The sequence below is a fragment of the Microtus pennsylvanicus genome, chromosome 7 (genome assembly GCF_037038515.1).
Source record: "Microtus pennsylvanicus isolate mMicPen1 chromosome 7, mMicPen1.hap1, whole genome shotgun sequence".
Lineage (NCBI taxonomy): Eukaryota > Metazoa > Chordata > Mammalia > Rodentia > Cricetidae > Microtus > Microtus pennsylvanicus.
The window spans coordinates 43,918,862-43,990,950 of NC_134585.1; the positions used below are offsets into that span (position 1 = coordinate 43,918,862).

Consider the following 72,089-nt stretch of genomic DNA (forward strand, 5'->3'; position numbering starts at 1 on the left):
GGCATGTTTACTTGGGTTCTTTGAATAGTGCCTGGTCTTTAGTAACTATTTGCATACATAAAAGAGATGGATAAATAGCCGAGCCTCACGCCATTTTTTTTTAGTGCCCTAGGAGCAGAGCGGATGTAGTAGGGAGCCCATTGCAGCAGGCTCACAGGTGACAGATCATGTTAGCCAGAAAGGAAAGGTAGGTAGGATTGTTATCAGGTGTTTGCTGCTTTGTAACCTGCTTATCAAAAGCAGTGTTCGTTCTATCTTCTCATACGGTTGTAAGTTTTCTGAGTTACCATATGGTAGCTCAGCCTGCCTCCATATCCTGTAACTTTGAGTCTTCCACTGATACTGCTTACAACTCAGGGTTGAAAACAGTCATGCAGGAAGTGTGAAGCCTTGCACACGTGACCTGCACACTCTGACATGAACCTATCTGGAGGAATAAGCATGGGAGCTAGCCCCCGCTGCTGCTCTGGAATGTGAACGTCCTAAAGAAGGTCTGTCCAAGGTTGTATTAGTGTGCATGGTTAACATTTCCAGCATACAGGGCTTCCATACCCTACTCCAAACCTTAAATAAGACTGTGAGACTAAACATTGAGGAATAGATGAGAGAAATGGAGGGACCCTGATCACATCTTACAGTCTTAGCCCCCACTTATGTGCCCACCCCTTCGTCTAGTGATTTTGAACAGGTTGTATTAGAAGCAAGGATGTCTCTTCTAATGTATATGTCTAAGACACACCTGAAAGAGAATATCTAAATATTATTATTAATAACTATTGATCCAAATTGCCATAACATTTAAGGAGAAAAGATTTGCCAATCAGTTTATAAAAATGTTTTGATGGTCAGGCCTTAGTCAGCGGTGCTGTGTTTTGAGTCCTTGAGTACCAATCAGCCACAACACACCCAATAACTGAATGTTCTCTATAGGTTCTCTTCATTGATTTGCACCTGCTGGCAGCTTGTCATCAGCCACATACTTGAGGACGGGAAGCTGAACTTTGCCGAACTCCTGGATGGATGATTAAGTGGAGAAGTCAGTTCTGGATGGTTGGAGTTGACTCGGCAGCACCTCCACTCCTAGGAGTCGGACATCCCGTATTACTCTGTAAAGCATCAAGACAAGAGTAAGCCAATTGCTTACTCCAAAACCCTGGGGAAGGAAAACTGGAAGGTGAGTTCCATGACTGCTCCTGGGGAGCTGGTGCTTATGATTGAGAATTAGCACAGCACAGGAAGTGGTTATGTCTTCAGCTTCCTTGCTGTTGGAAAGAACTTGCCAGGAAATAATTCATTCTTCTTGTGACACAGTATTTCTCAATAGGGAGGAGGAGAACTCACATTTACTTTGGCCTCTGTAGTAAGATCCACCTTGCAGTCTCTCATTCTCTTTGAATTTGGTATTTTCTGATACATTGGTCTCCTTTCAAATATAAACAAACTGTAGATCCCAGTTAAATGATTTGGCCGATGTCTTAGGCCGTAAGTGAGAGCTTTTGGTTTGAAACCTCATAGCATAATGGTTAAAAAATAGAAGCAACGGTGGGGAAGAGTTTCAATCAATCCGATTTCTAAACGGTAGCACATGGCCTCCAAGACACATGCTTAAGAGAAAGAAAAGAAGGGCTCCACAGATGTAACTCTATTTTTCAGTCATTTGGGTTTAAGTTTGTGTATAACACATATAATGATGCTCGTGTGAGCATCCAGCTTATCTTAAATTCTGCACAGGGAACTGGCCGCATCAGTAGCCCCTGGAGGATGAGGTCAATGCAGCAGATACAGGATACACACCGAAGTTCAAGGTTGTAGTGTGGTTAGTGCCACTCCATGAGAGAGTCTATGCTGTGTCTGTTTGTCTGTCCTTTCTCCAGTCCCTCCCCAGCCCTCATAAGCTTTCCAAGACCAAGCCGCATGCTTGAATTACACCTCCTATTGTCATCTAAGACCTGTTTCTACTGGGAAAAATTCATTCTACTAAGTAGTCAGGAGGAATATTCATTTCAATAATGATATTTAATGAATGTTGACAGTTCAATACTTTTCCTTTCTGTCGAGACGAGGAGGAAGCTGGATTCAATCATGGATGTTCTGATCACCATTGATGCTGGCACGTGCTTTCCTTTCTTGATTGAGTCTGTTAATCTTATTGTATTTCCTTCCTCTTTTTTAAAACAGGCGGCCTCAAATGCATTAAATTAGATATATGTATAAGTAGAGGAAATTATAAAGGCAAGGTGATTTTCCTGTTTTGTTTTTCCATTTCCCCAGGTTTCGACAGCTAAGCTACAAGAACATGACATAGGATTTTTGGCTCAATCCAATTGCCATCTGGTCTCTCTCTCTCTGCCCTTAATCCTTTCCCTATTTTCTCCTGTTCCCTCCCACCAAAATGCTGTCACCAAATCCATCTTCCTTTCCCTTTGTTGGACTGCTGCTACCACCTCCAGTGCCTTAAGATGCCGCCCTGTGCCATAAGCTGTTGCTTTTCCTGTGCGCTCCTACTCCGCTGTCCCTCCCTCGTCCTGCTTACAACCATCGCATTTGCTTCATCATAATATCTCTAATGCTCCTGCAGCTCAAACGTCTACCAAAATAAAACTCATGTCCTTTGTTTACTTTTTTCCAACCCCTAAAATCGATTTACTTCTACAGCAAACCGTTTCTGCCTCTGCACTCATAGCCACCTGTCAGCAACCCGAGTTTCTGAACTCAGAGGTGGTTATAATTACATCATATTGTTTTGTTAATTGTTTTCCAGAACAGTTTAATGTCACTGCAAATAAATTCCTTCGCCCCCTTTCATCTGAACTGCAAGCATGATTAAATAGTTGTGTGCGTGTGTGTGCGCGTGCTTGTCACAAAGCCCTTTGCGGGAGATGGAATCCCATAAATTTAGCAGAAGACAATATCAGGATGGTGACAGGCCATTAGAAAACCGAAAAGAAACAGCCCCAATTCAGCAACTGATTACCTGCTTCTCTACTGAGCGTGGGATGTAAATGAGGAGCCCCAGCCTGCGTGTGCATCTTGGGCATCAAGTCCCTGCAAATGTGCGGGTAGGAGAATGTATTGCAATCGGGCTAGGGTTCCAAACTCATTACATACTACAGAGCCTAGCAGGGACTAAACTGGATTGAAGAAGGAGACGAGAGGAGATATCGTAGGAAAATAAAGTAGTCTTACTCAATTAAAGACCCTATTTTTCAAAAAAAAAAATTGTGTAGCAGAAGCTGTGTGACTGGGTGTGTGGAAGGAGCCCGGAAAGTCTCCTTGCTTTATAAATGATGCGCTTCAACTTGCCAATAAATCAGCTTGGGAACCTTTTACAGAAAGAGATGTCACTATAAATTAGCTTTTACATTTTTGTCTTAAGTAGTATCATCATAAAACATTTAATCAGGGTACTAAACCTGTCAAAGTAGGTGAGTAATTTGACTCATAGGTTTTTTTCAAGTTCTTTTCTTTCAGGTTGCCTTTTTTTTTCTTTCTCCTCATATATAAAATTTGACCTGCGAATTTACCAGATCTTGTAATACTGGCACTAAGTAGATAATCTGTTCTTAAATGATAACCTCCAAAGTCAGTAATCACGTGTAATAAAAAAATATTTTGACTGGAGACCCACATGAAAGGAGCAGCAAGAATGCCTTGTTCTAGTTTGTTCTGCCACAGGAAGGAAGTCATTCTCAGCACGCAGCTGTTTACTTGCTTGCTTTAGTTCTTGCAGGCTTTCTAGATAGTTCTCAATTCTGTGTCAAGGTTTAATAATTAAAATGATTATACGTCAGACTTCACTTGCAAGGTGAAATTTGATCTTCTTCATAAACAAGGAAAGCAAGAAACAGACAAAGAAAGTACATCCTGGGAGGGTCACCGGGTGCCACACTCTGTCCTGGCCTCTCCCACTGTAGGGTGAAGCAAGCGCTCACCTTCTTACTTGTCTTCCATCATTGCCCACCCTCTTGTCTCCTCTTGACAGCAGGCCAGTGGTTTCATTTCCGCAGACTCTTTGATCTGCAGGCTGCGTGGATGAACCCTTGCCTGCCTCCAGGTTCTCTTGCCCTAGTGATTGGTTCAGCTGGGCATCTCTGACTTTGCCCTTGAACTTAATTGTTTACTCTCTGCCTCAGTAATTACTGAGGCTGTACTCCCTGCTGCCTGCATCATTCTCCCCAGCCCATTTGAACCAGGCCAACTCTATCTAGCCTCCCACCAGGACCTTGGGATCACCCACACAGCAAGGAGCAATGAAACCCAGCTTAATGTCAAGTGAAAACACTATAGCAGATGTCCTTTAGGTTCCAGAAAATGGCAAAGATCGCAAAATGGTGACTCATCTCAGTTATTCCAGACAAGGCTAAATTGGTTAAAAAGAAGGAGGAAGAAGTAGAAGATGAAAATAATTATCATGATGGCAGATCCATAGATGCCACTTCCTTTTAAAACCTGAAGTAATAAATTCCTCACTATCGACTTCAACTAACATCTGTTGGCTTGCTTAGAGAGGAAAGGCTTCAAGGATGAATTCCTTCTCTAAAGTCCATTGTCTGTTTTAACAGATGACACAGCCCAGACACTAGGTGGGGAGCAGGTGTGCGAAGCTCTGAGCGTTGACTTGCTTTTGGCGAAACTCTGGACTGTAGAGTGAAGCCATTGGAGACGCTGTCAGTGAGATTGATGATGCTACGCATTTGGAAACTGTCCTTGACAAATTTTATAAAATGTGCGATTCTTCTCCAAAGACACACCATGAGCCTGGAACATAATGCAGCACACAGAATGCCCTTTTGCAGAGACAATGATTCGATTAGCTCAAGGAGGCACATCTGGACTGAATGAAGACAGGTCTGGAATAATTCTACTGAAACGTGTCACTGCAAACAGTGTACAGCCAAGTGGAAAAGAGAAGCATAAAATGAGTTGAAAAGAGAAAGGAGGGTTTCTTTAAATAACATCGTGCTGAGCAGTGGTGGCACATGCCTTTAATCCCAGCACTTGGGTGACAGAGGCAGGTGGATCTCTGTGAGTTCGAGGCCAGCTTAGGATATAAGAGCTAGTGCCAAGATAGGCTTCAAAGCTTACTCAGAGAAACCTTGTCTCAAATAAACAAAACAAAACAAAACAAAAAATAACATTGTAAATGTGTTGGACTTCCCTTTCTATTGGTTGGGAACCTGGCATATTGGAGGAGGTGAGCCTCAGAGATGGGAATTTAGTCCCAGGGCTGGAAAAGCACAGGCAATAGACTTGAATACAGTGTGCTGTTCAAAGCACGGACGTTGGTGTCTTGATCTGGGCCACATTTACCATGTGCTTAGAAAGAAAACAAAGAAATGCCTGCCTAGATTGGGCAAGTCCTTCATTTCTTGATAACTGATGACGTCAAATATGATTTTAAGTTTAAACATACATATAATGAAGTACAATTGTAATCTCACTGAGATGTTTATGGTGCAGGAAAAAAAAACTGAGTTTTGCAACAACCAGGTTGTCCCCTTGCAGAGCCCTATTGGTACGAATCACCTGCATACAGTTCTAACATGACCAGAACTATCTGAAAGGGCACCAGTCCGGATAGGAGAAGCTCAGATTTAGGAAGCTTGGTGCAATTTACAGAGCCTGGGACTGAAAACCGTGTAAGGTTGGATAAATATTTTAGGCCTCTTCCTCTTTCACTCCTTGTTTTCCTTTTTTTCAGACAAACAAACAAAACAAAACAGAGAGTTATTTGAGTTTCAGGTTTTGGACATTTTAAGAGTCACGCAGCCCATCATATGAAGATTCCACAGGAGTCTTAAGTGGTTTTCAGGTGTCCAGTAGAATGCCTTCAATGACAAGAGATGCTCTTTCCGTCCTGTAGGAATACCTGTTCTTTAGGAAATGGGAGCTTGGCTTCTGAAGTAATAAAGAAAGTTGGCCATCAAAATGTAATTATCATCAAAATTTAATATCTTAAATATCTCACTCAGTGCTCCGTTTTGGGAGCTTTAGTAAGTATTCTTGATTTTAAAGTGGTCTGAAAGGGACGGACTTAGCTTAGCTCTACAGGGCACGTCCAAATTCCAGTCAAGATTAAAAAGCCAATGAGGTCTCCTGAGTTTGTGACACCTGATTCAGCTGAGAAGCAAGCAGAACTTTTGAGCCCTCCTAAACCTGGACAGAAAATTCTTACTCGCTTTTAGGCTAGAAGCATTTTTGGTTTGAGAACATCTCTTCTTTCCTTCCTCATTTTCCCCTTTCCGGTTTCTGAGTCAGAAGGTGACTTAAATATAGGCGGTTATCTCGGTGAGAAACAATTAAAAAACTATTGTCCTTTTCAACAAAATCGAAGGATTCTATAAGAAATATTACAAGTGTTGATGGAAAAATAAAACAAAACAAACACATACACACAGACAACCCCCAACTCTCATCCTCAAGAAACTGCGACAATTTATTCTGGGACCAAATTAGAGTGACCATGGCCTGGAAACACCAAATTCCATGTTCAATATGGAAATAACTTCATGAAGTTGTATCATTTTGCAGAACAAAGCAAGTCAAATCAAGGTGAGTTTACAATACAGAAGTGTGTACATACAGAAGGCGGCCACAGCAAGTGGAGGTAGCTTGGCGGTAGCCTCAGATACTCTCAGATGACATTTGACATTCTTAGCTTTGGGTGCTCGGAAGCCAGTGAACTGTTAATTAATAGATTCCAAAAGTTGGGGTCTTGCTAGTTTGTTTGTTTGTGTTTTTAATCTATTAGTCACAGAATGGTAATCCCAAAATAGTAACATTCCAATTTGAGTTTCTTCTTCTTCTTCTTCTTCTTCTTCTTCTTCTTCTTCTTCTTCTTCTTCTTCTTCTTCTTCTTCTTCTTCTTCTTCTTCTTCTCTCTGTGTGTGTGTTTGCTTTTGGTTTCTTGAGGCAGGGTTTCTCTTTGCTCACAAAAACCTGAAGGTCACAGTAACTGCAGTTCTAGAGGATCCAAACCCTCTTCTGGGCTTCCTGTACACCTGCATATAATGCATGCAGCCACACACCCATGCACAGATAGTCTAGCTGACAAATAAATGCTTAAAAGAAGAAAAAGGAAGGAAACCCAACCGAAACAAAAAGGAACTTTCAAGTTAAGTGAAAGATATGGACTGTGTCTATGTTCCTTTGTACAGACAAGAACAAGACCAAAAGTAGACTGAAATATAGTTCAGTGATAGAACACAAGCTTACCATGCAAGGCACTTTTGAGTTCCATTTCCAACATCACACACACACACACACACACACACACACACACACAACAAAAACATCAAAACAAAAACTGTAAAAGCTATAACCAAAGTGGGTAGGAGGGGGCTCAGTCATTAAAGGCTGTGCTGCTACGTAAGCAGGAGGACCTGAATTTGATCCCCAGAATCCACACAAAAAGTCAGGCTTAGTGGCGTGCCTCTGTAATCCCCGAGCTGAGGGGACAGAGATAAGTACCGTTTGCTGGGCAGCAGCCTCGCTGGACTGATGAGCTTCATGTTCAGTGAGAGACCTGTTTCAAAATGTAAAGGTGAAGAGCAACTCAGGAAAGACATTTGACATTGATTTGACCTCTGGCCTCCTCATACCTGTGTACACATGTGCATACATGGGGCGGGGGGGGGGAGAGAGAGAAAGAGAGAGAGAGAGAGAGAGAGAGAGAGAGAGAGAGAGAGAGAGAGAGAGAGAGAGAGTAATCAAAACCCAAAGGGTACAGAAAAAAATGTAAGTGGCAATGAGGCCTTATGACCCACTTCAAAGGATAGGGCAAGATGGTTCTAGAAATGCTCAACCGCTTCTGCCTTTTTCTATATCTACATGACAAAATGTAGTAGTTCAGGTACACTGTCTTGAATCCATCCCAGGTGGTTTTCCTGTGGTAGCAACGTCATAGCAATGCTTATTCTCAAACAGTAGCTCTGGGTTCCATCCTCTTAGCCAGCATGCAGAGTACCATCTAATAGAAGAAAAATTCAAAAGGAAAACTAATAATCTTCTATTAATCATGATGTCAAGAGCAAAGCCAATAGACAGTGTGTGTTTCTGTGTGTGTATAGCTTCATATAAAACTCTATATATAGTTATATTATAGTGTATATATAGAGTTATGGTTATAGTCATAGCTATAAGCAGTGGTTTATGAGATTGGCTAACATGGCAAAGGTTACACAGCTCCACGGTATGTGTTTGCAGGTTGGAGAGCTAGGGAAACCTGTTGTTCATCCAAGAAGCTGCCGGTCTCAGAGCAAGAGGGACAAGTGATGCTGCCCCGTTTGAAGCGAGAGGTCTGAATGCTCCTTGGAGAGTCGCTTCTATGAGCTCACGTGCAAAGGCTGAAGGATCTGGAGTCTGACGTCTACAGGTAAAGGCATAAGCAAACAAACAAAAATCCAAAAAAGCAAGCAAACAGCACCGCAGAGTAATGAAGCAGACAGGATGTGTGGCAGTTTTCGTCTGTGACAGTCCTTCCCCCTGGATCCAAGCCTATTGGTCAGTGTCTCCCACAGGTGTTCTATGCTCAGTTTATTGACCCACATGTTTACTGTCTCCAAGACACACCTAGAGGCACACCTCACCAGCAAATATGCAGAGCATGCCTTAGCAGTTCTCTGGATCTCTCCTAACCCAGACAGACTGACAACCAAAATTAAGTCTCATGGGTGTTTGAGAATGAACCATGGCTTTAAATCAAGAGCAGGACACTCAAGAAAGGAATAAGCACAAATGGAGAAGAGTGCTCTTAGAGGTCAAACTCTGAGTCCTCAGAATAAAATCATATGGCTGAGTGTTGCTATGGAGGTGCGCATCTATGATCCCAGCGCTTGGGAAGCCCATGCAAGAGGATTGCCGAATACCAGGCAAGCTGGGAATACAGAACAAGACTCCGCCTAGCTCCACACCCTATTCCTAAAAAGAGAAGATAGAGAAAAGAAGGAAGCAAGGGAGGGAAGAAAGGGGGAGAGGAGAGAGAAAGACAATATAAAAACCAGAAGACAGTTCCCAGAGGCTGCCCAGACAGTTGTTGTGCAGACTTTAGCTCCCACCACAGATGGTGACCTGTCATCAATGAGCACTGTTTCTGTGACTTAATGAATGTCTCCTGGCTTCTTCTGCTGCTACCTGGTGGCCTGAGGTGGCAATAGTCTTTGGTCCCTCATGTCACCTGAGAACAGAAGCTGGCAGCCTCTGTCCTCTTTTCCCCGAAGCATCTACCTCTTGCCCTGGGGACTCTGCTGCTGCCAAGGATCCACTGTGACATCTATGTGTTTGCAGCCTGCAAGTGTGGCGGAGTTAAACTGTGGAGTGATCTATGAGTAACAGCATCCCCAAAAGAAGATACCACTGGGAGATGGTCCCCCTTTTTTCCTTCAAATGGACTGTGGAAAAAAACAACTTTCCACTTCGTTCTTCAGTCTGGCTGCAGAATTTGAAGCTGTGACCTTCTCAGGAATCCCCTTCATCTGTTTTTGCTTCTTTCCCCTTCTTGCAGACTCCTCCTACTCCACTCTTAAGCAGTAAGATAGATGTCGTCTTTGAAATATAGTCTAGGAGAGCCATCTTCAGATTGGAAAGGCTCAACATGTCTCCAGAAACTGACTGGGAAAAAAAAACTGAGTCGTGTGATATTAGAATATAAGAAAAATAAAATAGAGTAATAGTAGATCACTTACAAAGGAAAAAAATTACAAACTGGCATCAGCATCCCAGAGGCTTGATGGTAAGAGCACAGCCAGCATCAGCAACCCAGAGGCTTGATGGTAAGGGCACAGACAGCATCTCCAAGGCTGATAAGCAGCCAAACTACTCCCTTTCAATAAAAGATACCTGAGAGTTTACTCCAACAAAGCAGGCATTCAGTCAGTCGAGGAAAAGACAGTCAGGAACCCACAGTGTCAACCTGGAAGAACAAGGAAGGGAAATTGTAAGATAAAGGTATGCAGAGACTAGATACAGAGCCAGACAGGAGGTGAGCAGACTAAAGGGCAGCTGTGAACAGGATGAACTGAACTCTGCAAGATTGTCTTTGTTGCCAAATAATAAAGAACTAAAGGTAAGGGAAACTCTAAGATAGTTCTAGAAACCATGGACGAAACATACACCAAAAAGCCATTTAAAGAGTATGAGATTACAATATTGGGTGATTTTAAATGTTTTGTAAAATAAAAGGACAACAAATGATAATGCAACCCCAGGACTTGGGCGGTAGAGGCAGGAGATGGCCACTTGAAAGCCAGCCAGGAGTGATTTAAGGTCAGCTGGGACAACACAGAGAAATCTCGTCTGAAAACACAAAAACAAAAAAACAACAGCAACAACAAAAAAATACCCTAAAGGAAACAAAACCAAGACGAAAGAAAACAAGAGAGGTCCACTTGACTTTGATGTTGGTAAATGGTCAGTGGTACCACAGAGCTCATGGATTTGGAGGAGGAAGAGATAGTTTTGTTCAGTAGTTAGCCTAATAATAAAATACTGTTGATATTTAACAATAATAATAACAATAATAAATACCATTTGCTGCTTTCCTTTAGCATGAATCTCTCTATACATTCTGGAACGATGGTAACGATATTGACAATGTCTAAGTTAGCCGGGAGAAAGTAGGAGGTGGGAAAGGATGGCAGAGTGCTCCCAGCCTCAGCCTAAGAAGTGGACAGTAGAGACAGCAAGTTTAAATTTGATAAAAAAAAAAGAATTAGAGATTTACTATTTGTTACTTAAGTTCCATGGGAATAGTACCAATGGTAAACACTGTAAATGCGGAGGGGGAGGGCGTGGGACTGAGAAGGCAGCAGGCATCATCTGTAGCATGAAGCCCACGGAGACAGGAGTAGAAGTGCGTTCCCGATGATCTCAGCGCCTCACAGCACGGACTGCGGTGGTCAAAACGACGCCTCGGAAGTCTGGCTAGGGAAGAGCTAGGCAAGGGAACACAGAGGCTTTTTATAAGTTTCAAGACTCTTGATTTGTTCACTGTGCATGTCTCACATTGACAAGCCTAAATATGAAGTTATTTTTAAAAGCTGCCAGCCTCTATAAGGCCAATTAAGCCACAGGAACTGAGAATGCCTTTGGCCTAGAGCCCAGTGCAAATTTAACAGGAGGTACCTGGGGCAGAATCGCAAGGGGCTTTACGAGAACAGTGGGGCAGAAGGCACGCTAGGAAGGCACAGGAAGATAAAGCAAAGTAGGGAGGTCGACTTAGCAAATGGCAGGGAGGGGATGTGTTCAACTGCACCAAGCCTGGGAATCACTGATGAGTTGGGTCAGTGGTTCTCAACCTGTGAGTCAAGACTCTTTGGGGGTCAAATGGCACCTTCACAGTGATTCCCAAAGACCATCATGAAATGCAAATATTTACATTATTATTCATAACAGTAATAAAAGTAGTTATAAAGTAGCAACACAAATAATTTTATGGTTGGGGGTCGCCACAACATGAGGAACTGTATGAAAAGATCACAGCATTAGGAAGGTTGAGATCCGCTGGCTAAATGACTGGTCTGGACTTGGAACCATTTGTGTCTCAAAGATAATTCCTCTGCGAAAGAAGCAGCTTCTGCTGAGACAGAACAAAGAAGCAGACTAGAGGTGGGTTCATTGGCTTAACTTCCCCCACCCCTGCCGCACCCCCCTGAGTACTAAGCAGTGCTCTGGCAAGAGAGGGAGAAAGCAATATTCATTCAAAATTGGAGTCTGGCCAGGTAGGCAAGAAAGGTGAGGTACAGGCATATTCTAGAAACCCAAGAGAAAATGTGAAATAGCAGGCCAATTAGCAAAAGGTGTATTAATCAAAAGCCAATTTTGCAAATGGTAAAAAGCATTTCAATTATGTAATGAGCAATTCTTTTAAATGCAAAGCAACATGTAAAAGGGGTGTTGCGTGGTGCAATTCAAATAACTAGCTGAACATAAAATATGCTTACACTAAGTGATTCATTAACTTGGACTGAAGGTGAATGCCACAGGATGCCTGCTGAGGCTGAGGCTCAGACTTCAACAATTCCTATCCAAACTCACTGAAGAACAAAGACTAAACAGAGGAGCCTGGCTGGGGCAGAAACCTCTTGGTTAGCTTCCAGCTAGATCCGGAAACATTTTATAAGTGCTATGGGATAACTCCATAGCGTTAGAAAAAGAGTCATTAGAACATGGAATGTTCTGGAAAAGGCTTGATACTCTTGGAAGCAACTTACTGGGAACTGCAGGAACTAGATTCTGCTTTACTCAGATTTTTTTTTTTTGACTGGCATTTGACAATTCTGGTCCCTTTCCCAGTTTTTGGCGAGTCTTGAATGAAGGCCTAGGCTTAGAAGGAATCTTGCCATGTGATGCTGAACTTGGTTCAAACTTCTCCTTCTGTCTTGAGTCCTGCTTCCAACCAAGGTCTTAAAACCTGACAGTCTTGAACTTGTGACAAGAAACTATCCATATGGGGTGTGTAGGGGGCTACAGGGCATTCCCGAAGGAGGTTGGCGTCTTCTACCTTGCATGTGAAGGCTGAATAAAAGTCTGTCTGGTACCGGAGACTAATTCTGGCCTTGTACTATGGTTCTTTAGAGAGACAGAACTTATAGAATGTATATATAAAAGGGGATTTATAAGAATGACTTGCAGACTATGGTTCACCTAATCCAACAAAGGCTGTCTATAAATGGAACGTCCAAGAATCCAGTTGTTGGTTTACGAGGCTGAATGTCTCACCTGGTCTTCAGGGTACACTCCAATCCAGGAGAAGGGGGGAACTTATTAGAGAATAAGCAGGCAAAGAGAGCCAGCTTCCTTCTTCTGTGTCCTTTATGGAGGCTGCCAGCAGAAGGTTAAAGGGGGATCGTCACACATCAAAAGATCCTGATTAAAAGTTGATCTTCCCATTTCAAATGATTTAATTGAGAAAATAAATCCCTTGCTGGTGAACCCAGCCACTTGGGCTTTAATTAGTCCTAGATATAGTCAAGTTGACTACGCAGGCCTCTGTTTCCAGCGGCTGTTGGGAGCAAGTGCCAAAACACTACTTACCAAAGCATTTACACAAGTATTTTGTGGTGAAGGAGGAGCTGACAGGGAAGAAGATTTTGCCTGTATGACTCTGGCTGACAAAGGCTTCGGAGGTCTGTGTGGCGGCTTCCACATTGGGCTTAGTGACTCCTGGGACAATTGCCCAGTTATTGACCGTATTTGCTCCCTTGCATTGTGAACTCTGTACAGTGAGAGACACACACACCTTTGTTTGCTGCTTTATGCACTGGAGTATTTGCTTAGGACTGTTTTGTGCTCTGAACTTTGCTATAGACATGAGAGGTAGAAAACCTAACACAGACAAGGCTAATTCCTTTTCCTCTAAACCGCAATGTACTTTAACTGCATCTCCTTTGAGATTTTTTTTTTTATTGTTGCTGTTTTTCACTTTGAACCATAGTTATTTATTTGAATGTCATCTCTTATCTTGGGCTTTTGGCTAGACCTTTAAAAAATGGCTGTGGTGAGTATATTTGATATGAAAATGTGTTTTTCATAGTTCCTCAGAGAGAACCTCTTTAAAAACCAGAGTTGGTTACATCATAAATTTTGAAGTTGTCCCTATGCAGGCATGGGAGACTTCCTTCTTTTATAATATTAGAACATCTGCAACATTGTGAGTCCAATTAGAGGTTGTCCCTTTTATCCCAGGCATGGCCTTTTTAGTGTATCTGGGTTAGATTTCCACTCCCACCATAAGTGTGTGAGACAGCCTGACTCATATAGAAGAAAGGTCATCTTCGCTTGCGGTTTGGGAAGTTTTAGTCTGTGGTTAGATGGCCCCATTGCTTTTGGCCTTTGTCCAGGCAGTCACATCCTAAAGCAAACTGCTTATTTTATTAATGTAAGGAACCAAAGAGAGAGAGAGGAAAGATAGGTTCCTGCTATCCTCTTTAAGGGCTATGCTCAGTATCCAGACAACTTTCCGCTAACACCTCCCACTTAATGGCTTCATCGTTTTCCATCGGTACCACTGTAGGTGTTTGTTTATTTTTTACTTTTTGTTCTTTGGGGGCCTACCACCCAGATCCCAAATAAATACATGGCGACTTAATCTTATGGATGTATGAATGTCTGGCCTTAGCTTGACTTGTCTCTAGCCAGTTTTTCTTAAATTATCCTTCTATCTTTTGCCTCTTGACTTTTACCTTTCTGTATTCTATATACCTCTCTTCCCTTCTTGCTTCATGGCTCACTGTTTGGCTGGGTGGCTGGCTTCTGGAGTCCTTTTCTCCTTATCCATTTCTCCTTTTCCACCTCTTTCTCTCTCATATTTATTCTCTCTGCCTGCAATTCCCACCTATCTCTCTCCCCTGCCTAGCTATTGGCCATTCAGCTCTTTGTTAGACCAACCAGGTGTTCTAGGCAGGCAAAGTAACACAGCTTTACATTGTTAAACAAATACAACATAAAAGAATGCAGCACATCTTTGCATCATTAACCAAATGTTCCACAGCATAAACGGATGAAACACATCTTAAATTAATATTTTACAACACTCACTAATTGGGCACCACGTACTACATTGTTCTTTGGAGAACACATCAAAACAAAAGCAACATAACAGATACCACCAATGACCACTAGGAGGTACTAGTTATTGCGTATGGAAGTTCTGAAGCTAGTTAGGAGAATGTGATCTTGGGTTAAAAGTCAATCAGTTCTAGTAACGCTTAGACTACTCTAAGTGGCAATTAGGATTAAAGGAGAAGCAAAAACTCTTGAAAAAAATATGAAGATGTGTAGTGAAGTAGGGTGGGCATGGTGACGCATGCCTGTATTCTCAGCATTCAGCAAGCAGAGACAGAAGGGTTGAGTGTTCAAGGCTGTTCTGGGAGAAATAGAATCGCTCCTGGCCAGCCTTGGCTACACAATGAGTTCCTATATTAAAAACAAGCAAACAAGGGTTAGTGAAAAATAAGGCATGGCTTAACATCTAGTAATTCTGACCCTCAAAGTAGTGATGGTGTTTTACTGGGCTTGTTTGGTGGTCAACCAGATGTCTTTATCAGCTGGTGTGCGGTTTCTCTAGCTGTCTTGTAGGAGGGGCCATTGTGGTCCTCTTTCAACCTGTGGAAGCTCAGGGGAACAGAAATATTGGGAATTTACAATACCACCCTCCAGGGATATGGTCATCCGTGCTGCATGGTTAGTTGACCATCATGTACAGAAAGTACCCTGCCAGTATCCAACTGGGATCAACTCAAGGGAATCGATTATTCTACAGAGCTACCCACAAGACCACACTGCAGGTAGGGTCCAAGGACAAAGGCCTTAGCTTCATTCTCTGCCCTGCTGACCTTGGTCCTTTCACTCTGAGAGCAGCGGCATCTCCATAAACCACGCTGCTGAAACCCCAGCCTTACATACATAATTCTGTTATGACAGAATTAGGTAGTTCAAAAGTTGAGGAAAGACTAGCATGGTAGGGAGACAGGGTCTGGGAGCTGTTCCCTGCGGCATTCCCGTCCAGACTATGATTTCATCTCTAGCTCCTCACCATAGGGCCTGGCATTCACAAAGTGTGCAGCCAATTTTATTTTCTCTGTCAAATGAATTCGACTTGGAGTTCATCGAGTTTGAAAAAACATCAAAGCATCCACCTGAGACACAGAATGAAGACCCAAGAAGGCCGCTCTGGCTAGAAATTCAGAGCTTTTTACAGGCAGGGAAGCGATTCAAGAAAGGGGCAGTAATTAGTGTCAAGTGCAAATGAAATCTGACTCTTTTCAGTGTAAAGCAGCCACCATTTGTCTTTATCTCAATTAGGTACCTAATTCTCATCACTCTTAATCGATGAGCTACGATTTTCTAGTAATGTCTGGGCACAATTCCAATTAGTGAGTTTTGTTCACTGCTAGTAAGTAGGGTGGGTAGAGAAGAAGATCGATGATAGGTTAGAGAAGTATTCGTAGACTTTGTTTGTCTTCTTGTGACAAATAATAGAACAAGCCACCACTGAGAGTCTTAGAATAAGAAAGTCACCTTATACTGAAGAGGAATTCAATACTCATTTTTCATCATTAAAATATTGTATTTTCTAAAATTATAAATAAGGAAAAGATACATAGCACTGAGGTGCTCCAAAGGTGACCTTTTTCATCTTTAAAAAAAATCTTTCTTTTATATTTTGAGATTATAATGCAACTATATCATTTCCTCCCTCTAAGCCCTTCCATATGCCTCTCACTGCTCTTTCAAATTCACGGACTCTTTTTTTCATTACCTGTTGTTGTTGTGTTTGGTGTGTGTGTGTGTACTTATATATCCTTTAATACAGAAGTACAACCTTCCCAGTTTGTTTAATGTTAGTTTTATGTGTGTTTCAGGGTTGACCATTTGCTAGTGTGTATAAATATAGGTTTCCACTATCTAAAGGAAGATGATTTGAGGTGCTCTCAACTCTAGTTGTCCAGTTGCATCCCATAAACCCTAGTTATAGTTCTTTATAACACCCCAACAACCTCCACATTAGATGTTTACACTTTCCAAATATTTATAAACTGGCATCATTCCTTCCTCATCCTTTCACAAATATGAACATATTTTATGCCTATAATACTTACTAGTCAATTTCCTTAATATTAAGCTACTTTTTTTAGTTCATCTAATTTGTGTCCATATTTTGATATAGAGCTAATGAAAGAAAATGAGCTACCTCAGGCACAACTTATCCAAAGATTTTTTTTGAAAGTGCATAAACTTTTATCATCTAATAAAAGTGACTTACATCTGCTGAATTTATTAATATTCTTTGAAAACTCATGAAAAATTCTACATATGATATTCAAAAAACTCTATGCTATTCCTTCTTTATCAGTAATCAAGAAACAAATAGGAATTAGATGAATTTAGAAAATATTTCTGGGTTTTATTTCTAATTATGCAATATTGGACCACATGTCATCTTATTTATATCCATAAGCTGTCATTATTTCTCATTATTCTTCCAAATGGGGACTATCTGGAAACGGAAAAGGTACTGTGCTCAGTCCAGATTGTTCAAATGAGAGCAAGTTCCTCAAGCTTCACTTTCCGTCTTTCTGCAGGTTGTCTTCTTTTCCATGGCACTTTAGTTGAGCACACAAGGTCATTATTTTGACAGCTTAATGATCTGATCCCTTTTGCTTATGACTTGAGACTTGAGAATCTTAGAGCCATCTTCATTTTTTAACTTTTATTTATCTTATTTATTTGTGTGGGTGCAAGTGTGTGGGCATGCGTGTGAAGGTCAGGGGACAGCTTGGCAGAGGCGATTCTCTTTCTCCACCATGTGTCTCAGGGATCAAATTCAGATTGTCAGACTTAGTAACAAGGCTTTTTCCCACTGAGATCTCCCTCCAACTCTGATATCGTGTGTGTGTGTGTTGTGTGTGTGTGTGTGTTGTAGTGTGGTATTTTATAGCCATAATATGAAATGTCCAATGTTTTCCTCCTCAAATAGGTTTCTTCAGTGTATACCGTGTATTTATATGTTGTGCATTTTGAAATAAATTTATGTCCCTTCTTCATATAAGACATCTACTCACTTGTCTCACTGTTACCATCAAGGGCACACTAACGCTGGACTGACACCTGAAGGTCCCTTTCTGTGAGTTCCATGTTTCCCTGTGTACCTTTCTTGTCTATGAAGTCTTTTGAGGGGTCCCCAGAGAATTAATTGTCCCCTTATTGCTTTAATGTATACTTTCATGATAATACCTGTTTTATTCAATGATCTGTTCTTGTTTACATACCAGTGTCTCCCCACACATCGTTATGTGAGCTTGTTTTACCCCTGCTTAGAGACCAACAAGAGTGATCATATTAGCCAGGCAGTGATGGTGCACGCCTTTTATCCCAGCACTCAGGAGGCAGAGGCAGGTGAATCTCTGTGATTTTGAGCCCAGCCTGGTCTACAGAGCTAGTTCCAGGACAGCCAGGGCTACACAAAGGAGCCCTGTTTGGAAAAAAATAATCATAATAAAGAAATAAAGGAGTGATCTTAATGACTAAATGTAGAGTAGCACTGAAGGAGGTTTTATACAGACAGCATCCATTAGCAAGTAGGAGATGCATCTCCTGAAAGTACATTTCAGAGCAAACACGGGCCTTTAATCAGATGGTTCCTTTGAGGTGGCTTTGGGTAAATTGAGAAGGACCATAAAGGACTTTGTCCTATGGTTCATACAGGGTCCCGTGTTCCTTTAGAACTGGAAGCAATCAAGGGAGGAAGTGAAATGGTTAGATTTAGAATGATGTGACAAGAGTCATATCAGAGGTGACAGAAAACAGACTCCTGGCTTCATGGTATCATTCATTCAACGAGTCAGTTATTCCACTAGAGTCAGAGTTTTCCTCTTAATATTTACATAAGATAAGCAAGGTGGTATTTCTTTACTTGCACAAAATACCCTTTTCTATATTGACTCCACATGAATCAGAAAATAGAAATCACCTCAGAAACCTCACATAGAGGGACTTGCATACATAAGACTGATTTTTTAAAAAGTATTGTGGGGTCAGGCGGTGGTGGCACACACCTTTAATCCCAGCCCTCGAGAGGCAGACAGGTGGATTTGTGTGAGTTAGAGACCAGCCTGGTCTACAGAACAAGCTCCAGGACAGACAGGGCTGTTACACAGGGAAACCGTGTCTTGAAAACCCCCAAAATAAAAGGTGTTATGGGATCAGCAAGATGAATCAGTGGGCAAAGGTGTTTGTCACCAAGCCTGATGACCTGAGTCCCATCCTTGGAAACTATATGGTGGAAAAAGGGAATTGTCTCTGGCCCTTGTGCCTCCGATCTTCACAAGCATGCCCTGGTAAATGTGCCCACACAGTCAGTCCATCAATAAATGTGAATGTTGGAAAGCCTGATGGAGTACAAGCTTTGGAAAAAGGAGCCCGTGACTGCAGGAAGTCCCTGCGAGCTCCTCACTGGATGCACACAGTGGAGACCTAGAATGTCACTCACTCAGGGACACTGCTGGAGGCAGAAACCACACCACTGCCAATTTTGCTGGCAGAGTTGCCGCGACACTGAAGGCCTGGGCTGGAAGTGTAGCTGGGTGACTGAACACTAGCCTAGCAGGAACAAAGTTCTGAGTTTAGGCTCCAGCATTGCAAACCATTGGCGACCCAAGGAGGGCCTTGAAAGCCTGGGAGCATGCAGCTGGTTGAGATAGGATTGCTTTTCTGCCAGGACCCTCAACTGTGTCACAGCCATAGGCAGTCACTTAAGCCTCAGGCCACCTACTGCTTTCAAACACAGTCATAGTTTTAAAGGGGAGGGGGAAGGTCTCTTTATTTCTCTCTTTCCAATATCCTGTGGCTGCCTCTTTGTGAAAGACTCCTTACTCAGAAGTCATTAGGCTAGGAAATTTGGGGAATTCAGTTTTCTATGTTTCAGTCCCAGAGCATGAAAGAACAGAAAGAAAATCAAGACGGGGGCGGGGGGGGGGGGTGCGGGACCAGTGAATGTCACGCATGCGTAGTCAGCCAAATCTTTCCTGTCTGCCCTGGAAATGACTGCAGCATGTTGAAGTCAGGCATCAATGGTTCCTTATCATGTGTAACCTGGCAAACTAGTTTTTCCTTCTTAAACTTTCTGGATACTTCTTTAGATCAGTATTTCCCAGTCTATATTTTGTAACACACATCTGAAAAACCAGCTTCAAGGACAAATGAGTTTTGAAATCTTCACTTTATACATCCCACTTGGAATTTCACACTTTAGGTTAGCGTGTAAAGACTAGAAAACCATCCGTTCCAAAGTGTGTTTGACTCTTCTTGGCTTTGCAGATGTGTGCCAGAGTGAACACAGTAGTCATGGTATCTGATACCTGGAGTTTAGGATGGCGAGACAGAGAATAAAGTGTGTGTGTGTGTGTGTGTGTGTGTGTGTGTGTGTGTGCGTGTGTGTGTGTGTCTGGGCATGTGTGTGTGTTCATGCACACTCACCGTTGCACGTGTGTTTTCAATTAAAGGGGGTGAAGTGACAGAAAGTTCAAAGGAGCAGTCTGAAGTGAAGACATGGTCAGGACATACCTTTTGTGGAAGACCGGGACCTAAACAAGCAGATGGAATCACCGATGCTCAGAGTCCTCAGCAGTCCATGCATCAGGCACGGTTAGCAAGCTGTTCCTGGATCCTGATTAGTTCCAGTGAGAGTATACATTTATAACTTATGAAGCAATTTGATAAGACCACATTTATGTCTGTTAAATCTGAAACTAAAAGTCTGTAATCTTTTTCTAATAGTTTTTTTTTTTTTTTTGCTGTCTTTTACAAAGGTATAATTACATGGCAGATTCACAAGGAAAAAAATCCTTCCCCACTCATAGTCTGAAAGGCTCTTTGTAAGCCAAGTCAGTCACAGCTGCAAAAGCCCCCAAGAAAGAGGCTGTTGAGTTGGAGGAGCTGACAGGAAGCTCGTGAGTGGGAGTGGAGCTCTGTGTTATGTGCGGAGCTCTGAGGATGAGAGCGTGGGTCACAGTCCAGGCAGCGGAGTCCACTGAAGAATCATAAACGACTCAAACTGACAGAGCACGGATTTTTTTAAAACAACCATTGAGTGCTTTCTGGGTAGTGAGAGGAAAAGCATGACACAGGTTGACCAGGTCAGAGCCTTTCACACGTTTGTTACAGAGAGGAGGGGGCTGGATTGCGGTAGCGACGGGCAGGCGTAAATTACCTGGGAGAACTAAATGAGCTGGCCCATGTATTGGGGACAAATCAGAAGAAATGGGACACAGTTGAGGGAGCAGTATCCACCCAGGACACCTCAAGACCAAGTTCTCTGCGCAAAGAAGACTTATTTGCCCCAGAGGGACAAAGGTCAGGAAAGAAAAGATAAAGATAGGAGTTAAAGGGCAAGGGAGAAGGGGAAGGGAATGAGTGTGGGGGAGGGATATTTGTCCCAGAGGAACTAAGTAAGTACTGCCTCTGGTTAGAGAGGAGACAGTCATGACACATAGGAAAATGGCAGTTTACAAAGGGAAAACCCAGTGATAGAATGAGGTGTTTAATTTTAAATGGGTATGTTAACTAGGGCAGTCACAGGGGGCTTTTGATTGCTGGACTTCAATACTTTGACAGCTAGACCTTGGTAGTCAGCCTCAGGAGGAGGAAGTGGCCAAATAAGGAAATAGACCTTGGTGGCTAGCTTTAGGAATATAATCTAATGGTTTTTAGCAAGGCAGAGGGACTGGGGGAAAGGGCAAGGCCTGCCGGAGACATGTTTGCCCTGCTTGGGCTGGCTAGAGCCCCTTCAATACTTTTAAGAATCTTCTATCTAGAACAGTCTCTAAAACTATGTGCAAAAGTCCACGACGGTTGTGATAATGCTATGGAAGAATTATAAATCGAAAGAGGATCTGTAGAAGGCAGTGTGTGAGGCATTGAGCTGGGCTTGGGGTGCAAAAATTAAAAAAAAAATCCTATCTATAAGCACTGTGCATATTAGCCCCATACACATACATATCACTTTTGTATCTATATTAGTCTCTCTATATTATTCTCTGAGTTCATAGTTCTGATCTAATTCCAGGTCAACACAGACTGATCTGTTCTTTGACAACTAGAAACCCGGTCCCAATGGTTTACAATGTATTTCCTTACTTGTATAATTCTATGGTACCCAAGACATCTCAGAACTGCTAATTCATGTTCCTGTTGGAAACATTATTTAGAATGTATCTGAACATTTTTATCTTTAGTTTGTAATAGCATCCTACCAAAATACTGATTTCTGAGATTCCTTAGTTAATTCTGTCCTCTATCTGTTTCGCTGTGGTAATTATTCAGAGGTAAGGTTGCTAACGTTTGTTTGACTTTGTATTCTATGCTGCAGTGCCTCGCCTTGCCTGACAAAGAGTGAAATGTACTCCCGATCGTGGTTTCTTCCTCAGGCTTTGACAAATGCTTAGAGTTGTCTACCTACTGTCAGTCACGGCACAGAGTGGCCCTGTCACCTCAGTATCCTTTGTGTTTGTCCCTCTGCAGAGAGCCACTCCCCCTACCTCTAAACAGTTACCTGTTTTGTTTTAACTTTGTATAAATGAAGCAAAACAATGGCCTTTCAAATCTGGCTGCTTGCACTTGGCAAAGTATATTTGGGATTCACCAGTGTGGTTACAAGTAGCAATCGCTCATTCTTTTTTAATGGTAACTAGTATTTGACTGATTGGCTACGCCGTGTTTTATCTGCTCATAGGCTGAAAGACATCTGAGCTGTATTATGAATAGAGATACGATAGACACTCAGGTATAGGATTTTTCTCTCTAAATTCTTTTGGGTAAAGACACCTAGGAGGGGTGGAATCTTTTCTCCCTGTTTTTCAGTCTGGTTAATTACCATGGGCAGGGGTCCGAGTTAATTGGTGCTTTAACAGGGCTCAGGATACACAAAGGTTCTGGCTCTTCCTGCAGCTCCCTGCCTGTGGCTCTCACTCCTTGCATGTCAATTTGACTGACTCATAGTTTGTTTCTGTCTGTTTTCACCCACTCCTACCAGTGTTTACCCATTTCTGAGTTCCTTTCCGTTCCATGTCACAGTTCCTACATCTGTGGACTGCCTGAGATTTTTCTGTTTGGTGACTTGTGACTTGTTTTATGACCTGTGATCTGCCATTTAAAGCCAAACACCTGGTTTAGGATATAGAGACAAGGAATCTGAGTGTCTGCTGGAAACGGGTACAGGTGTCCTGCTGCTGGAATTCTAGAGCAAGTTTGATTAAGAGTTGATGGAGGTGGGTCTTGTATTTTATCTGTTGCTTTCATTGGTTAACTAATAAAGGAAACTGCTTGGCCTGATAGGGCAGAATTTAGGTAGACGGAGTAGACAGAACAGAATGCTGGGAGAAAGAAGCCAAGTCAGGAGTCACCATGATTCTCCCACTCCAGACAGACGCAGGTTAAGATCTTCCCTGGTAAGCCACCTTGTGGGCTACACAGATTATTAGAAATGGGTTAGATCAATATGTAAGAGCTAGCCAATAAGAGGCTGGAACTAATGGGCCAGGCAGTGTTCAAAAGAATACAGTTTCTGTGTAATTATTTCGGGTATAAAGCTAGCCATGCGGGCGGCCGGGTGCCAGGAACGTAGCCCCACCGCTCCAATCACAACAGAGTTGGCTCTCCTTGATTCCCCCTTGGTGCTGCACTGGGATCAGATTCCTTTGCAGAGTGGTGTGGAGTGGGGTGAGGTAGGGTATGCATGTGACCCCAGCCTGGGAAAGATGACCAGTTAGAGGCTAGCTTGAACTAATAATAGCAAGATCCTGTCTCAAATAATCAAAACAGCTCCCCTCCCCCATAAAACACAGACACGCTCACGCGAATACACATACACACACACACGCACACGCACATGAACACACACATCTTTGTCCCATGTAGCAGCACTATTTTCCAGCTGGATGCTCTTTGCCTGGAGTTCCTTCTCAACATTTACTGTGATCTTGGTCTTCTAGCAATACCCCACTGTTACCTGTGACTTACTTACAGGGCTGGCGACAGGGAGGGTGGCTCTCCGTGGCAAACATTCCTCTTGGATGGGCACTACATCTAGAGTTGTGGCCCTCTTCATCCTTCTACTTATCATGCAGATAGAGTAGTAGGCAGAGCTCAACAAGGGCTAGGGTGTCTAGACTTTCTCATTCGGTCAGGGATTGCATCATTTTTTAGCACTGAATATTCTAGAAACAGAATGAATATTTTCTGTTTCTCCATTTCTGTGAGTTTCCAAGCATCTTAAGCATTTCTGTGTTTTTTACTACTGTACCCCACATAGTCGAAGGCTTTTGTTCCAGAGGATAGATGTAGGAGGAAGGTCCTGCCTGGTTGAGAATTTTCCTTAGACAGAGGTGGCAACCATGCTCTCCCTGTGCACGTGACCAGGAACACACATAAATGGTGGGGTTGGTGGACTTCACTCCGCAGGAAAGTGCACCCTCCCTTTTACCCAAAGTCCACAAGGGCTGAGCACTTGTCACTCCGCCCACATTCAAGCTCTACTTATCCCACTGAGAAGCTAAGTGTTCTTTATCAGGGTTGTGCTTGGCTAGTCTCATTTCTTTCCCTGAATATGCTTCTCCTGCCTTAGATGGTAGATTTGTCAATTGTTAATATGCTTTCAAGATCTTCTTTGAATTTTGTTGTTTTGTACTAATAAAAGTAATTTCAATTACACATTACACACACATTCAGCTCATTCCTGCCATATGATGGCATCCTCCTCACTGGCCTACAATAATTGGCTGTCCAAATCAGACATCACAAGCAGAGCTGGTTGTAGTTTTAAGGGACAAGCCTGAAGAAACAGGTTTCTTTTTCATGCAGCACAGGACTGTGCTGTGCACATTGGCCACCATACTGGCAATACTTTCCTAATGATGTTATAGGTACTTGACAAAGATTAATCTATTGATTAGGTTGGAGACCTTAGGATCCAATCCCTTCTCAACGTTATTCAGCTGGCCACAAAGCCTTTATTGTGTAAGCCTACAAGATAAATTTCAGATCTAAACTATTGTATGTAAATTTTGCTTTGTTGTAGTTAATTCAACAAATGAAGAGAGAGCAGAGCAATTTGGACATAGAAATATAAAGGATACATTGAGTGTCTGGTAAGTTAATTCCCGAGTATTTTCAATGCACAAGTGTCAGTCATGCTAACAGATCCACAAAAATTCTCTGCTGGTCTTTCTCCACCATGGTATGTCCTCAGATATCATTAGTATAACATTTTAGACAAACTAATGTGATGAGCATTATAATGTTCATTTAATTTATAGCTGTTATACCACCACCGTGGTAAAGAGTGTCTGTCACATTACCTAATAGTAAATGAAGACTTTCTTTGACTCATAAGTATTATAAATACGATTTGCTGTTTTTGTGGCACTCAGAAATATTTATCTAACTATACTGATCTTTGCATACCTTACCAAATATCCAGGCATATGATATGATTGCAAAAAAAAACCCTCTCTTTAAAATGTAGACACTATCACCTTTAACTTGTGTAATTTTTTATTAAATAATGTTCACACATACTAATTTCATGATTGCTTTGGATACCAAACCATTACAAGCAATTGAAGTAACTATAAAAATGCTTCTGGAAGAATTCTGTGTAACGACTTAATTTAGATTTCTATTGTTTTAATCCCTAATAGAATTTTGTTCAGCTAGGCATGGTAGCTATCAATATCAATATCAAATCTATGGACATCAAGGCAGGATAGTTATAAGTTTAGGGACAGCCTAAACTACATAGGAAGACCCTGTCTCAACAAATAAATAAAAAAAAACCACCATGTTTGTCTTGCACATAATATAAAATAACTTTTTGGTATGAATTCTATAAGATGCAATACATGTGAAGATTCATGGAAGCACCAATACATCAGCATACATGAGCTCTGTTCCCACCAGTACTGCCTTAGGAATCTTTCCTAGCTCCACCCCAACCCCCTTTCCTAAGCTCACGAAGTCGATTCTCTTCTTCCTTGCTCTCATTTCCCGTTTCTCGAAGAGGATGTTAGTGGAGTCCTGGAGGCTGAGACCGTCTAAGACTGACTTCCGCCATTCAGGATGCTGCTTTTGAGTCCTTATCCTTGTTATCATGGTGTCAACAGTTCGTTCTAGAATCCCCGAGGAGTGTTGTTTGGGTGGGTGTGTTCACCAGTGGCTTCTTCCGGTGGATACTGAGAGATGATGAAGCCAGTGAAGCCGCTGGGATCATCTGCTGATAGCCATTATGTTTTTATTTCTCTAGGTTTGCGGTTGTCAGTTTTCACCACTGTTATTAAGTGCTTGAGAGGAACACCTTTAAAGGAGGACAGGTTTGGGGGGCTCTATTAATGCAGTTAGCATCCTCATGATCCATTTGCCCCTCAAGAGAGACACCAGCTGAGAACCAAGCATTTAATATATAAACTTTTTGAGGGGACAATTCTTACCTCCCATATAAAGAGGTTAAATAGAACTGCTGAGACATTGAGGAAGTACACGCCTTACCTTCTGACAAACTAATCACCTGCTCCAGACTGTATTAACTATTTTAGATCTTTCCCTAGCAATGCAATCACTTGGCATCCCCAGGTGTTGATAGGTCAGTGCAGGTGATAAAGACACACTGGCAAAGTTAAGCTCCCACCTTAAAATGAAAACATTGTAAGGGTTCGGTAGGGAATAAGAAGATATTTTACACTGACATTCATCAATAAATGATCTGGTGATGTTATCTGGCACAGATCAGAAGAAAGTGAGTGGGCAGAGCCACACCCATGTGGGATAGCTGAGAGACTATGGAAATACAACTATAAAAGACTAGGAACTGGGTCACTGAATATCATATGTCAAAGATATAAATTAGCATGTGACATTTCACAGTGGACCATATAAAGGACATATGACCTTAAATGAAACCCCAAAACTGAAGGTTTTTCTATATAAGGCACAAATAAGAAGCATTTATTCAGGGTAATTCCAAGGTTTCAAAGGAAATGACTAAGTGAATGACAAACAAGTTGAGAAAGTTGCTGGTTCCAGAAAGGAGAAAGATCAAGGGGTTAGTTTAGGATAGCTTGCTTGACCAAAGTTGAGGTCCAGCTATCTTTGTATCAGAGCTCCTTGTCTTCTACCCAATAGCCAACATATGATTTTTAAATAAGAAATACTAAAAGTCCAAGATGACGGGGATGTTTAAGAGGAATTGTGTAGAGAGTAAAGGTGGTCTTAAAGTTAGAAGATGTGAACAAAAGTACTTAATGTGTGACCTATGGATGTCATATATTTCATGACATTGTATGCTGTTTTCCGTGTGGCTGTCCTGACTGGCAATGTGTATCAATGGCAGAGGTGTATTGAAGCTTGTGCAGGTGCAGCATCATCATCAATGCCTACACACACAGAACACAAACACATCAGAACACCAAAAAAGGGTGCAGTTTATTTTCTCAGAAGAGTTACAGTCCCAATTTTCACTTTAAAAATTTGTGTTTGATTTGCTAGAGAGAGTCGTCAATACAGTTCAACCTCTGAAATATGAGAAGAATATAATCTGTTTCCAGATGTTCTGGTCAATGGTAGAAGCTCCTTGGAGGATGAAGATTCAGGTACCAAATGGTGTCCATCGTGGAAGAGGTTTAATATATTAAATATAATATAGCGATGCTTGATGGACCCCTTAAGGGTGTCGGTGAAGGGAGAGGAGCGGGTGGATTGGGGATGTGGGGAGGTGACAGTGTGGGTTCCTGAAAGCGGTGGGCATTGAGTGCAAAGGCACATCCAGTCACCGAAGTGGTAAATTTAGAAGGAAGACTGACATGTCAGAGAAACTCCGAAGCGTAGCATTCAATGACTTGTAGCAGTTTCAGAAGAAGGCAGAGCAGTGGAGCTCAGACAGCACGGAAGAAGATGCATAATGAGGTGGAAGCACTCTGAATGCCTGTCATTTGTAAGTCGGTTTTGAGCAGAAGATAAAAATAGCGCCGTGGCTATAGGCGCCTCTGGCCAAGTGGATCGCTTTTTAGATTAAGGCTGATGGTCACACTCTCTCCCTGTCTCTGTCTCATCCAAAGGTAGGATCACTCATAAAGGAGAAGTTGACAGTGTAAAAGGACGGTAGGTGCTGAGGCAAGGACGTGTTAGAGTTCCCTGGAAAGGACAGAAACCTGGATGCCAGGAGCTCTGGTTCAACCTGTGTCCTGAAGACAACTCAGAATAACTATCAAAACATGGATCTCTTTCTAAAGCTGGCTAAAGCACTCTGGGATGCGTGTGCTTCCACAGGTGTTCTTGGTATGTTTGGATCGACTTTTTCTACTGAATTTATTTAGTTTTGTTTCTTCCCTGAGAACATCTCATGCTACAATCTCATGTCAGTCATTATGAATAAGTATATTCCTTGTGAAACTTGCCACTGTGCTTTGTATTATACGCATGGTACACCGATTGGCCTCTGCTCTAAATAACTAGAAATGACATTTTAATGATTAAAATAGAACCTTCAAAGTACTTCATTGGGAATTATTTCATTTAGATTGCTACAACTCTTAGGTGCAAGTCCATAAATCTATTATACTCTTCATACTTTTCTTTTTATAAAAATACAAAAAAAATAGAGAAAAGTTTATTCTCAAATGGGCTACTCAGTGAATTGAAAGGGTGACCATAACTTGGAATTCATGCTGTTGTTTTGGGGTGGGGGCAGAAAATAACAGGGTGACCTAATATTTATTCTCAAATAAAAACAATACATTGGTTTTATTTGGCAGGTGCGGTTGGCATACAGATGATCAGACTGTGTTATGTGTGTTATGTCGCGTATTTCCTAATGATTGTACCAACTCCAGTGAAGAGAAGAAGCAATCCGGGGTGGGGGTGGGGGATGAAACCAAGCTCTTGGATTCTCTCTCTCTCCTCCCTCCAAATAAGATTCCCCACTAAGGAAAAATGGGGTGTGTATTACACCAGCAGTCTCGACTACCTCCTTCTATTCCAATTTGTCATTTATTTTTCACCATTGTACAGAAAACAGTACAATTCAAAGCTTGCACCATTGTCCCTTAAGGAAGTATTAAATTTCGTTGCACTTTCAAAATACAAAACAAAACCACCCCTTTCATGCTTTAAAGTTACAAAGAAAGCTAAAGACGCACATCCATAGAATCGGTAATTGTGCTGCTATCGAGGTCCGTAAACCACGATTTTATAAGATATAAAAGAAAAAGGAAGAGAAGTTTTCTCACAAATAGATTACTCAATGAATTGAAAAGCGGCGATAAGCAATTAGTGAGCTGCCTTTGTATCTCTACTGTTTACCAGTGGAGTTGGTGGAAGCAACAGACAGCCTTATGAGCCTATACCTATATGTAAGAATGTGTTAACCATTTTAGATTTCCCTGGCAACGCAGCCACTTTGCTGTTTTCTGTCCCCAGTTGCTCAGGTATGTACTGCTATCTCACATGTGTATTTTTTTTCTGGTGAAGTCTCTATTAAAATCTTTTTAAATCTTTTCAAATGTTCTTTCTTTGCTGTTGATTTTAGAAATTTTTCATATATTCCAGATATGAGCCTTTTTGTGTATAATATGATTTTCTAGTATCCTTCATTTTCTCAGACGTGTTCTTTGTAGAGCAAAAGTTTGAAGTTTTAATTAAAAATTATGACCTTCTCAGAAACTCTATGGAATGTGCTTCTGGTTTCACATTTAAAGGTCTGTGCCTAACGCACAATATCCTTCAGAGGACAAGTGTACTCAGCAGGCATTGATGGGTTAGATCAGAGGTTCTCAGCCCGCGGGTCACGACCACTTTGAGGGTCACATATCCTGCACATCAGATATTTACATTATGTTTTATAACAGTAGCAAAATTACACTTACGAAGTTGCAGCAAAATAGTTTTATGGTTGAAGGGGTCACCAGAACATGAGGATTAAAGCGCCTCAATGTTAGGAAAGCTGAGGACCACTGAGTTAGAGTGTTGGGTAAAAATACACCGGCAAAGCTGCGCTCCAAAATAGAAATATGGCAAGTCTTGGGCAGGGAATTTGAAGATATTTGGTGGAAGGAGTTATGAGTTTGTTGATATGATAAGCTACGTTGTTTCCTCACACTTATACTAAGCCTTGAAAACATGACTGTAATACGTCACCTATTATAAGTAGTTCTGGGGAGGAAAAGACAAATTCCATTGTAATTTGTTAATTACAGCCGTGGCTTACAGCCTGTTGTAGATTTGGATGTTCCTGCCTGGGTGGTCCACTCAAGCAATCGGTTCCTTGATGGCAGAAAAGCTAGAGTCTGAAGTATGTTGTATGTGTGGTATGTTGAATGCAGAAGAATGTGTCCCAGGGGTCAGAAAGCACACTGCTTTTCTCCTCAGACTGTATGAAAGGATGTTGTAGGTTTCAGGAGCTCAAGATTTTGAAGATGTAGATCCCATAATGTCCCCTGCTCTGATTCCATGCGCCACAAGCTTAGTGGGGCAGACATTGGAGGGCCGCAGGTCTGATTGCATTAGGAATTAAGAAGTGGGATGTGGTTTCCTGCCTTCTCCCTTGAGAGTTTCCCAAAGGACTGGTAATCTAGATGAACAGGATAGGCAAACTCCACACACTGGCCCTTAAAGGTTCTGAGACTGTTCAGATGACCTCAGTGAGCTTGTCCTAGAGAGTACCACTCAGTGAAAAGTAGAAGAAGCCAGCTGGGCTCTCGAAGAGTCGCTGATGCCTGAAAACCATCCTAGTTACTGATCATAGGTTTCTACATTCGTGTATTATATCACTGTTGATAGGCAGCTATGACACTTGAGACAGCCATTCCTTTATTTTGTAAAACTCATTTTAATGTCAAAAAGCAATCCCTACTTGCAAGCTGTGACTAGGTTTCTAGAGCGGTGTTTTTGTTTTGTTTTGTTTTGTTTTTTTTAAAGGAAATGTCCACTCTTAGGGGTTTACTGGTGCCCTGAGCCTGCACCAAGGCAGCTTGGCTGTGCTGGATGTGGGCCAGCAGGGATAGGCAGCACGCTGCTGGCGATGGAACCAGCTGAAGGAAGTGAGAGGCAACAAGCTCTTGACCTTTCTCTTCTCTTCCAACCACCAGCATTCCTGAAAATATGCGTGTGGTTTACACCAGCAGTTTCCCTGTCCTTTTCTATTCCAGTTTAGTATCCATTTTTATCATTTTACAGAAATTGGTCTAAGGTCACAGTATGCCAGTTCTGATGACCTCATTTTAACTTTCCTCCAATCTCTTATCTCCTTAACTTTCCACAGTCCTCTTGCAGGCAAATCTATCTTGTTCGGTGTGGTTTCCTTCCTTCCTTCCTTTAGTTCTTTTTTTTTTTTCTAGTTAGCATTTGTAACAGATCACAATGACTGCTTCCTAGAAAATACAAAATACATTTTTATTGCAAGAATGAATAACCTTTTCCCATTAACAGAGAAAAATCATCTCCTTGTTTTTGTGCTTCAACATTATTTTTCCAAAGAATCATATGTTTTTCGTTTGTATTTCCTCACGGACATTCCCCGGAAGTGGAGGACATGGCTCATATCGCAGGTGATCAGTAGGAACGTGAGGAATGATTGACATTGGTGACTGGCATTGACTTTATGATGTGCCCGTTACTCTAGCGACTTTGTAACAAATCACTCCCCAAACATGGAAGCTCCAAACAATGATTACTGATTTTCTTTCCCACTTTCTGCTGGTCAGGAATGAGGAAGGGCCATACTGGTTGCTTTTCTCTTGAAGTATCTGAGGGACTTACATGAGGATAAAGGAAGTGAGGTGTCAGCTGGAGTGGTAGGAATCTGAAGGTTTGCTTTTGGATTAGAGGATCCACTTCCAAGGTGGCTCGGTCCCTACGGTGGGGGGTTACTGTCCCTCTCCACAGGATTGCCTAGTCAGTCCTCACAGTTTGACAGCTAGTTTTCCTTAGAGCTAGCACTTCAGGACACCAGGGTGTAATCCACAGTGTCTTTAGACACTCTCATATGTCATATGTCAGGGCACATACTTTATCAGTCATACAGGACTCTCGGGTAATGTGACAAGTGATTGAGTGTCAAGAACGGAGGCAACTAGAGCTTGAACACGGGTCACGTGCCTGGAGGGAAACAGTTTGGAACTGAGACAAAACTACAAGGATATCATCCTAGGAAGGCAAATATTCAGTACAAAGCCTGAAAAGCAAAACAAGCAAACAACAAACAAAAACCCATTGTTATTGTAGAGTGAGTTGCATGTCTGGTGTGCGTCCCGTTCTCACATCTCAGTTCTGCCCTGATGCAGCGGTTGGCTGCCTATGATGAGTTACCCTCTGGGTCCCCAAACAGCACACCCTTATCAAAGAAGGTCAGGCAAGAGTTTGGGTCAGTTTAATCTTAAACTGTCTGGACTGTCCCTTAGGCAGAGTGTGAGTGTTCAGAAGCTGTCAGCAAGTCCCAGATGCAGTCACAAGCTTGTCCTCTGACTGCATATCCCTGGATTGGGTCTCCGGGCTCTAAGACAGCGGAGCCACTGCTTCTGATATGTTCTCATAGCTGCACCTGCGCGAGCTGCCTGGAGAAAACCCATTGCTTGAGGATTATTTCAAAAGACAAGGAGAAGAACGGGAACTCCCGGAAGCCTGGCGCACACCCACACAAACCACGTGTTCCTTGGTTGTTAATTTTGTAGCCAATGCTTTTCAGATCTGGGAGAAAGTCCAGCAGGGGTTTACATATGATTTTTCTCTTTCTTTTTTTTTCTTTCTTTCTTTCTTTTTTCTTTCTTTAATTATTTTTTGGTTCAGTTACTGAAATGCTTTTAAGTGATTAGAAAAATTTAAAGGACCAAGAATAAGAATTATGTAAGAAAAATAATGGAATAATTATTGAAAAGATTATATGATACAAATCCTTTAAATTCATGAGATCAAATATTCTTGTTTCATAAGGTTTATAGTATTTTTTCAAAATAACAATATGCAGCTGAATTATCCAGATGAGAACTGTTAACTATAGTTTTGAACAAGTGCTATTTTTAAGTCTGAAGACTAGTCTACTCTTAGTTCACAGATTGACTTCCTTGGTTTAGTTCAAATGATGATCTCTTACCTAGTTCTTATCATGTTAGTTTCAGTGTAATTTCACTATCAGTATGTCTAGTAACACCTTACTATGTCCTAATGAAAAATACACATGATAAGACCTTTAACCTTGGTCTTAGTAGGAACTTTGGTGTGACTGGGCTTTGTGCTGTGAAAATACTCAAGGGGTGGGGAGAACTTGAGGGAATAGGATAGTCAAGATGGAGGAAGGACAGAGATGAGAGCAAGGAAAAAGATATCTTGATTGAGGGAGCCATTATATAGGGTTAGCAAAAACCTGGCTATAGAGAAATTCCCCGGAATCCCCAAGGATGACCCCACCTAAGACCCTAAGCAATATAGGATAGGGGGCCCGATCTTGGCTTGCCCTGTAGTCAGACTGATGATTATCTTAAATATCACCATAGAACCTTCGTCCAACAACAGATGGTAAGAGAGGCAGAGACCCACATCGGAGCACTGGACTGAGCTTCCAAAGTCCAGTTGAAGAGTGTAAGGAATTTGAGTATGAACAAAAAGGTCAAGACCATGAAGGGCTCATCCACTGAAACAGTTTACCTGAGCTAATGGGAGCTCACCAATTCCAGGTGGACTGGGAAGGAACAAGCATAGGACCAAACTAGTCCCTCTGAATGTGGTTGTCAGTTGCATGGCTGGGGCAGACTGAGGGACCACTGGCAGTGGCACCAGGTTTTATCCCTACTGCATGTACTGGCTTTTGAGGATCCTATTCTCTTTGGATGTATACCTTGCTCAACCTAGACGTAGCAAGGAGGGCCTTGTACCTTCCACAAAGCAATGTGCCTTACCCTCCCTTAGGATTAGATGGGGGTAGGGTGGGAAAGTGTGTGGAGGGAATGGGAGGAGGGGAGGAAGTGGGAATTTGGATTGTTTTTTTTTTTAATCTAATAAAAAAAAAGAAAATACTCAATGGTCTTGCTAGGTTTTTTTCTTTTGTTTTTGTTTGTTTGTTTGTTTTTGTTTTTTAAAGAAATAAACCAGTAGCTTACTGGTTTTCCCTCTTAGCTAGCCCACGGTGGAGACTTTCAAATATATAGGTTTTCACATTTAAGTGAGACAAGATGCATAGGATCAGTGTTTCTTGGATTCCCCCAACCGTAGGATGTTATGTCCTTGCATCAGCTAGTGCTGCTGGGTCCCCTCCTCCCACCAGCACTTCATGACAAAGTGACAAACACCAGAAGCCTTACAGGAGTACAAAAACTGGTTTTCTTGATGAAACTGACTAGCCAGTGGTCTTGGAAGGAAGGAAAACGAGCTGCATTACCCTGATTACTCTGAATCCACTGCTCTGGCCAGCATTCTCCCTGCCACACAGCTGAGGGCTAGTCTTGATTTTGCTTGCTGCTGTTTTCCACACCCTGTCAGAGCCGGAAACACTTCTCACTGCTCCTTGTTCTGTTTCTTCTCCTTCAGTCCCTCTCTTCCTCACTTGTATGTCACCTCCCTCAGAGAAACCCCCTAAAGCCACGCCACGGCCGCTGCATCTTGCTTCTGTTGTACTTCCCATTTCTATGATTATTATTGTTTGTTGAATTGCTGTCTTCCCCAATGCACTCTCAGACTCTGAGTCTGTGACCCTGACTTGCGCAAGGGCCATCCCTAGTGAATGCTGGTGAAACAAATTAAGTGTTGGGAAACCAATCAAACAAAATGGAATCACATACTCATTATATTTTGTCATTTTGATAGATTAGAAGTGGTAATATTTAAAGTACCCCAGGCATGCCTCAGAATCTTGGCAGCAGTTTGACTGCCAATGAGAGGATTTAATTCAGTTGTTACCAAAACATTGATAGCATGATATTTGGAATTTTCTATTAATTATTAAAAATACATAAATCTCTTTGTTACATAAAATTTGATGTCGTTAAAGCAAGGTATATGTTCTTTTATGTCTGTATCTCATTTACAACAACTTTGAGTGCTCTCATTCTGACCTAGAAAAATGGCTAAAATTGCTAATGAGAGAATTTTAGGAAAGAGTTAATGGGTAGAAAATACACCAGCCATGAAAGCCTATGAAGATAAGAAATAACAGGCAGGATAAAAATAGCCTTCCCAAGTGCGGTATCCAGCGAGGGAGCAGATTTTGTGGGCGGCTCCGTGGTGGTGATGGTGATACAGCACATGAAGGAGAGACAGAACTGGGGGGTGGTAGCTAATGTAAAAGCATGCCTTAATTTGTCCTTATAAACGAAAACATTCACAAATTCCTTCTTTGAAAAGAGGAGATGATTTCGGGAAATTTCTAGCAAGCACTGGTCTAGTCAAAGACGCCAGAAGTGGTTGTGTAGGTCCTAGCCCTGGTGAAGGTGTCTCCTGGGTCTTTGGGCAAGGCCTCCAATCCAGTGGGATAAAGAGCATCTCATTCTCAGGGGCACAGTGGCCCTGCAAGGGTTAGCAGAGATGTTTACTGTGGTGAGTTAAAGGATTAGCATAGCACACAGCTGTTTCTTTGAGATGCCTTTTTCTTCGCCCCCCTCTAGGATTTTTCTGGGAGCTGTTGAAGGGTTAACTCCTGAGGTTAGGCAACGTGGGCCTTCATCTGACCTCGGTGCTTATTTGGAAGATTCTCCAAGGACATAGGCACCAACAAGACCTCTTTTATCGATATTCTTAAAACACAGCTCACTGTAAAATCAAATGCGAGTTAGGCCAGCTGCACTTGGGAATCTATCCAAGGGCTTCGTTTCTGGCGTGTCCATTCCTCTTGAAGACGCTTCGATGCTTCCCAGACAAAAGCAGAAATTACACTAGAGAATGGCACCAGGGCATGGGTGACTCCAGCGAGAATCTAGATACAGGGAGGCAGAAGTCATGCCTCATTGCTGTTCATTCCGACAGTCCTTTCTCCCCATTCAACATACAATTTACATGAGAGCTAAATCTGCTATTCTTCAAGGATGTGTTCGATGAATAATGACTAGAAGTAGCATCCGCTAATGAATTAAAATGATTTCTGGTACAGGGTTAAGTGCTGAAATTTGTTTTGTTTTGAGACAATTTCTCCCTATGTTGCTTGGGTTGGTTTTGAACTCCAGGCCTAAATTAAGGCCCCCACCTAAGTCTTCCAAGTCACTGTAGGGCGTGTGCTGGCTAGTTTTATGTCAACTAGACACAAGGCAAGGTTATCTGAGAAGAAGGAGTCTAATTCAGAAAATGCCTACCTAAGCTAGGGCTGCAGGCAAGACTAGAACAGTTTCTTAATTAGCGATTGATGGGTGAGGGCCCAAGACCATTCTGGGTGGTGCCATCCCTGGGCTGGTGGTCCTGGGTTCTATGAGCTACCAGGCTGAGCACGCCATAGGAAACAAGTCAGTAAGCAGCTCTTCTCCATGCATCTTAGCTGTTGCCACCGGGTTCCTGCCCTGTGGGAGTTCCTGTCCTGACTTCTTTGATGATGAACTGTGATAAGATGCAGAAATATAAACCAAATAAACCCTTCCTCCCCAGGTTGCTTTCGGTCATTGTGTTTCATCACAGCCATAGTAACTGTGCCTAAGACGGGGCTAGACTACCATATCCAGCAAAATGACGAAGTTTTGAAAATATGCTTAACTGTTAACTCAAAAATGTCATATACTCTCAGAGGTAGGAAAAAATTTTTAATTAGTTATTCATCAAGTTATTCCTTTTTCTACAGGACCTAAGAGACATTCAGAATTAACTATTAAGAACATATTTTGGATACAATGTAGGCAAATTATTGCTTTAAACTTACTTGAAGTGTTTTACTTACTTTACGTTTACATTGTGTTTTTATGATATTTCGTATAAAACAACATTCATTAATAAACACATTTCACAACTTGGCAAGTGATATATAACCTATAAAGCTGATAAAAATGCCAAAAAGTATAGGAAAATATAAGAACTTAACTGGAGCAGTTACTTGTGTTTATGTATGTAAATATATATAGGCTTGTATACATACTTCCCACTGTATAACAGAGCATTTCTAGAATTTAGTGACCTAAAAACAATAGTCATTTTATTAAATTTCATGACTCAGAAATTCGATCAGCGCTCTATTGTGTGCTTATTTTGCTCCGAGTAGGATCAATGAATCTTCCTGAATGAGGTCTGTCTAGTGAATGGATTCAGCATGAAGCAATTCACATTTAACAAGAGATACTGAGAGGCAGGGATTAGCTGGCAGCCCTAGCCAGAGTCCTGTTCCAGTGGCCTTTCCAGCAAGGCAGTATCAAGGGAATTGAGTTTACATGTTAGCCCCAAGCTGTCAGAGGAATACCCCAAAATAATATGCTGGGAATGCAAACTTCCTTGTGGCTCAACTTTGAAAATCTGAGAATATCTCTTATTTCAGGTTCTATTTTTCAAGGTTACAAGCAATTCAAGAGTGAGGGTTGAAACAGTCCTTTTCTTTTTTAAAAAAAAAAAACAAACTTGAAATTAAAATATGATCCCATCATTTTTGCCCTTCCCTTTCCTCCCTCCAGCCCTTCCCACATGCCCCCACCTCCTTGTTCTTTCTCAAACTGAAAACTACTTTGTGTGTGTGTGTGTGTGTGTGTGTGTGTGTGTGTTTTAATTGTTGGTACATATAGTGGAAGAGGAAGGGGAACGTTTGTAAGAGCCAGAGGAATAGGAATGTGCTGTGAGAGTCCCTTTTCAGAAATGTCAGGGAGGCTACAACCATGAAGTCTCATGAACATGACTGCCTAAATAAAACCTGAACATGGATGATACCAACAGACCTGTGAGCACACAAGGGGGAGATTCCCATGGGGCCTTAACCCTAGAAAAAAACCTTCATGCAACCAAGGCATCTGGGAGGAAGGGAAACGATCTCAGCTGCAGAAAAGCAAAGACAATGCACCTGACTTGATTCTGCCCACAACTAGGCCAACTGGTGGAGCACCTGGGTACGTTATCCCTAGACTTCCAGCATCATCCACTCTGGACCAGCTAAATGTTCACTTTTGCAGTATGTTCTTGTCTGGTACCAACGGAAGACGAATGGAATCCCTGGATTTTAACAGTGTTGGATTGATTTGTTTTGCAGCTACCCCATAATTTTTTTTCGCCAAGTCATTGTCATCATAAAGGACAATTAGTGTTTTTCCACGATGATGTTTATTTGGGAAGAGCAGAGCACTGAGGAGAGGGTAGACACCTCAGAGTAAACTGTGGATAAATCCAAGACGGATTGAGGCAAGGGTATGATTCTAAACTCAAAACGAGATGAATTTACATAAGCTTCTTGGATTTCAAGATTTTAGGTTTGGGAGGTGGGAGGAAGGAGTTGAGATGAGTTCAGTTGTGTAGTAGGTAGGATTGCTAAGAAAATGTTCTGAAGAAGCGTTTGTGTGGTCTGCAACAATCTCAATGCTAAGGATAATTTTTTTTTCTCCAGTGGGAGAGGAGTGCAAACTCTGATGATCTTTTAGAACAAACAAATCTTATGAGCCAAGAAACTACTTACCTCAGACAGGCATGAACACCACGTCCCCGAATGATACTGTCTGGGACTAACTTTGTCTGGGTCTGACAAGAAGGATTTCATCTTAATATCATCAGTTTTTATGATATCCTGACCAGAAAGCTCTTTTTGAGTGTATCATGGATCCATTATTAGTTTTAGAGCCTCTGCTAGTCATGAAGTCATTAAAGGTCAAACCAGATGCCACTCAAGAGAGAAAAACCTGGCGTCATTTCAAAGATGAGGGAGCTGGAGACTCTAGAAGCTATGTGATCTATCCAAAGTCAGAAACTAGTGACAGACACCCACCCCACTGCAATGTTTGAAAAGAAGATTTATCTGTCGGGAGGGCACCCTGTTTGCCTGAGTAGTCCCCTAAGCAATACCCACCTACCTTCAATTGCACTTTTTTAATTACTAGTTTTGAGTACAATTGACTCGTTTAATAAACAAACAAAACTAACCCTTTTTTTGTGCCTATTCAATAATGTTTTCTGAGCACCAAGCTTCCTGCATGAGCCCAGGCAATGCTCCCCAACAGACGTCCCATCCAGACTAGGAGGGAAGAGGGCCCCAGCTTCGTGAGATTTGTTTCACACTCTTTGGTTGTCCCCTTAGAACTATGAGTCTGAACTCCACTTAGAACCAGGCCCTCTGCAGTACAGATTCTGAGAGTCTGAGATTTTTCTGCAGAGAGCTCACATGTGGAGTGGGTACTGTTAAAACTACTCAGAGATGAACCATGCAGCTCGAGTTCTTACTGCTCCTTTGTTTCAAGAGAAGTTTGCTCTTTGGCTGGGGTGACAGATAGCTCTGACTTTTATTCAGACCGCAGGGACTCTCGGTGGCCCTAAGTACTGCTCCTGAAGCTCGGATTTCCTGTTTAGAGGGTGCACTGTCACCATTAGCTTTTGTCTTTTGCTGCGGCTAATTTGTCTTCCTCTTGGACCAGCCCGTGGGGGCGGGGGTGTGGGCAGGACGCGACTGCTGATGGAGACACCTCCTTCCACTCTCTGACCTGGGCGGGATCAGTCTTCCAGCTTAGCTGGGAGGAGCCCCAAGGGGGCGGCACCCGGGCCAGACAGGGCGGGGCAGCTGACCCCTGTCGACTCCAGGGGACCGGGAAGGGGTGGGGGCGCGTCCCGGAGGAGCTGGTGGACCGCGCTCGGGAGTGGGTCGGTTCCTCGGGGGCGGAGCGGCGTCGGGATGGGCGGGCAGGGACGCGTGCGGCGGCGGCCCCGGGGCTCCCGGCTCCTCCCCGCATGTGCACTGGAGCGCCCGCGGCCGCGCTGAACTGTGCACCGCGGGCCGTGCGAGCTGCCGCCTGCACCCCGAGAGGAACGCGGCCATGCCCGGGCCCTAGCGCGCTGCCGCAGCCTCTTCAATGGGCAACCTGCTCGGCGGGGTCAGCTTCCGCGAGCCCACCACCGTGGAGGACTGCGACTCCACCTGGCAGACCGATTCGGAGCCCGAACCCGAGCCCGAGCAGCCGGGGCCGGCAGGCGGTGGCGAAGGCCAGGAGCACGGCGAACCGGAGCAGCCCGAGCAGCCTCCCGAGAGAGCCGGAGGGCGGCCCCGCGACAGCCCCGTGCCCGAGGACAACGCCGAGGCGGGGGGCGCCGAGCAGGTACGCGACCCCCGGACACGGACCCGGGGTGGTCCCGGCAGGGCTGAGCGCCCGGGCACCGGGGAGGGGGACAGCGAGCGGCCCCATGGGGGTGCAGGGAGAGATGCTAGGCGTGCATGGCCCGGGCATGCGACCTGGGGGAGCCTGCGGTGGCCAGGATTGCCTGGGTGACTCGCTGCTGACCTGGGGCCTTGCTGTGATTACCATGGGGAAGTCCCCCAAGGCAAACCCCGACTCCTCTAGGTGTTATCTTTGCCTCTGCAGCGCGGCTGGGTGATGCGAAGGTGGGGTGGGAGGAACCAGCCTAAAAATAGAGGATTGTGAGGACCCGACCGGTGCGTGTTACTGTTTTTTTTTTTTAAATATTCAGAACAAGAAGGAACTGCAATTGCCCAGCGACCCGCAGGCTCCCCCTCAGCGGGGGTCCACGGCCATTAAAAGTATTGCAGAAAGGTTCCCGTGCAAACTTAATATGCCTGGGTTCGTTTCCCCAAGAGATACCTTTCAACGCTTCAAGACATTCCTTAAACATTTTTGTTTCACGCAGAAGACTTGTTGATCCAACCAAGCTTAAATCACTTGACCAATACTGTTATGGAGGTTGGTGGGGGAGGGGGAAAAGGGGAGAGAGTCCCTTTACCTATCCGGGCCTCAGAAACTTTTAAGTGGAGGGACTGTATTTTTTTTTTTTATAAAGAAGTCTGCAGTGTGTTGAAGGTTAACGTCCCCCTATTATCACTTACCCCAAGTCCAAAGTGACTTTAGGGGAAGTCTCGTCTTTTTGGGAGGACGGCAGAGCCTTCCTATAGGAGCTAGTTGAGCGTGTTATTGAAATGGAATGCAGTTTTGGGTGTGTGCATGCCATTTCAATTATCATTTTAGAGAATTGTGAGCCTTCTAAGGAGAATCCTGCATAAAGCATAAAGGGAAAGAAAGATGCAGACCTAAGTATGTTTGTCACCAAAATGAGCGCTTTGGCCCTAATGGATGGGATGGGGCCATTCTTCCCTCTTGCTCTGGTTTGCATCTAGCGTTGTGTGCTGAACCCTGAAACAGTATTACTTGTCATATTCCAGTGTTTTATCTTTCCATTTGTCTCCCCAAGTAAGTAGCTATTGACAGATGTTTGGAATAAAAAAGGGTAATAATCTAATTAATGAGGTCAGTCTGTGTTAAAATAGCAGGATAACATTTCAGCCAATGCCCCCCCCCCCCAACCTGAGTGACTAAGTAGACCACCCATTAATGGCAACTTTTTCCTCTGTAAGTATCACCCGGCTTCTTAAATAATCTCCTGGTTTCTGTTTGGCCCTTCACCCTGTTTGTTCCTTGCTTGGAATAGCCAGCTCCCCCTTTAAAGTAGGTTGCAGACTGGTTTCTCATCACCATCTTTGCTGATGTCCACCTCTCTGTAAACAAGAGACAAAGCATGGTACCAGTAACTGAGAAGACAAAGCCTGGGGCGGAAGATGCTTTAGAGGTTAAGTCGAGTCTTAAGTTTGCCGTCCTATTAAGCATCTGAGAGGGACTGAAGAGTAGTTAATGCTCTCTATAAATAGTTGGTCTAGTGTTGGAGCTATAGGCAGGCATTTAGGAGTAAATTAAAAATCGGTGCAAGATAAGAGGTCACCAAGGAGCCATGAGGGATGAGGACAAACCTTCTCACTCTAGACCAGTGGTTCCCAACCTCCCTAATGCTGTGACCGTTTAATACAGTTCCTCCTGTTGTGGTGACCCCCAACCATAAAATTATTTCATTGCTACTTCTTAGCTATATTTTTTCTGCTGTTTGGAATGGTAATGTAAATATCTGATATGCAGGATATATGATCTGTAACCCCTATGAAAGGGTCGTGACCTACAGGTTGAGGCCCACTGCTCTAGACAGAGGATGTGATTAAGAGGAGGAGCCAAAAACGAGGGGACAGTTACCCAGGAAACAAGACAGGAGGAGAGTGTGGTATTCTGACAGCCAATGCTAACATTGCTTCAGAGTGGAGGGCCTTAAGGGGTTCAGTATAGCTGGGAAGTCACCTGGGATAGCCATTGAGATGTGATTTTTACCAGACAGAGATTTATTTGGAAAGTTCCTAAATGTCCCATTTTTAATGCCATGCTGTGGGCAGAGCCTTATTTAGGTTACGGGATGAGCTCTAGAATATGATTCTAGATAGAGAATATGCCCAATTCTTGGGTAATGATTTACATCACAAGGGAGCGGAGGCATGATCTGTATTTGAGGCAGACTTGGGTCAAGCGAGAGATTATGCCTAAGTTTGGAGAGACTGAAGCATGCTTGCTGGATTCGGGGAATGGCTTGGAAGAGGGAAATTTTGATGGCCCAGGGGGAAGGGAGTGGTATGTTAAGGTGCAGAATCCTTTCTGAGGAAGTGAAAGAGGCCAGAGATAAACAGGGCAGATGCTGGCAGGGTGAAGGATGCAGGCGTTGGCACTTGGCAGTCTGTCTTGGGGAACCAGGCAGGCCATGAGCCATAATATTCATTTCACAGATGATAAAACTAAGATTCAGCTAAGTGATTTTCTTAAATGCCTCACAGATATAAAGTAGCAGAACCAAGACTTACCTAGTCTCTTGGCTCCAGATCTTGGGTCGTTGATCTTTGTAACAGGATTCTCAAATATTCATCACTTCTGTCAGTTTTAGCAGGGAGGACACTGGCTCAGACCTAATTAGACAGGCGTGGAAGCAGCTAGTTCTTGCACTGTTGCCGGGATCCGAGCCTTGTTTAGTTCCTCTAAGCTTAGAAACAAGGTACAAGCAGTAATGAAGGTCAGTGAGCTATGTTGTAAGACCCAAGTGAAGTAATAAGGGACACGGAAGTGTTCTGGAAATGGAAAAGTGCTCTTGGCCAATGCAGGTGATGATTCATGTGGTTGTAGCTCAGGCTAAATAGATTCTGAAACTTGCTAGGCGGAGCTATTTTGAAAAGTGTGGCAAGAACCAGAATGGAAGCCTTTCCTTGCTTATGTAACATGACAGTGTAGCTGCCGTTAGACGTCGGAGGATTCGGTGCTAAAGTAGCTCTGCGCTTGTAGTAAGAGTGAGAATCACACCACCTCGGAAACGTGTGAAGATTGCTTAGAAGGATGCCAGTCTGTCTGCACTGAGAGAGGGCGGGAGATGATGAGAGAGAAGGGACTGGGGGCAGCTTTCTTAATGAATATTCATATTCTAGCACTGCAGACTTCCCCATGTTCCATCTTATTGTCCCGCGTGTCACCGGGCAAAAGCATTTTGTCCTACATGATATGGTCTCTATAGCTAAAGGATGCCAGAACCCGCGTCTTACCCATCAACAGTGACCTCACAGGGGTGGCCCTCTGTTTAGCAGTGTGAGTGAATTGCCACACAGAAAGTACCTCAGTCAACGTTCATCCCTCCCGAGAATGAGCTCCATCTTGCTTTGTGCATTTATCTCCAATTTGCTGATTTAGGTCCCATTGATCATTGAATGGGCAGATGATTATTCATGCCTTGTGTTTGTTATGGTGCTTTGAAGGAGTTTAGAAAGCTAATTCAGTTTAAAACCCCCTTCCCGTTCATAAATATTCCTTGACTTTCAAGTGCAGCTCCGAGATGCAGATTTAATGAGAATCTTCTGTGTAGACTTGAGTTGCCAACTTAACCCTTTCCTAGTGGTGTATGAAGTAAGTTTGGTCATCGGCTCCTGAAACATGTTTGCAATTCATTCTGAATGCAGTTCCGGATCGATACTGATTCTTAGCATTTATTCCCCAAAGGCGTTGAAGAGTTTGCTATTTACTGAATTGAAAGTTTTTTATTTAGTGATAGAGCTCAGGACAGGAATTTGTGACGCAAACAAGGAGGTCATGCCAGCCAGCACTGCTTATGGGCATCAATATAGAGACATAATCGTTTCCTTCATCTGGACGGGTTGTCAGTGTTCAGGGCTCTTTACAGATGTTGAGTATTTTGGAGTTTGGTCTGGAGCTTTCTCAGTCCCTCTGTCCGTGTCAGTGAGGGTCTCAAGTATCATGCTCTGTGTAAGTGTGTGACGGAGTTTCACTCTGTGTCTTAGGGTGGTGATCCCACGGAAGCAGCTGCTAAACCAAAGAGGAGCTTCTATGCTGCGAGGGATTTGTACAAATACCGACATCAGTACCCAGTAAGACAACAGAATGCTTTTCCCCCTTAAATGTAAATGCTTGTCTTTCCGTTTTTCTGTTTTTACTCTGCTGGTAAAAAAACATAATGGAACGGTCCTTGTGCCTTTTTGTGTGTTCCCATATACTGGAGATTAATTTATCTTTTCCTTTAGCAGAACTTCAAAGATATTCGGTATCAAAATGACTTGAGCAACCTTCGCTTTTATAAGAATAAAATTCCATTTAAGCCAGATGGTAAGTAAGCCATGTTGGTAAAAAAAGCAAATTTTAAATCCTAACAGATATTTGGGTGTTCTTTCCTTATCTCGACTTTGTGTATGTCTGATGCATGTGTTAGCTGGTTAGCTTTGTTTCGCCTTGTTATCTATGCAGGCTGATGTGTCCCTAGAGCCCAGGTTTTAGAGTTTTGGTCATCCATTTAGTGAACTGTCGAGTAAAAGATACTGGTTAACTGTATCTTCTTGTTATCTGTGTGTCATGGCTGTTGCTGAAAAGGTAATAGGGGCAGTTGTTTTGTTTGTTTGGTTTAGTTTAATTTTTTTGGGGGGGGAGTAGACTGTGGAAGGAGACTGCTCTTTCATTTCCCAGCCACCCAGACCCGAATAATCACACAGAAACTATATTAATTATAACACTGTTTGGCCTATTAGCTCAGGCTTCTTATTTACCCACTCTTACATATTAAATAAACCCAATTCTATTAATCTGTATATCGCTACGTGGCTGTGGCTTACCAGGTAAGGTTCTGTTCTGGCGTCTTTCTTCTTTGGCAGCTATATGGCGTCTTCTTGACTCTGCTTACTCTCTCTATATATCTCTGTTCAGATTTCCTGCCAGGCTTTACTCTGCTAATCCATTGGCCAAAACAGCTTTATTCATTACAAATAAAAGCATCACATACAAAAGGACATCCCACATCAGTAGGCTCATGTGTGTGTGTGTGTGTGTGTGTGTGTGTGTGTGTGTGTGTGTGTGTGAGAGAGAGAGAGAGAGAGAGAGAGAGAGAGAGAGAACAGAAAAGAGGAGAGAGTTGAGGATCCATAGACTTTCAAATGATTAGATTTTGAAGGGGGTTGAATTCAGCTTTTCATCTCGAATATGCAGTAACTGGGACGTGAAGCCTAAATGACTGACTTCCTGGGTCGCTGAATTTATCTTAGGGAGGGACTAAGTTCCACTGTTCTTTCTGCTATGCCATACCTAAAAATTATTTAGAATATTGTTTGTGTCTAGAATTACCTTTGCCATTTTTCAGAATCAAGGGCTGGGTCACTACAGCAACCCCTGTTTGAACCCTGCCAAATAAACGTGCCCCCCTCACACCCGTGAAACCCGTGAAAAGCATAGGAGCTTTTCCAAACCCAAAGCGAAAATTCACAGTTGCTATGGTAATTTGATTACAAACTTGAAAGCAAAAAAAAAAAAAAAAAAACCTGAGGCAGCACACTCAATGAGTGTCTGAATTGTGTATAGGCAAAGTAGGAGCCAGAGTCTCCTTGGAGGATCAGTGTGAGGTGACCAGATTGCCCTGATTCCTGTCATTTGCTCTCAGTAAGAGTGACATTCACAACAGTATGAGTCAGCTAGTGGGGGGTCCTAGATCAGCGGTTCTCAACCTGTACATCATGACCGCTTTGGTGGTCGAACGGCCCTTTCACAGGGCTTTCCTGAGACCATCGGGAAACACAGGTATTTACCTTATGATTCATAGCAGTAGCAACATTACAGTTATGAAGTAGTAATGAAAATATTTTTATGCTTGGTCGGGGGGGTGTCACTACAACATGAGGAACTGTATTAAAGAGTTGCAGAATGAGGAAGGTTGAGAACCACTGCCCTAGTCTGTAAACTGGGCTGGCTAGTTTTATGTTAACTAATACAGGCTGGAGTCATTTACAAAGAGGGAACCTTGAGTGAGAAAATACCCACATCGTATTGCTCTGTGGGAAAGCCTAGGGCATTTTCTGCATTGATGTCTACGATGGGAGGGCCTACCACATGAGCAGCTGTGTCATCCCTGGTCTGGTGGTCCTGGATGGTATGAGGTAGCAGGCATGCGAGCCATGGGAAACCAACCAGGAAACAGCATTCCTCCATGGCCTCTGCTTCAGTTACTGCCTCGAGTTCCTAGCCGAGCTTCCCTTCAGTTCCAGGCTATGATGTCGAAGTGGGAGGGAAAAAGCCCTTCCCTCCCTACGTCATTTCTGGCCATAGGAACCCTAAGACATGAACCTTTCAGAGTCTTGGGATATCTGATGATTAAGCCGGAAAGGGAGCTCAAAGACTGGGTGTGGTGTTTGGGAGAGAGAGTACTGATCTGATGCCCTGAGGCTTGTTGCCAAAATGGCCAATCCAATTAACTTAAACATTTTGGTGTCCCAGAAGTCTGGAGGCAAACCTGTGGACATAGATGCAGTTTTATTTACTACTGATTAAGGGAAAAAAACGCAGGAGAAAAATGACTCCAATGTGTTAAACCTACAGGATGAACCTGTGAACCTACAGTTAAACCTACAGTGTGGTGTGATTCAGTACAACTTTTCCCATTTCTGGGAGGGGCCTTGGCAACAAGCTGCTGATCTTTGAGGAAACAAGAATGAGATGAGCTGTGGGTTTGCCTGTTGTTTGTTTCTGTAAGATTAGCTAACTGGCCAGTGTTAAGGACCTTGACAGACCTGAGGATAAAAAGGCTTTTATTAAGTTCTTATAGGAGAACATGGGGCCATAATAAAAGGACTTACTTTATACAGGCACAAAGACCAGTGTTTTCTCCTAGGCTACTTTGTTCCTAGTGTATGACTGAAGAGATTGTTATCATCATTAATAACAACAATAATAATAATTTGTTAGTATGTGACTTTGAACAGATATATCATTTACAGCATTGTTTTCATTAGTAATTTTTTGTTATTATTAATCATATGGAGATGATAATGCTGTTTGTAATAGTTTTTCTGCACAGAGGCAGATAGCAAATGTGTTAGACTTTGATAGTCCATCGTAACACTCAGGTCTGTGTTGTAGTAAAAAGCACCTGTGGACAGTATATAAATGGTGTGCTTGGCTATGTTCCAATAAAACTTTACTAACAAGATGGTCATTAGACCATCATTTGCCATCCTCTGCTCGAGAGTGCATTGCCTACTACAGAGTTTTGTAATTCAAATTACTGCTATGTGTTTTTAAATTAGGCTTATTGTATTACCGAGTATTTGTTCCTCTTTCAGGAGTGGTCTTGTATGTTGCTGGTTCTAAACTAATGGTTTATCATAAAACTCGGGTGACTTGTATGTTAAAATGCCATCACCGTGTTTTCAGTGAGTGGTTCATTTTCTAAAAATTTGCTGTTTAGGGGTTTACATCGAAGAGGTCCTGAGTAAATGGAAGGGAGACTATGAGAAGCTGGAGCACAACCACACCTACATTCAATGGTCAGTTAAATGCTCTCACCTTGAACTGGGCCCTTGGTAACTGTGTGTTCTCAAGACAGTGTACATTGAAAATTTTTATTTTATTTTTAACCAACTAGGCTTTTTCCCCTGAGAGAACAAGGCTTGAACTTTTATGCTAAAGAATTAACTACATATGAAATTGAGGTAAGGCGAACTCAATTCATCTTGCATGAGGTAGCCAATTAATATCCTTTCTTTGTTGTCCTGATAGCTACTGAGTCATTTCGAGTGACTTTTTTTTATTTCTTCTTATAATAGGAATTCAAAAAAACAAAGGAAGCAATCAGAAGATTCTTTTTGGCTTATAAAATGATGCTAGAATTTTTTGGGATAAAGCTGATTGATAAAACTGGAAATGTTGCTCGGGCTGCAAATTGGCAAGAAAGATTTCAGCATCTGAATGAGTAAGTGAAGCCCCAATGGTAAGCCAGTGGCCTTCTCCCGTGGCCCCATTATCTGGAAAGCAGGACGAGCTAGCCATTGGGCAAAGAACTGGCTAGACACTGGGCATAGGAACAGCTAGCCACTGGGCATAGGACTGGCTAGCTGATGGGCATAGAACTTGCTAGACACTGGGCACAGGAACAGCTAGCTGTTGGGCATAGTGATAGCTAGACATTGGATATAAGACTCCTAGATATTGGGCATAGGACTAGCTAGCTGATGGGCATAGGACTAGCTAGACACTGAATATAGGAGCAGCTAGCTGTTGGGCATAGTGATAGCTAGACATTGGATATAAGACCCCTAGATACTGGGCATAGGACTAGCTAGCTGATTGGCATAGGACTAGCTAGACACTGAATATAGGAACAGCTAGCTGTTGGGCATAGTGATAGCTAGACATTGGATATAAGACTCCTAGATATTGGGCATAGGACTAGCTAGCTGATGGGCATAGGACTAGCTAGACACTGAATATAGGAACAGCTAGCTGTTGGGCATAGTGATAGCTAGACATTGGATATAAGACTCCTAGATATTGGGCATAGGACTAGCTAGCTGATGGGCATAGGACTAGCTAGACACTGGGTGTAGGAACACTATTAGGCATAGGGATAGCTAGACATTGGGCATAGGACTGACTGGCTAGCTGATGGGCATAGAAATAGGAATCAAAATCTAGTCAGATATGCATTTATTTCTTCTTGTACATTCTGATGCAAAGCACAGAAACTCCAAAGGACAAAATCTGCATAGCACGTTGGCTGTTCTGCTCAAGAGCCGTTTCTTCCTGAATCCTCTGCCTGCAGCCAGACGTGGCTTTTCTCCCTCTCTATGCCACGTTTCATGGAGTTTATAGTTATTGTTTGCTTGCAGTTTTTCATATCTTCTCTCCTAGGCCATAGGCTGCTTTCGGTACAAACAGTTTCTAATATCTTCATGCATGCAAATACCTTATATTAAATTTGTGACTGAGGTCTATGATGTATAAATAAAAATGGTTTCATTCAATGTGCCCTACTTCCTACTAGAGGAATAGAGGAAAAGTTATTTGCATGAGTTAGGTAAAAGACAAGTACCTATTTGTGGTTAATTCCAAAATCTACAAAGGAAAATTGAATAGCTTTCTTGGATGGGTTTAGCTGTACTCTTTTGCTTGAATATGTATAATGGTAATTAATACTTATAACCAAAGTTTAGTTTTAAAAATATTTTCTTCATATGCACACTGGTTTTCTTCCCATTTTTAATTATAGCGTGACTTAGGAGTACTGGACTCTAAACCGACAATTTTAAGAAACTTTTTTTAGCACCTTGTAATTAGCTGAACTGGGCAAGTATTAAGGAAAAAAACTAACGTAAGTGATTTCTCTTTGGCAAAAACAATCAGAGTTTTGGCATCGGCTCTTTAAAATGTTTGCATCTTCCTAGAACTTTCTTGCTTTGGTAGAGGGGTGGAAATACTAAGGTTGGGTGTCTTTTTCCTATGTCTTAAGTAACACTATTCAAATCGGCTCTGCTCAAGCCTTGAAAACGTGGGCATAAAGCTTTACGCTCCTCACTGGAGACCCGCTAACTTAGAACTCGGGATAAGTTTGCTGCATAAGCTATTTAAAGACAAACACGTCTGCATCTGCCTGTGTCCCACAGACAGTCAGGTCTGGATGGTTTCTAAGCAACTTTGTCATGCTGTTGAAGAAGGCTGTGTGTAAGGCAGCCTGTGGCAGAGAGTGAGCACACCGCACTTCTGTGTGCCAACCACTATCACTTTGTCGCTTCTTGGGATGACAGTCGTGTTTGGCACATCGTGGCTGAAGTTGTAAATCCTGGACAGAATGTGATCAAAGGCTTGAGTCCTCCCCAGGGTATCATTGTCAGGTCTTTTCATTTATAGCCAAAACCAGAGCCTTTTCTGAAGGCTTTACTTAATTAGGTTGTCTCTTAGCCCTGGCTGGAAGAACCGCCTGAATTTACAGCCCTTCTGCACTGCCCCACCTCGCTCCCTCTCCTCCTGTCATCCAGTGTCTGTCTGTTTCCCCAGCTCTAGATGAACTCATGAGGAAAACATTTATTTTTAATTTGAAAAAAATATTTTACATGTATATGTGTGTGCCTGCTTGTCTCTGTGTGTGCCACATATATGCAGATGCATGCAGAAGTCAGAAGATCCGGTCCAGTAGAACTGGTATTCCCAGGCAGTGAACTGCCTACGGCAGGTGCTGGGAACCAAATATGAATTCTCTGCAGGACTGTCTTTGAGACAAGGTCTCTGAGTCCAGGCTGACTGCAGATCTGCCATCTTCCCAGCACTGCCTTCCAAATCCCGGCATTATAGACGCATGCCACTACAGTTTCCTAATTGCCGGAAATTTTTATTTGTTATAATTGGGCAAATGATGTGGAATGATATAAGTGTATCTCCTCTGTCTTCATTTTCATTTGGATTCTTCTGTGATTTATTCTTAAATGTCATTGCTTCTATGTGACTGAAGCCGCGCGGCGTCTTGAACGCTTTAAAGAATAGGCCGGGACTCGGCTATATTTATAGCTCAGTGGAGGAAAACTGTTTAATAAGAGCAACATGAAGTAGTGTTGAGCGAACAAGTGGCCAACCGTAGTAAAATATGCTGGTGAAATATGTCCAGGCACGAGGGCACAGCTGTGCAGATCAACCTCAAGAAGCTGTTCAGGTCCTGTTTGCAGCGAGCCGTACTGACTCTCAGCTCAGGTTTCATTTCCCGCCTGTGTTCCCCCTTTTCCTATGTAGGCTTTTGGCAAAATCAGCCCTGCCCTTTTGTCTCTCGAGCGGCCCATTCTCAGTTCCCTGGTGTGCAGGGACTGAACTTCTCTTTCCACCACTTTGCCTTTCCTTGTGACATTTATATCAAATCATACTGAAGCACCTGATTATAGAGAATTTCATTCTAGAATCCTGACCTTTGTTTTTTACTTTCTTTTTCCCTTTCTGTTACATAAATACTTAGCTTGCGAATGTCTAGATGCAGATGAATGTGCATGCAAACACTAAGTTTCCTGTTTGTCATAGAGTGGTTGGGTTGCAAACCCGGTATCTGCTTCATCACGTTTCGAGGTTTGTCAATAAGTTCTTTCAACTCAAGAGCTCTACATTAATGTGACCGCTAAATCAATCCTGTGGTTAGTGGTAATGGTTTCTTAATACTACCCCAGTCACATTGTCTCAAAACACAATTTAAATTGTAGATTTGAGGCTGGAGACATGGCTCAGCAGTTAAAAGTTGTTACTGCTCTCGCAGAGGACCAGGGTGTGGGTCCCAGCACCCACGTGGCACCTCGCTGCCTCTAACTCCGGTTCCTGTGAAGCTGGCACCCTCTTCTCACCTTCCTTGGTTCCTGCACACACACAATGCATATAGACTTAAATAGGCACACACAGGCACATAAAGAAGCTTTAAGAAAATCCTGATGTTACAGATCCATAATACTAAGACATATGTCTAAGTGTCACCTTTCAGACGAAAAGAAAATTAAAAAGTAAAATAATACTTTGAGGATAAACATCCAAGAGGATGGAGATAATAAAATTTGTGTGGGCTTATCTATCCCAGTCATTGGTTAGCTCAAATAATTAAGATTTCCGTTTTATCTGTATTCTCTTATTGAAATATAAGACCATGGAGCTACTACACTTCCATATCTCAAATAATTTGACATCTTTCTCCAACATTTCCAGATGATTTGGCAATTACTTCTAATTTAATAACTCAAACACTTTTGGAAGCTAGGGCAGATACATGTAGCAAGGGTTTTGTGCACGTCTTTTCGCACTTTCATCTTTTTCTGTACCATCCCTTCTTCTTATGACAATATCAGCTAACTTGATGCTTGGCGGTTTGTCGCAAGCTGCTCTCATAGATCCCTCGTCCCCATATATGTTAATAAACAAGGTAACACCAGCGAGGATGCATTCAATCCCAGTAATTCTTTACATAGAGAGTCTTTTCAAGAGGAGAGTTGGCTTGTACATTTGAGTTTCACATAGGTTGCCTTGAGCCGAGACCTCAGAGTCAAATACATGCTATTCTCTCTTATGTTCTGTAATTCTCTCTTTCAGGTCTCAGCACAACTATTTAAGAATTACACGGATTCTGAAAAGCCTTGGTGAGCTTGGGTACGAGAGTTTTAAATCTCCTCTCGTAAAATTCATTCTCCACGAGGCTCTGGTGGAGAATACTCTTCCCAACATCAGGCAGAGTGCTCTGGAGTATTTCGTGTATACCATTAGAGACAGAAGAGAGAGGAGGAAGCTCCTGCGCTTTGCCCAGAAACATTACAGGCCGTCGGAGAATTTCATCTGGGGCCCGCCTAAGAAAGAACAGCCGGAGCAAGGCAAAGCCCAGAAGATACCTGCTCTGCCCACTTCAGGTTCGAGTAGTCAAACATCTATGCACAAGAAATCCAAGGACTCCAAAAATTCCTCAGTAGCTGTTCAACTAAATAGCAAAACTGTGGAAGAGAAAAAGGGGGCCCCTAGAGAGACTGTGGAGGAGACAGAGAAGCCGAGCCCAGAGCCCTGCAGTGAAGATAGCAAACCGCAAGACACAGAGCCAGACAGTGCTGCTGAAGAATCAAATCCTCCACCCGAGGAAACAGTTACTGAGACCGCAGGGAAAGGGCAATGTCCAACTTCTTCTGAAAATGTCGAAGAGGGGGAAAACCAGAGCAAAGACTCGGAAAATCCTGAAAACACCAGTTGCCACGATGAGGTAGTGTCACAGTGAATGTCACAAACTCACAAACCAGTTCCGGTTAAGAGTGTAAAATACTCCTGTCTAATTTACCCCGAGGAACAGAGATGAGGTCACGTTTAAAATGTTAGCCATCTGTGAATTTTGTTGTAAACCGTTTGTTCTTTTTTTATTTTGGATCACAATGAAATTGGATATTTAATAAGTTTTTAAGACCAGATCCAATAAAAGAATATATTTAGGATGTGTTTTTCCAAATTCTGTATATAACAGTTACTTTAAAAATATTATCAAGTCATCTAGAACTAATAGAGTAGCATTTTGTATTCTGCCTGTTCTCTTGAGAGATTCATGTAGAAATCAGGACCCTCTCCAGATGTGGTCTTACTGGACTTTTAAATTCATTTTGAAACTGGAAGGATGAGTAGGTTTTCTCGAATGTATCCAGAAAGTCATCTGGATTCTTTGTTGCAGCTCCTTGGTGTTCTTAGCTTTGGGTTCTGCAGTGGCAGTCGGTCCCACTTGTCTGCAAGCCTGCCTCTGCTCGGTCTTCGTCAGCCTCCACACGAGCTTTCCAGCACACGTTAGGACCCGTGTCCAGCTGGGGAGAGGGAAATTTTTAATAGTCTGATTTCAAGATTTTTTTAATGTTTAGAATAATAAGAATATTTTCAGTATTAAGTGTTTAGAAAGGACGTGTGTCTGTGTGTGTGTGTGTGTATAAATACAAAACAAAAATAGACTGTTTTTTGTGGCTATTATATATAAAACTGGTGGTTGATTAGGACTACACTCACTGAGGAGTGTTTTAAAAAAATCACAAATGTTTTCTAAAGATGTGTCCTCACACTGTCGACGAGCAATTTTGCCCTTTGAGCCATTCATGCATCAATGCCATGAGCACTGTGGGATTGCCAGTGTGACTAGTCTACAGCATCTGTATGTGTGTGTGTAGCATTGTGGGATTGCCTGTGTGACTCGTCCACAGTGTCTGCGTGTGTGTGTAGCATTGTGGGATTGCCTGTGTGACTCGTCCACAGTGTCTGTGTGTGTCTGTAGCATTGTGGGATTGCCAATGTCACTCGTCCACAGTGTCTGTGTGTGTCTGTAGCATTGTGGGATTGCCAATGTCACTCGTCCACAGTGTCTGTGTGTGTCTGTAGCATTGTGCTGTTGCTGATGTCACTCGTCCACAGTGTCTGTGTGTGTGTGTAGCATTGTGGGATTGCCTGTGTCACTCGTCCACAGTGTTTGTGTGTGTGTGTGTGTTCATCTGTAGTTTGTCCTTTTGGATCTGAGAACAGTTTGCAGTTCCATACACTCACTCACTTATAGTAAGAACTAGTATATAACAACTCATTGGCTAACAGTGTTGTTTTGTACAGTTGTTGCTAATTACTGCAGATCCGAAGACAATCGGAAACACTGTGATGGGAACTCCAAAACAATCATACAAACACAAACAAAGCAATGAACAGAGAATATTTTTACTGTTTTTTATTTAGCAAGGAATTGACTTTATAAAATCTCTCTTCGGCTTTCAAGAAAAGTCCTATAGGCTTTCCCCGCCTCTCTCCTACCCCAAGGAATTTTTACTATTTCCTCTTTCATACCACATCACATAATCATCTTGTTGGTTTTTTCCACCCACAGTTTTAGTGGTGATTCCTGCAAAATACTCCCACCAATCTTGTGCTTTTAGAAATAAGATTTTATCATTTTTAAGTTTACACAACACAGTTCAGTTGCTTATCCCGGATTTTGTGTGTGTGTGTGTGTGTGTGTGTGTGTAGAGAGAGAAAGAGAGTATGCTGCGTATGTGTGTGTGCATATGCGCACACGTGCATGCATGCGTCATGGTGGCACCGGTGTTGTGTATCCATCCCAGTGAGTAAGATATGAAACACTTCAGCATTTAGTTACTGCAATTCTACAGCTTTAGTTTGTTGAGTTTACACAGGATTCAGGAAGGAAAGAGGACTACTAAATTAGGACAAATTGTAGAGCTATGATTGGTTTAATTCAAAATATCTTAATTTTGAACACATAATGAAGCATTCAGACCACTTTAAGTGTATTTAGTATAAAAACCATGGGATCAGGGGGACTAGAGAGATGGCTCTTCCAAGGTTCCGCTCTCAACACCTATAGTAGGTGGTTGGTTCACAACTACCTCTAGTACTGAGGGATCTGAGTCCTTGTTCTGGCTTCCAGGGGAACTCCGTACATGCCGTGCCCATACATACCTATACACATACACATAAATGAGGTGTTTTTTTTTTTAAAAAATAAACATGGGCCAGATACTAAAAATATTTTTTAAATACAAGATACCAGGAACTAAAATTAATACAATCTGAATCACATAGAAACTATGGTATACCAGAACCCTTAGAAATGAAAACGTTTAACAATTTCGAGTTTAGACTATTATTTCTTATTAATGATTATGTTAGCTTGCGCTATTTAATTTGAGAACATTGAGTCTCAAGAGGAGAACTCCCTGGCTTCCATCTAAAATAGTGGCCTTTTCTCAACAATGGTTATTTAAACTGCATATTCATAAAGTGGCAATGTTTCCTACATTTAATCTGTAAATAACGAAGGAAATAACTCAGTGAAGAACAAGTTAAGGGAAGTCATTCCTTTTGCTGATAAAAATTGAACGTCTCAAATTTTTCTATTAAAAGCACTTTGTACATTTAATAGTTTTTTAACATAAGATCTATAGGTGATGTATTTCTCTGTGTGTTAGATATCAAACAGCCCTCTGAATTTGACTTCTATGTTTTGTGTTTTTCAAACTACCATATGCTTACAGAAATTCACTAAAAAGCTGTTCCAGAAAATGCTATGTAGCATGGCCAAGTAGCTAGATGCATTGCTGAGCTTCCACAGGTGTTCTCATACGGGCTTTGTTGTATCCTGGGCTGTAAGGACTCTAAGTGTGGCTACTGATAAAATTACATAGACGTCGTATTGCTTGATTAGCCTTATGCATTTCTGATATTTTTTGCTCTCATATTTCAGAGGAGAAAATATATGTGAAGATATTTTGAGATACTGTAAAGAGACAAATAGTTATATATTTCTGTATGGTGGAGATGTTTCTGACATTAAAGGTTATTGTATCGTTCTGCATTTTTGAGCTTATTCTCACAGGAAATTCTAAATAATTATGGTAGACCTAAAACAAATCTATGTGCTTCCTCTAAATGAAGTCTAGTTGTTGACTTCTAAAATTACAGTGTATAGTTTTATTTTGTTTTAGGTTTTGAGACTATATTTTTTTCAGTTTTAAAGAAGAGAAGGTGTATAACTCCAGAGTTACTAAGAAAGTTCTCAGGGTTTTTCTTTTCTTTCTTTCTCTCTTTCTCTCTCTCTCTCTCTGTCTCTCTGTCTCTCTGTCTCTCTCTCTCGGCGTTACATATATAAGTACATGAAGATGTAATAAAAACTGTCATGCTTTATACCATGCCCTTCTCATTTGCACAGTTTACTGGAAATGAAGGTAGGATGGGGTAAGAAGAAACCATTTTGGTAAATAAACCTACATGCTAAATGGTTCAAAAACAAAACAAAATAAAGAATATTTGGTGGTTAATTGTTTTAAAATCAAAGTTTCCCATTTATGATAATGTGATGGAGTTGAGCAAATTTAAAACTATTCTCTAGCTGCCTCTAAAATCTGTGTTACATAACACAAGAAGAGCATTTAAAAAAAATCTAGCTTATAATTGCATCCCTAGTCCTTTAAGTGCTATTTAGAATAAGATCCCTTGTTGCAGGAATGTTGGTGAATAGTTGTTCTTCTGTTTTTGTGTGTGTGTGTGTGTTTGAGGATGAGCTGAAATTTGACATGCTAGAATCATTCGAAGCAGGGGTAGTTTTAGAGGAAGATGGCTGGAGTGAGTGTTGGACCTAGAAACCTAGGTGAGTTTGTAGTATTTGTTGCAGATTGGTGTGGGAAATCTCTAGGGTGACAGCGAGTAGAATCCTGCCTCCCCCATGTCCCCCATGTTCTAGTGCGCCAACCCACCCAGCAGATTGTGTTTCAGGAACAGGCTGCTTTGAGAAAGTTAATAATATAGCTCTCATATGAATGCCTAGAGGTTTCAGATGTGCCTTAATGAACGTAAATTGTTCTCTTTCAGAAGTTTGCGTTACTATGCCATTGTAAACTCTTGTCTTGGGGAACATCCCAAACCATGAGTATAAGTCGTGTTAATAAAACTGAAGTTGGTGCTTTATCATTTTGGAGAAATTGCCATTGAAGGACAAGAGCACCAATTCTTAAAGTATATTCACTGCAGTATTCAACAATATGTCATCTTTGCCCAAAGGGTTCAGAGGGGCAAAGATTCGCCTATTGTTGTGTTAGCTTTAATGTTTCTCAGTTCCTTGACATGCTGGCTCATTGAAACAGTCTTTGGTTACTGCAAACCATGGTGATCTGTTTTACTTTCTGTTCTTGCATTCAGATGGCTACATCAAATGGAATGTTATTAGAGAAATTATTCAAGTCTCTGTTCTAGCAGTTGTTTTGAGGAATCTGAAATTCGTTTGAAAAACCTTCATGTTACTTTCTTAGTAGACACTTTTTATTTTTTATTTATTTATTTATTTATTTTATTTTTCGAGACAGGGTTTCTCCGTAGCTTTTGGTTCCTGTCCTGGAACTAGCTCTTGTAGACCAGGCTGGCCTTGAACTCACAGAGATCCGCCTGCCTCTGCCTCCCGAGTGCTGGGATAAAAGGCGTGCGTCACCACCTCCCGGCTAGTAGACACATTTTAAAGGCTTGTTCCTGCTTCCTTTCCTATAGATTAGAGAAAGTATTCGGTGTCATCTGCCAATTCTTTTGTGAATTTTTTCTTTTTTTTTTCCCTTGAATTAAAGTTTTCATGTGGAAAATCTTGTGATGGACTTGTGTGGCGACCCTAACCCTGGCTGACTGAGAATGGGGTTCAGAGGAGAGCTGGTTAAGGATGTGAGCATCTTGGAAGGCATAGCAAACCCCTTTCTGTGTGCACTGGGGGGATCTTCACAGGTGTATGTGACTCATGAATCTGTTGGACCTGTGCCCTCTGCTGCCCAGCCATGAGAGGCCTGCTTGGGCCTCGTGCCCAATTGCAACGGATGTTGTTTTTCACAGAATATTTGATGTAATTTATTTGCTCCCATTTTATAGCAGTTTAGAAATTTATGTGCAAATGGGCATCTGCTCTGTAAGTTAGTTCTGTCGTTACATCTATCCTGGGAGACACTAAAATATCACCTTTCACCTTGGTTCTTCAATCACTTACTGTATTAGCCAGGATTCTCTAGAGGCACAGAGCTTATAGAATGCATACATACAGACACATGCATACTTATATATTCTTTTTGTTTTGTTTTTCGAGTCAGGGATTTTCTGTAGCTTTGGAGCCTGTTCTGGACCAGGCTGGTCTTGAACTCACAGAGATCCTCCTTTCTCTGCCTCCTACGTGCTGGGATTAAAGGCATGTGTTACCACTGCCCGGCTGTATACTCTTAGAACTTTTAGAATACATATATTCTGTTGGTAGACAATGTTTGCCCAGGAACAGAAAGTCCAAGAATCCTGCAGTCCGGTCCATGAGGCTAGATTTCTCAAATGGTCTTCAGATTCTACACTAGATTCTGGAAGAACAGTGAAGGAATGGACTTGCAGGCAAGCCAAGAGCAAGCTTCCTCCTTCCATATTCTTCACTGGCTGCCAGCAGGAGGGGTGGCCCAGGTTAAAGGTGACTCTTCCCACCTCAAAAGATCGGGATTAAAGGTGTATCTTCCCACCTCACAGTGTTGTTGTTGTTGTTGCTTTATTTTTTTTAAGAAAACACAAAATCCCTTACAGGTGTGATTGAAGCTTGAAGTCTGCTACTTGTTTTTCTAAAATATGCTTTAAATCATAGCATCTTAATGATACATTTTAAATGACCATGATTAACTATTTTTAATGAAGAAAGCTGTGAACTACAAGCAACTAACAAATGCCGTGAGAGAAATAGTCTTCCCCAGAGAAGAGCATGGTTATTGATAATCCAGTACAGTCAGCACTGAGAACATTTGCATGTAGATCGCATATGGACAAGAAGATTGTATTTATAGTGTGTGTGTGTGTGTGTGTGTGTATACACATATGTGTATGTAACAGCAGGAAAAGAGGCCATGAATTTGAAGGAGGACGAGCAAGAGGGTGGGCACATAGAAGGGTTTGGAGGAAGGAAAGAAAAGGTAGAAATGGGCACATGGAAGGGTTTGGAGTGAAGGAAGGAAAAGAAAGGTAGAAATGGTGTAATTATTTACTTAAATGAAAAATTTTAAAACATTTTAAGGAGGTTATATTAGCTAGAGAAATCAGTTATAGAAGACAATTTTAAGCCCAAGGAATGCTCAACTCCTGGGCTCACTGGCCAAAGGAGCATATTTTTAATGCTAACTGACATAGTTTTATGTGAAGAAAAGCAAAGCAAATGAAAACGAATATTAGAAGCTTCAAGAACATCCCCGAATTGAAGTTACTGGAAATGCCAGGATTATCTGAAGCAGGTGAGGAATGGGTTAGAGACGCTGCGGGATATGTTATAAGCATCAGCTGGGCGTTCTCTGCCCAGGTGCTCAGCGATTGGTACAAAAGTAGAGCCATTAATGTTCTCCATGAACTGTGAGTTCCACGTTGAACCCTTCAGTTAGGCTAATGGAATTAACCAAGTGAGCAGTACCAAATTCAATTCTTTTTACGTGCAGGCAATCAGGGTTGTTGAGATGGCTTGAAGATAGATTGTAGATGGAGTTCCTGTCTCCCACACTGTCTGGTTGTCTGGATAGTTTATTCCATGGCGTTACAGCTAAGCATCGAGTGAGGGCCAGAGAGACAGCTCCGTGGGTAAAGGTGCTTGCCGCTAAGCCTGATAACCTAAGTTAGATCCCCGTAAACCACAAGATGGAAGGAGAGAGCGGACTTCTGCAGGTTTCCCTCCGGCCCCCACAAGTGCACAGTGGCACACAGGTGCACGTTCACAGGTGCGTATGCACACACACAGAGTAAATGGATGTGATAAGAGAAATCACAAAGGGAGAAGCAGGTGAGAGCAAACGTTACATCCTTGGCTAAGTTTTTAATTCTTCTTTTAAAAAGGCTTTTACTTGCTTCCTAATTGACATACTGGTCCATCCTTTATGTTCCCTGAGGAGATTTTTTAAAAAAAAGGTAGTTGTTGGGTCTCTTGTATTTCCAGTATTTTGGGGAAATGGGTGTGATTCGTATAAAGATGTGGCGTTTCCTTGTCACCCAGCTCGCATCCTCAGGAGTCACTGGGCCTTCTCTGCACCCTACATTCTGCTCTAGCATGAACTACCCAATGCTTGCATGTTTGCTACTGCAAATACCATGTGTGTATGGTAGAGGTTGTAACTAGTTTCTGGATCTGTATGGTACTTGGAGATTCTTCTTTTGTAATTCTGTGACTGCCTAGCAGATCTATGCCACACAAATCTAAAGAGCAATCGTTTCTGTTGCTAATTGCTGTATGTTGTTTCTAAAATAATATATTCAGGCTTCCTTTAGAGTTGCTATTTTCAATAACTATTCTGTTTAATAACTATTAAACCCTGTAAATTAATAAAAGCCAGTTGACCTGAGGGGACAATTTAGTATTGTGCTAGATTACACTGTGTTGATTTTGCATGATTAAAATATTTTTTAAAGAGCTAGTAAAAAGACTTGCTGTTGTCCAATGGCTAAGTATTTTTTTTTAATAGTTAACATCTAAGATATCTCCTTTAACCTTCTAAAATCAATATTTTATTATGAAGGCTAAAATCTAACTGCTATGAAATTTTTAGTGTGAGATTTTATGTGCCAGAGCATATGTGCACACACTTGAACATATATCTTGCTTTTCTTTTCATTTTTAACGCGAATTCAGAGAAGTTTCTATGCAGGTTAAGGAGCATGAGCAGCTCATGGAGATAACATTTTTCATTTCGTCGGGGTAAAATTTGTAAGAAGTTACATTTTTGTGTAAGAAAAATGTGGTCATGAGATACAAAGTGAGGAGACTCTAGAGGTTCTCAACCTTCCCAGGGCTGCGACCCTTTAATACAGTTCCTCATGTTATGGAGATAAAATTATTTCATTGCTGCTTCCTAACTGTAATTTAGCAACTGTATGAATAGTGATGTAAATGTCTGGTATGCAGGATATCTGATATGCGAGCCCCGTGGAAGGGTCATTGGACCCCCAAGGGCTCACAGCCTGAGAAGCACTGCTTCCGAGTCACGGGGCAATATGCATGGGTAAAGGCGAGAGAAGGCAGAGTATCTGAACTTGGTCGCATTGACCTGTTTGGATGGGAACATATGAGATTGAAGAGCTAAGAACAACTTGTGCTAAGAGAACGAGGTCACCTTGTACACAGTGGAGAAGAGGACAGAAAAGCGGAGCAATCACAGCGGTGGCTGAGCAGGATGTTAACCACGGTCCTTTAGATGAGCCAGCAGAGAGGATGCACGTGTTCTAATGAGAGAACACAGAAGGGCTTTCTTTTGCCCACAGACTGAAGGCAATGTAAGATCTAGTGCAAATGGATGCTCTCAGGCTAGCCAGGGATGGAGGATGAAACCCACCTCTCTCTCAGAGTGTAATATTTAATAGACCTTATAAAAAATAGCCACAGCGTTTTCTTCATTCTAAGCTCCCAGTGCACAGCACACAGGCATACTAGTACTTTAGAAATAAAAGGGAATCCCCACCTGGATAAAGTGCTGAGAGCAGTTTTGGATTTTGTGGGGGTGGCAGGGGTAGGAGGGCTGGGGGTGTAGGGGTGGATGGGGTGGGGTGTTGTTGATTTGGGGTCTCGGATGGTGACTAAATCATCACACCATTACAGAGGAAGCATGAGGATTATCTTGCCCCTCAGATTATCTTCATGAATCTGTAGGATTAATTGGAACAACGTTTTAAAATAGGACACGGAAGAGAAAGATTAGAACTACAAGGCTTGGATTTGCTGGCTCGGGAGCACAAGGCTTACTCATTTTGCTGTAATAGTTGGCGTGTTCTTTCTGGATAACACTGTTGTGTATTCAACAAAGAAACACGCAAGTGTGTGGAAGGTGTATTAGGTAATTTTGTTGGGGTTGAGCTGGCTGATTTAGCCCACCCTCAGCTTTGGAAAAGGAGGAGGTGCATAAGCAGAACGGAAGGGGCAGAGCAGAGGAGTCAAGTGATATACTGTGATGCTTTATTCTTTTGGCTTTTGGGGGGCCTGCCACGCAGCTCCCAAATAAATCACACACGGAGGTTTATTTTTAGTTACGAATGCCCAGCCTTAGCTTGCCTTGCTACTTCTTACCAGCTTTTCTTAACTTTAACTTATCCCGACTACCTTTCGCCTCTGGCTCCCCCCCCCCTTTTTTTTTGTGCTGTATCATCTTACATTCACTCTTATTCCCTGGCTGGCTAGGTGGCTGGGTGACAGGCAAGGAATCACAGCTTCATGTTGTTGGGGCATAAACAAAAGCAACACACCTTAAAATAATATTCCCCAGCAAAGCGAGCTCCCACTGAGGGGCCTGAAAGCCTAGAAATGGATGATATAACGGTTAGGAAAGAGAAGCTCAATAAAAGTCCTAGAGGAGTAAAAGGAAAGACAAAGAGACGTTGCTTAACAGGCTGGGAAACTAGGTGGACGTGAGTAAGTACACCTCCATCATCGCTTAGAATTGGCCAAGTTTCTCAGTCTCTGGGCTTGCGCGCGCGCGCGCGCGTGTGTGTGTGTGTGTGTGTGTGTGTGTGTGTGTGTGTGTGTTTTAGATTAGGGAGAATGTCAGTCTGGCTATGTATTCCAGGTAGTCCCTTAAAGGATTAGCTGCTGGGGTTCAGAGCAAATGAGGGTGCACAGCAGGAAGTGTAGAACATTTATCTCAGCGGAAATCAGTGTAATCTCATCTATGCTAATCAGGTGTAGAAACCAAAACAAACACTGGAAAGTTTATTTATAATTCTAATGAACTCCATGGGGTGTATAAAATCAATGGCTTATATCAGATGTGTTGATATAATCAGGCAGGAACTTTTCCCTTGTAAATATCCGGATCAGCTCCTGGTTGCTTCATCAATAACTGTTTGGAATGGCTCATAACCAGAGGGTGGTCTGGGCTTCTTTTGGGACACTGTTTGGTCCCTATTGAAAGCAGGACATTTGAATTTGTAACCCTCCCTCCAAGTGGATATTCACTTCACCTCCTAATGGAAGGCCACTTAAAAGTTAAGTTTAAAACTAGGCATATAATCGATTCTCTGAGCAGGATGGCTTAGCTGTCATTATTTTTATAAAATTAGAAGGTTGAATAATCGTGGCTGATATTAACACTTTGAAATTCTAAACTCTCGGCATCGGCATGCTGTGTATTAAAAGGGGGTGTATGCAGCCTTTTCAACACCTAATTATGAAATAAATCCGCATTGATTTGGATCGAAATGTACCATTTTCATTTCCTCTAGAAAACAAAAACCTCGATGTATTTCAGGCATTTGCCCTAATTTTCTTGTTTCTGTATTCGGAAATCTGAGGGGAAATCACAGATTTCCACCGCTGGCGGAAGGTTTTATAATTTACAGGTAATTATGCTGAGACAGGATGTGTACTGACTTCCTCCACACCCACAGGGCAAATGCGAGAACCCGATGTAGAACCCAAGCAGGGAGGAGGGCCAGGGGTCTGCTCAGTGCGTGTGCTCTACGGCTCCTTTAACTCCGTCTAAGTGTTTAATAATCAGAGTAAGAGCATCATTCCGGCAACGAGCTGGTCTTTGCTGTGAAAGTAATTTGAAACCGGAAGGCTGAACTGAAAGAGGCTTCACTCCTTGAGCCATTTATTCTCCAGCTAGCTCTTACAGTTAGCGGAATGTCAGATTTCCATTCGGGAAGCAAACCAAGGGACCTCTAAAAATGGTCTTAGAATACAATCATCTCTGACAGCATACCAGACTGCAGTTAGCTCTCTGCGTTCATCTGCAGGGTGATGGAGCCTGTGAGCCTGTGGTACTGCTCTAACCCTGACATCCTCGCCCCCTCCCCCCGCCTTTTATTTATTTATTTTTTCATTAGTTTAAATCTGGGAAGGGTACAGTGTCACCCGGCTTCCGTGTCCATAAATGCCTTTAAGAAGAGCCGTTTGTTCTCTTTGGTTCCAGAGACCTGACTTGTAGCCAGCAAAAATGGCCTTGCACCACAGCCTTCCGTACACAGTTGCCTTTCATAAAGTCCTGTTCCTGAGAGGCCTCTGCAGACCTGACATTTCTTCCTCTCACCCAGAGGCATTGCCTTAGCTCCAAACTGGAAACCAAACTTGCTGTTCACCAATATATCCAGTGTGGTACCAGATTCTACTCAAGTTGTCCCCACCTCGTTCATACACCATCACTACTGCTACCTCCACATGCCTCTGTCTGCTCTTACAGATGCCAGACGGTTCTGCTTCTAATATATCGTCACAAAATGCCATAGTGACCCTTTAAATTCTGAGTGATGAACATGATGCCTACAGTAAACACTGAGTTATCATTCACTGAATTTCACACATAAGACAGTCACGTCTTGAGGCAAGATGTGTATATGGTGGACAAATACTTGCGTTCTATGGAAAAAAGATCTCTTTCTCAAGACAGATAGCTTTAATAATGAATTATTTGGGGCTGGAGAGATGGCTCAGTGGTAAAAGAATTCCAGTACCTCCATGCCTCCTTGCAACAGTCTTTCGGGATCCAACAACTTCTTCTGGCTTCTGTGAGCGCACATGGCACACAGACATACATACATGCAGGCAAAACACCCATACACATAAAATAAATTTAAAAAAAATATTTTATGGTGTTACTATTTTTTATATTGAGATATTTTGTGAAATATCTAATTGGGAAGTGTTTGATGATTTGCTCTGTAAACTTAGGTCATGGTTCTTTCCTGCGAGCTGGGGTCACTTAGCAATTATTGTTTTTAATATGATTTAGTGGAAGTTTCTGATTCAAGGTTAGGAAAAGAAAAGGGAAACTCGTGGTTCCACTTTTACTGCTTAGCTTCATTTTAAATCAAGTCAAGTAATTTTAAAGCCACGTTCTGTAAATCAGAGGCATACCTGGCTGTGTCTGGTTGAGTTACGTTCATGCAAATCAGGGTTAGCATGATAGGGAAATTTTGCTGGAAGAAAGCATCTGGACCATTTGGCAGGATAAAGGTAATTCCCTTGGCAATTCAGAGCAAAGATGATTTGCCCCCTCTGTTTTTACAAGTTGTAAATCCTGATTATCAGTAGAGACCACATACATAGAAATACATTTCTTTCAATAACCTTTAATTTCCAGATTGTATTGTATCTTTCATTTGTTTTTCTTTTTTCTGGATGTTGACAACCAAATTAAAACAAAACATTGACCTAAAGGTTCCCTTTAAGTAGAAACACCGTGGAGGTTCAGTGGATGGAAGCAATTGATCACTCAAGTTCCTCCAACCTGCAGAAACATTGATAGAAGACCAAAGAAAGGTTTGAGTGCTTTATTGACTTCAAAACCACTTGAGTTGAACATGATGTTGTGAAGAGAGTGATTCTTGATTTTGTTTGTCCTTCTATTGCTCATAGTGATAAAAATCCAATTATAAAAGTTTGATGAGCTCACAGACTCATGCTCACCCAACTCAGATTTGTAAGTAAATGTGAGGTATAGGTTCTAGCGCCTCCTCTGATCTCCACGAGCCCTGCCCTGCTGATTGTCTGGGGGCACTGTGGGCTGGACAGTGAAAGCTGTTTCTTTTATTTCATGTTTGCATTTCTTTTTCTGGTTTAAACATCCAGAATGTTCAGAACTCAAATAGAGACAGTAAAATGCCTCTTTGGACTAACCTGACTTCTTTCCGCCAACTGCTAGTCATTTGGGTTTTGTACTCTGCTTTCTGGTCTTTACCAAGTTGGCTCTGGGGATGTTGGCACTAAGGAATTCTACTCGATATCTATGTCAGCACAAACAACTGAGGAGGTCTGTACTGGTCTCTGGAATGGCTGACCTGGGCTACTCTCAGACTGGAAACTGCTAGGGTTCCACAGGCTTTTCCTGGCTTCATACTCATAACCCCGGCGATACTCATGGTACAGCCTTAAGCCTCAGTCTTAAAGCACGTAGCAGTCACATCCTCGGGGGCCCAAGACTGTGGGCTCACAGGCAATATAGAAAATATGTGGATGATGGAGAGTAATTTAGTCCTGAAATCTTTAATCTCATTTTCTCCCAATTAGTCCATGTGGCCTTGGGAAAGGTTACTTATACATTGTGAGTGTTGATTTCTTTATAAGGTGGAAATGATACTTGCCTTGCACAGACTGAAGGTTATAAAATGAGGATGTCTTTTCCTGAGGCAGAGCAGAGAGCTACTGTTGTTGACTGGCAGGTATTTAATATTTGGGGCATTTCCCAAAAGAATAGAGTCCAAAACGGAAGAAGAGGGTGGTAAGAAAGAAAGAAAGAAAGAAAGAAAGAAAGAAAGAAAGAAAGAAAGAAAGGGACCAAAGACAGAACCAGTTCTCCATATGCTTAGATCCCACTTGGACTTTTGTTTGAATTTATTTCCCAATTAGATAACACCTAGTCATTCCTTATCTAATATGATTGATGTGGAATAAATTGGTGCCACAAATAGAAACATTATATAAGTGTGCGTGTTGTATTTATTATTTAATTATCACAAGAATCTTGAAAAAAACTCTTTCAAATTAAGGAAACCTATAAAATCCCCATCAGGGGATTTAGCCAGAGAAATAATATGATTTTAATGTTTCAGAAAGTTACTTTCCTCTCCATCATCGATATTTTTGTGTGCAAAACCGAACGAGATAGTTTAGATTTCCCAAAAGTGTTTTAAAGACAATTTTGTCCATGTAGGTAAAACTCTGCTGATAAGACCTTGCTATCTACAGCCAATCTCTAGGCTTCCTTCAAGCATTTCTAATTGCATAAACGCCATTGCTGATTCAAACTGAAATATGGGGGTTCTGCTAAAAGAAATGCCTGCAGGGAAACATTTTCATAGTGTCTATTACCGTGATAAATCAGATAGGGTTTTAAGTGGTGACTATGTATAATTGTGGACGGGGTCATCCATAAAACAGCTGAGTTTGGCCCCAGAGACATAATTATCTTGGTCAACAGCTTTATCACTGACATGAGGGAAATCTGGGCACCTTAGAGTCGCCCTTGCCTGTGTGCTTACTGGCATCCCTAACAGTTGTAGCTGAGGGAGGTTTCATGTAGATTTCCCCCCCCTACTGTGACAGAAAATTAACTTTAAATTGAAAATGCTTCCAAAGTTGCCAAGTGTCTCTCCCCCATTATCACCTGTCCTCCACGGCCACCAAAGTGAAGGACTTCTTGTTAGAACAAAACAAACAAAACTGATAAATTCTGGAAGACATTACCTCCCATACAGTCAACTTCTAGGTCAGATGTCTAAACTAATCAGAGATTAATTGATTAATTAAGCAAAGTATTACAAGATCTGTATGTAGAGAACACCAATGGTTGTTATGAAGAATTGGGGAGAGCAGTGGAAAATGGCAGTCCAAATTCTGAATGCTTTCTTGGAGCTGCACAAGTTGTAGATGAAACATCTGCTGTGTGGCTGCAGAGAGCCATGGAAGCCTTCAGACTTGGTCCAGTGATAATGACATTAAATTAGCTAAGTATGGGGAAGTTACAAAATCACTCCCATGGGAATGAGAGTGCAACAGTTCACAGAGACTAGACGGGGTGGAGAAGTACTGGTTTAGATTTATTGGAGAAACCACAGACCTGACCTTTGCTTACTAGGCATCATGGTTGGGAAGGGCAAGACTTCCCTGTAGCAGGGCTTCAAGGGAAAGAGAGAAAGGATGCTTCAGATGGAGTACCGTGGATACAGCGTGTGGTATTCTGAAAACTATAATTTAGAACAGAAGCTTTGCAGTCTGAGACCGGAGAAGGACCCCCCCCACACACACACACACACATACACATCCTCCTTTGTGCACTGGTAGAACCATCTTGAGAGTTTTCAGTAGAGTTCTTTGTTGCAAGTGGCCTTAGGGCAGACAGAAAAAAGCTCTACCATTTTATATCTTCCAGCTCCAAAGGCTTCCTCTTCCCACTCATTAGGAGAGACATCACCCCCAGGATCTGTTTGTAATTTTAATTCAGGAACAAACATTGGTCTCTCTGGAGGGAAGTATGGTCATGCTACAGAACGAAGTGGAGAGAGCTCATATTTGGGACCTGTAGCCTGACCTCTGAGAAAAGAATGAGAGCGAGTGGTTGTGAGCATGAGCTAAGAGGCTGCGACAGAGACAGGCGAGGTAGGGCCAGAGCACCCAGGCTCATTCAGTGTCCATACCCCTTCAGCCCCTAGCCAGCACATCGAGTGTTTCGGTTCCCTTATGTTCCACCCTCCCTTCTTATGTAGAAGGGTCTTCTGTCTATGTGTTACTTTCATTGGTTAAATAAAGAGACTGCCTTGGCCTTTTGATAGGACAGCAGCTTAGATAGGCGGAGTGTAGACCGAACAGAATGCTGGGAAGAAGAAGCAGAGTCTGGCATACGCCATGAAGCTTTGGCCCAAGATGGACGTAGGTTAGAATCTTCCCAGTAAGCCACCACCTGATGATGCTACACAGATAATTAGAAATGGGTTAATCAAGATGTGAGAATTAGCCAATAAGATGCTGGAACTAATGGGCCAGGCAGTGTTTTAAATGAATACAGTTTCCATGTAATTATTTTGGGTAAAGCTAGCTGGGCGGCGGGACAAGGCCTGCTCGCCTCATCACTACACCCTTCAAAGCACCAGATACATTTGCTGGAAGCTCAGCAGCTACTAGATAGAACATTTCCTATGCAGACACCTGCACTGGCAAGGCAGCACGTTTGGTATTGGGCCATCCAGATGGGAGGTGTGCAGACTCAACTGGCAGGAGCAGCCTGCGAGGTACTGCTTCACTCAACGCTCGGAGGGACTGGAATATGGAAAATGCTGGCAAGAATTCAGCCCATCGGGAGTCATTGTACCCTGTGTGCCAAGGTAAGAACAGCAGAGTGTTCTCAGTCTGCAATTAGTTAATATATACCTGCCCCCAATGCCAAATAGACTGCAAACCAACAAGTCTGGGGTAAAAAACAAAATGTCCATCCCCAGGCTCTTAAAAAGGAAGAGCTTATGTTTGTTATTTATCTACTTATCCAAGCTGGTGGTGAGGTCCTAGTAATTATTTCAATGAATATTATTGTGGCCAAGCAAAGCAAAAATAATTCATACCCATATCCCTGGCACTCTGTTGTAGGATCATAAAATTCAAAATGACTCTTTTCTGGGAGTCATAGTAAAAGAGAATAAGAATATCTTGAAGAAACAGAGAGAGAAGAGAGAGAGGAGCGAAGAGAGATGCCCTTCTCAAATCATGAGCAAAAGGTACGAGAGCTAAATGCTTGGCAGCAATGCCTCTGGACAGCCAAATGCAGCTGGTCTGTATTTGCAACCAGCTGAAGGGCACTCCTCGGGGCAGATTCTGCCCAGTACATATAACTTGATTAGATAGTACTTTGTCCAGGAGAAAAATCAATCACTCCATGCCAGGGATCAGGACCTGGCAGGAAGAATGCAGAATGACTTCATCCTTTGAAACTAGCCTTTTACCTGCTATGTGAGTATACTACCATGCAACTCCCAGTGGATGTGTAGGAAGACCTCTGAGGGATGATTCTCCAGTAGACACACAAGGAGACATCTGAAGTATTTTAGCAACAAGCTTATATTTCCATAAACTACGGAGCAGATAACCTGGAATTAAAAGGAAGAACAGATTTTGAAGTGAAACCATGCTATATATCATTTGGGGCAACAACAACCTGATGGAGGAAGGTCATTGGTTAAAAAAATAAAGAAACTGCTTGGCTGGCCCTCATAGGTTAGAACACAGGTGGGTGGAGAAAACAGAACAAAATGCTGGGAGGAAGAGGAAGTGAGCTCAGACTCGACAGCTCTCCTCTCGGGAACAGACGCCTCAGAAGAGACGCCATGCCCCACTCCCGGGCAGACACACGCGATGAAGCTCCGACCCAGGATGGACATAGGCTAGAATCTTCCCGGTAAGACCAGTGCTCACAGATTATTAGAGATGGGTTGATCCGGATATCAGAATTAGCCAGTAAGGGCTAGAGCTAAAGGGCCAAGCAGTGTTTAAATGAATACAATTTGTGTGTTGTTATTTCGGGGCATAAGCTAGCCAGGCGGCCAGGGTGCTGGGGACGCAGCCCTGCCGCTCCAATTACTACAACAACCCATCAATCAGAAGCCTTTCTCCAGATCTCACATATGTAATTTCTGAATACTGACTAACATGATCCATGGAGAAACAATAGCCTCAGTACTGATGAAATTTCATTCCCTGGAAACCTTTGGGGTGTAAAACTCAGAGTCTGTTTTATTGATTTAAAGTCAATAAGAACCAAAATGTTTTTTATAGCTTGAGTTTACTTGCTATACTTGCCTTTCCTGAATTATAGGATTATAGTAACTCTTGAGAAATAAGCCTACAAGCACAGCCTTCAAAAATGGTGATAGATTCATTCCTGATTATGTACATATGAGTGGATTTTCACTTACTCCCTAAAAATGAACATCAGGATACAATCTGAACCTTGACTTTAATCCTGTACATTTTGATCAACAAGATCATTAATAAGAGGCTACCACACTCACCATATGAAATCCCAGGCATCCAGAATTATTAGTAAAGATTTGGCTTTTCCATGTAAGCAGATTTCTTGTTAACAGTTTATTCTGCTGAATTTTTAGTATAATAAGCAACAATATCTGAGATGCTGTGGTTGTTATATTAACAGATCCTCTGAACTACTAGTGTCCTCAACAGACATGTTGATTTTGTTAATATTCATATTAACAACACAGAAAGGTACCTGAGTATTATATAATCTGACTTTGAGATGACCAAATTCACCTTGGCTGAAATTGAAGGTTAACTTGTAATTCGTTGGGAAAAATAAAAATTTAAAAAATCAAAGTCAGAAACATCCAAAAACAACTAAGAAAAATTAAATTAGTTGCATGTCATTTAATCTAGAACAAATATGATGCTTTTAAAAGCATTTCCTTGTGAATAGAAGTTCAGATAGAAAAATGAAAATTAATTTAAATGTAATACCTAATAGCCTCTAACTCTTTCAGGAATGTTCTAGAAGAAATATTTCATATTGTTATAAGTAAAATCAAATATAAATATGGCAATATTTTTGTGTGTTTTGTGCTACAGATTTTAGCACTATTTCCTCTAAAGAATTCAAGTATATGAAAGTGGATTCTTTTCCTCATACTCCTTTTTTTAGAATTATGAAAAACCTCCCAAATTCATAAACAAGGAAATTGGAGCTCAAAAGTTTACATGATCTCATAATACAGCCAAGTGCACTTCAATGGCTTCAAGATTTTCTTCCATCATAGAATGTCTTCCCCTTATTCTCCAAGCCTCAAAACATTTCTCATACTTTCATCAAAGTAGGACATTGTTTTTTCATGACTGCTCCCCTCTCTTCAGGCCAAATGAATGTCTAAAGTCATCTCTTATTGTACAGTTTCTGAATCCGATTCTTAGAATTTTGAAGGGTCTACTTAGCCTATGTCAAAGCACAAGCCAAGTTTGTTCCAAGATACACCAGAGTAGTAGCTACTGTGGTTGCAGCATACAACTCTTCAACTTCTATATTGTCTAGCTCTTTAATGGTCTCATAATTAATGGTTGGAACAAACAGCAAAAGTGTAGAGGAACAGATTATGACATCATGACAAATGAACACTTTGATTTTCAGCGAAGAAGTCTTTCAAGACTAGGACACAGAAAAGGAGGGGGAAGTTAGGTTGGACATAAAAGTTCAACCCTCACTAAATTTTACCCCCTTTTCATAGTACATCTAGGTGCTACCGTGTACTGAGGTAACTCAAGATGCCAGCTACAGCGAAAGATTCAATAGAGGTCAAGTGAGAGGCAGATGTCTTCCAAGAAAACAGATCTATCTTCCTTTTTCAAAAGGGAAGGAATAGCAGAGCCTTCTGTAGTGATGATTCAGGGAGGTGTCAGCCTCAGATAGTTGATGCCCGTTGCTTCCCGTTTTCAATTATGAACTTTAGAGGGGTAAACAATGTCTGTTCATGTGCACTGACAAGGCAGAAAGTAATCTTTGAAAAGTGTCTCCCTCACACAATGGCCAAAAGAAAACAAAGTTTACCTTTCTCCTTCATGAGTAGTTTTAAGGCAAATGGTTTGGTTTGTGGGTATCTCTGCTTCACACAGCCATTCGGACACTAATTTCTTCCATCATTTATATGGTAAAGGATGAGAAAATGACATACCCTGGACCCAATCTGCCACCTATTCCTACAAATGCATTTTATTATAATACATTCATGCCTGTTTGTCATCTTTAACTATTTGTACACCGCAGATGGGGACTGGAAGGTCACAAAGTTGCTGTGATCTTCCCAGAAAAC

General features: G+C 42.2%; 1 protein-coding gene across 2 annotated transcripts; it reads left to right on the plus strand.

The window, feature by feature from the left end:
- Nucleotides 1–39,323: 39,323 nt before the first annotated feature.
- On the plus strand, nucleotides 39,324–55,624 carry Ogfrl1 (opioid growth factor receptor like 1). Of its 2 annotated transcripts, none has more exons than XM_075980579.1 (7): nucleotides 39,324–39,716; nucleotides 43,778–43,864; nucleotides 44,018–44,099; nucleotides 47,218–47,296; nucleotides 47,395–47,461; nucleotides 47,576–47,721; nucleotides 51,855–55,624. In XM_075980579.1, the coding sequence occupies exons 1-7, from the start codon at nucleotides 39,474–39,476 to the stop codon at nucleotides 52,519–52,521; spliced, it is 1,371 nt and encodes a 456-aa protein (XP_075836694.1). In that variant the 5' UTR covers nucleotides 39,324–39,473; the 3' UTR covers nucleotides 52,522–55,624. The 2 variants fall into 2 exon arrangements, with proteins under 2 accessions (XP_075836694.1, XP_075836695.1); XM_075980580.1 differs by having other exon boundaries at nucleotides 44,021–44,099.
- The last annotated feature ends 16,465 nt before the right edge of the window (nucleotides 55,625–72,089 follow it).

Bases quoted from the DNA above. Each gene is read 5' to 3' on its own strand.
- Ogfrl1 (XM_075980579.1), top strand. From the start codon at position 39,474: ATGGGCAACCTGCTCGGCGGGGTCAGCTTCCGCGAGCCCACCACCGTG. The intron at 43,865-44,017 runs GTAAGACAACAG...CTTTTCCTTTAG, and splicing joins AATACCGACATCAGTACCCA to CAGAACTTCAAAGATATTCG. The intron at 47,462-47,575 runs GTAAGGCGAACT...TTCTTATAATAG, and splicing joins TAACTACATATGAAATTGAG to GAATTCAAAAAAACAAAGGA.